This window comes from Mus musculus, chromosome 3, assembly GCF_000001635.26.
Source record: "Mus musculus strain C57BL/6J chromosome 3, GRCm38.p6 C57BL/6J".
Classification (NCBI taxonomy): domain Eukaryota; kingdom Metazoa; phylum Chordata; class Mammalia; order Rodentia; family Muridae; genus Mus; species Mus musculus.
In genome coordinates, this window is record NC_000069.6 from 138,509,168 (window position 1) to 138,581,256 (window position 72,089).

General features: G+C 42.3%; 1 protein-coding gene, 1 non-coding gene and 1 pseudogene across 5 annotated transcripts; 2 read left to right on the forward strand and 1 right to left on the reverse strand.

Moving 5' to 3' along the window:
• The first annotated feature begins 17,023 nt into the window (after positions 1-17,023).
• On the forward strand, positions 17,024-50,529 carry Eif4e (eukaryotic translation initiation factor 4E). 4 transcript variants are annotated; one of them, NM_007917.4, is made up of 8 exons: positions 17,024-17,127; positions 18,101-18,147; positions 37,154-37,260; positions 38,492-38,587; positions 41,096-41,159; positions 41,726-41,839; positions 44,415-44,554; positions 46,223-50,529. In NM_007917.4, exons 2-8 carry the CDS (start codon positions 18,130-18,132, stop codon positions 46,335-46,337), a joined length of 654 nt encoding a protein of 217 aa, NP_031943.3. In that variant the 5' UTR covers positions 17,024-17,127; positions 18,101-18,129; the 3' UTR covers positions 46,338-50,529. The 4 variants fall into 4 exon arrangements, with proteins under 4 accessions (NP_031943.3, XP_006501056.1, NP_001300909.1 ...); XM_006500993.4 differs by lacking the exon at positions 17,024-17,127 and adding an exon at positions 17,753-17,771 and having other exon boundaries at positions 46,223-47,519; NM_001313980.1 differs by lacking the exon at positions 17,024-17,127 and adding an exon at positions 24,209-24,344.
• Mir1956 (microRNA 1956) lies at positions 17,254-17,318 on the forward strand. The gene has a single exon (NR_035481.1). It is a non-coding gene; the product is annotated as a microRNA 1956 (primary transcript).
• Positions 50,530-67,341: 16,812 nt separating the features above from the next.
• Gm29762 lies at positions 67,342-69,023 on the reverse strand (annotated as a pseudogene).
• Between the last annotated feature and the right edge of the window lie 3,066 nt (positions 69,024-72,089).

The following is a 72,089-nucleotide window of genomic DNA, read 5'->3' on the forward strand; positions in this document are numbered from 1 at the left end:
CTCTGTGTGTGTGTGTGTGTGTGTGTCTTAGGGAATTAATTTTTGTGCCATAAATTGTACCTTCTATTTGTAAAAAAAAACTCTTATTTATTTATTCTGTAGGTTGTTGGTGTGTGTTACAGTGGTGTTATGTGGTACTCAAAGGACATTTTGAAGGAGCCAATCCTCTCCTTCTTACTCTATTCTGGGCATCAAACTTAGTTTTGTTGCACCTGGGCAATTCTATACAAGTCTGAGTTTTGTGTGCACGTGCACACACACGCACACACACACACACACGCACACACACCAACATTGCTGGTGAATATTGCTGGTGAATTCTTGACTTCCCACCATCTCTTCATGTTCCATAATATCAAGGATAGATGCTTTCTTTCTCATAATGGCGACTGCGGCATATTGCAACACATGGTGTACAAAACCAACTTCTAAAACAAGAATGTCCAGTTATTCTGTCGCCTGTTAGCTGTATGCCCTTGGGCTTATTAATGTCTGTGGGGCTCAGTTTCCTTATCTGTAAAGTGGGCCTTTTAGGACTCAATGAGTTAATCCTTGTAGCAGGCTTACAGCAGAGCTTGTCATCTGGCCAAGGCTCTGCATCCCCAGGGCCAAGGCTCTGCAACCCTGGGCTCTGTGAGACTGGAAGCGACAAAGTGATGAGACTCTGGCCTGTTTGGCAATTCTGTAGGCCTTGGCATGTCATTTAGAAATCATCTCAGTCTTGCTTAGAGATTGAACTCACTTCTAATGCTTTTGCTTACTTTTTCTCCAGTTTAGTCTATATTTGATAAATATTTTAAAAGTTAAAGATATTATTTTTAATATGGAAAATTATCTAAATATCATAAAAACATCTATAAAACAACAACAAATCATATTTACCATACACCAGTGGTGTAACTATTATGTTCCTATGTCAATCACGGTTTTTTGAAGATTTATTTACTTTATTATTTTTATTTATGTGTAGAAGTGTTTGGCCTCCATGAATACATGCTCAGTATGTGCGCTTGCCTGATGCTGCAGGTGAGATGAGGGCATCAGATACCCTGGAACTAGAATTACAGATGGTAATGAGCCCCCATGTTTGTGCTGGGAATCAAATCCGGGTCCATTGTAAGAGCAGTGAGGCATCTTAACTTCTGAGCCATCTCTTTGATCCCTGTTTTTATTATTTTAAAATGGTGTGTTTGTGTGTGTGTGGGGGGGAGAGACACAGAGACACAGAGACACAGAGAGAGAATGCGTGGGTTCGTGCGCACTGTTGAGTTCAGATGCCCGAAGACTCCAGAGAAGGGCATCAGATGCCCTGCAGCTGGGATTTCTGTGAGCCTCCAGTGTAGGCAGTGGGAACCCAGCTCTGGTCCTCTGGAGGGGCAGAATGTGCTCCTAACCGCCAAGTCACCTGTCCAGCCCCTCCTTCATAGCCCTTGGAGGAGGTTGATGAAATCCCTGGGAAGCAGAAGAGAGGTGTGGGGCCAGCACTGCTCGGTCCCTGCAGCCCTGAAGCAGCTCTTGGGCTGTTCTGACTCAGCTTTTTTTTATTGCAGCAATAACAGCCTATGATACCTGCCCTGTCCTCTTTATTTCTTCTCTAATTGCACTTCGGGACCTTCATCGCTTTGTTCATCTAAATTATAGCAACAGCAGCCTAATTGGCCTTCCTGCGTTCAGTTCTCCCTCCACACTGCTGGAAAGTGTGTTCTTATAGCACAAGCCTAATTATGACACTCTTCATAGGCTCAGCGATTGCTCTCCGTTGACTATAGAATAAAATTCAAATTGCCTATTTCCTACAGAATCCAAGGTGGGTTTCCTCACCAGAGTATCTTTTACTACATGCTAGATGCCACTGATTGTGAACATAATATTGGCTTAACTAGCAATTTTGGGTCAGCGACCACGAGACAGGATGGAACCTACCTACGGATATGAAAAAAACGATCCATTGTGATTTCACAATTATTAAACTGTAAAGCTATAAATCACCTGGTGCTTACAGTCACCACTACAGGACAGTATCAGGGTAACAAGAAATGGGTGGCATGGTAACCTGAGTAATTGGGGGAGATAATAATAAGGGGATTATTTACAGACACAAGCAAAGCTTAGCAAGCAAGTGGCGAGGCTGGCTTTGGAGAAAGTGGGGGGAGTATGACAGCCTCTGTGTCATTGCTGCACCAAACTATCCAGCAAAGCCCACTTAGGGTAGGAGTGGTTCATTTTGTCTCACCATTTACACTGGAGGTTCTCAGCTGCAACTGTGAGTTGTGATTCCTTTAGGGGCCGCATATCAGATATTTCTATCACAATTTATAATAGTAACAAGGAAAATAGTCTTATCATGGGGGGGGGGGTCACCACAGAGGGAGGAGCTCTATTAAAGCGTTAGGAAGGTTGGAAACCACAGATTTGGATGGACACAACCCATCAGGGTAAAGAAGGTGTGATGGTTTGAATATGCCTGCTCCAGAGAGTGGCACTGTTAGGAGGTGTGGTCTGGTTAGAGTGGGTGTGGCCTTGTTGGAGGAAGTGTGCCACTGTGGAGGTGGGCTTTGAGACCCTCTTAGCCAGTCTTCTCCTGTTTGTTTTCTGAACAAGATGTAGAACTCTCAGCTCCTCCAATGTCATGCCTGTCTAGATGCTGCCATGCTCCCACCTTGATAATGGACTGAACCTCTGAACCTGTAAGCCAGCCCCAAGTAAATGTTGTCCCTATAAGAGTTGCTTGGGTCATGGTGTCTGTTCACAACAGTAAAACCCTAAGACAGAAGGCTTAGTGGTGAGAGGTGTTCTGACTAGAGAAGAAGGAGGAGATAGCTGGCCACAGAATCTCTAGTGTGCTTGCACAGAGAACTGAATGCCGTGTGGTGCTCTCTTTATCTATCTTCCCTTTTCTTTTCTATAGATTTATTTATTTATTTTATGCATATGAGTACACTGTAGCGGTCTTCAGACACACCAGGAAAGGGCATCAGATCCATTACAGATGGTTGTGAGCCACCACGTGGTTGCTAGGAATTGAACTCAGGACTTCTGGAGGAGCAGTCAGTGCTCTTAACCATTGAGCTATCATTTCTCCAGCTTTTCTTTTTTTCCTAGTCTTTCTTTCTTTCTCTCATTTCTTCCTTTTTTTTTTAATTACATTTATTTAAGGGTTTGTATATGAGGGCACATTCATGTTTGCATGCATGCTCTCATGCACACATACTAGGCACACTTTTGTGTAAGTCAGAGGACAACTTGAGGAAGTCCATTCTCTCCCTCCACAGCCCTGAGTTCAGGTTGCCAGTTTGATGGCCAGTGCTGAGTCATCTCAACAGCTCTTCTTTGTTTCTTTTTATTCAGTCCAGGATCATGGATGATAATAGAGCAGTGCTGTGCACACTAGGGTTGGCCTTTCCTCCTCAAGTAAGCCTCTTTAGACAAGAGTATCCTAGGTCACTCTAAATCCTGTTACATTGACAGTGAAGATAATTGCATGCCAAGGAACAAACATCTGAACCCAAAGAAGGAAGTGTATGGTACTGACTCTGAACCAGTGCTTCTCAGCTTGCACATGAGTAAAAATGCAACTGTGTATACACACAATTGTAAAAAGGCAATTAAAAAGAGTAAGAACACCGGTGAGGTGAACCAGTCTCTGTCTATAAAGGCCATCAACACTAAACTTGGAGATCTGAGGTCCATCCCTGTGACCTAAATGGAGGAAGGAGACTGACTTCCTCGAATTGTCCTCTGCTCTGCCTCTGTCTCTCTCTCCCTCCCTCTTTTTTGCTTTCTCTCTCTAGCTCTCTCTCTCTCTCAACACACAATACTCTCTCTCTCTCTCGCTCACTCGCTCGCTCTTTGACAAGTAATATTAAGAAAGACCTTCACTGTTGGAATGACAAGAATTTTTAGAAATAAAATGTGGTTTTGATCATAGGTTTTAAAAAAAAATCACAATTCAATTGTGTCTACCAAAAAGTACAGTTATTTTTAAGTGAATTTTGATAATTTCTACTTATTATTGGAGAGGAGACTGTTTTTTTTAAATTTTTCCATGAATTATTAAAAGCCTACAGACTTACGAGTACAAGCGAGGCTGCTTTAATTCCAGGATACTCGCTGCTCAGAGAGAACTCGGGAAGCAGAGCCACTCAGTAGCACCCCAGACTGTTGTCTGCCTTTGCGCCAGATTCAGTCTTGACATCCTGGGGGATGTGGAGCCCGAAAGCTGTAGCATCCTGGCTTATATTGGGGAACAAATCCCACAGGGCAAGTAAGATGTGAAGTGGTGAACTCGTAGGCTTTTGGTCCTCCGAGTGCTAAATCACTCCGCCTTGCCACGCCTCTCCGGCTGTTTCTTAAGTGATGAATTCCTGAAGATTTACTGCTCTCTTCCGCCCCGTCACATCCTTTAGGTCCATCCAATCAGATAGATCTAATAAATTGGAATTACCAGAAAGGTAATTCCATGTGCAGAAAGGAAGGGGTCAAGGTCTTGGCTCCTTTTCACCCGGGGGTCTCTGTGCTTTCTATAACATTTGCATGCGGGGAGATACCAGGAGGGGCAGTCTTTGCCAGGCACATAATAAGGAGCAAGGGGCACCAGGGCTCTTACCCTCACTTTATGAAAAGCAATCACTTTAGTGATTCTTAGGAAAAAGGAAGGAGGGAGCCACTCTGAAGTGAAATTTTGTCTCAAGTTGGAGTAGCAACTGATAGGCTGGCTACCAGCTTGTAAAACAAAGGTCACTTCCTAGTAACCAGGCAACGCATTTCCTATGTGCCCCTGTCCCTTTGCAACATGCCTTGTTCTGTAGCTCTATAAATGCTAAATCTCCACCCTCAACATTTCTGTGACATTGACTTAAATTATTTGCTATCGGTCTATCTCAGGATCGGGGCCATAGTAATATTTTTACAGGCTGGAGAGGTGAGGACTCAGTGGTTAAAGAGCCCTAGCTGCTCTTCTGAAGAACCTGGGTTCAATTCCCAGAACCCACACGGCAGCTCACAACCATCTGTAACTCCAGTTCCAAGGGATCCAAAACCTTCACACAAACATACGTGCAGGCAAAACACCAATGCACATAAGATAAAAATGAATACATTATTAAAAGAAAAGAAATATTTTTACTGTTTTCTGGTCAAAATTTTTACTGACTGGAATTCCTCTCATGGTATCACATAGAACCACCTTACCTATTATATCCATTTGGATGTTATTTGTGTGTTGCCTTCTTTAAAGAGTAGAACCGCCCCCCCCCCTTCCCCGCCACCTCAATTTCAAAGACATAGAATGTGTGACATTACATTCTGTAGATTCTGGTGTGCTGTTCATTAATTACTCATGATATCTGTTTTGCTCTCAGGACACCACGTTCCTGTTACTACTGCTTACAAAACTTTGAAAGAAAATTAGGCCTTGCTGTTTACTTGTTTTGAAATACTACAAATGCATCTAGCCACATATTTCTAAAAATTTCAAGCACCTACCCAAGCACAGAATGTCAGCATCTTTCCGTGACCCCTTGGCCTGCTCGTCTCTCAGACATTACTGTTGATGATACATTGATGCGTATCTTTCCTGTGTTCTCACATTACCCCTGGAAAGCAGCCTTCTCCTTCACTCTGTTGTTGTCATCTGAGATCATTCATTTTACAATGTCTTACTTGGTCACTCTGGCTAATTACTTCTCTCTGCATGATGTTAAGCACTTGTCTGGGGTCATCTTTTGTAGCAGACACTGCTTTGCTGGCAGTGTGTCGCTCCTCCACTTTCCTGTAACTGGCTCCTCCCTCTTCCAACTCTCTGACTCAGAGAGAAGGCTTTCGGTTATTGCAAATGTCATGTCTCACTTTTAGGTAGAGTTGCCTGGGCCAAAAGTTTGGCTGGTCCTGCCACCCATTCCTGGCACCCATCATTGATTGTGAGCACCCTGAGCTATTCCTTTCTTGGGATGGCTCTAAGGATTTATAGACAATGGGAATCGGCATAAATGTTGTGGTGAAGTTGTCACGATGTATAAGTGAGATTCAAAATCCTTGGCGGCCAAGGTTTCTTTCAGGTTGGAGAAAGCCAGTTTTCAGTGAGAGAAAGACACAGACACGCAGAGCCCAGGGAAGAGGGGATGTTGTGTAGCCAGTCGAGTTCTCTGCCTCTATTTCCACTACTGTCTTTGTTTGTTTGTTGGTTGGTTGGTTTGTTTGTTTCCGTTATTCCCACTAACAGACTCTTCTTCTGCTTCTGCTGTGCCTCTGAAGAAGACATCCTCACTTTAGGGAGACTGGCCATTTACGCCTCTCTCATCTTTGAAACATTGCTTTGCTTAGTCGTGGTAACAAGATATTTTTATTTTTATTATTTTATGCTGCTGTCGGAATCAGGCGTCTTTCTGGAATAAGCATATTCAACACAAATGCAAGAGAGGAGATGTCACCAGTGGAGCCGCGTCAGGAACCAGGACAGCTCCTGAAAGGCTTCCATTCTGGGTCCAGTTTGTATCCTTCCATTATATAAGGTTGGGGGGAGGGATAAGCCAGAAAGATTTTACAGAGGCTTCCCGGCCCTCAGCAGGTTGTTAGGGGCAACCACCATTGTTTCAGCTGTGTCTCCAGGTCATTGTGTTCCAGGTAGCGAGTGAAGCCATGCTTGGCAAACACACAGTACAGGCAGTGCTTTGAATGAATCACTAAATAAATGAATAAATCAGTAACTAAGGGCTTTTTACCTTCTACTTCAGTGTGTGTCTGTGTACAAGTGTGTGTGCTCACATCCCAGTGTGTACACGTGGGGGACAGAAAACAGCTTTTGGACGTCAGTTCTCTCCTCGATCCTTGTTGAAGAGTGCCTTTTGTTTCTGTGACTTTGTGTACTCCAGGCTAGCTGGCCAGAAGGCTTTGGGCCATTCTCTTATCTCTAGTTCCCATCTCTCCATAGGAATGCTGGAACTACAGATGTGACCTACCACATCTGGCTTTCTGTGGGTCTAAGGATCCAACTCAGCTTGCACAACATGTGCTTTTATCTGCTCAGTCACGATGCTGGCCCAGTAACAAAAAATGTGCGGTTTGTCCTTCAGCTTCCCTGACTGTTCAGAGCTTTGTGTTTCCCATTTGACCCTCAAAAGCTGTAAACCCGGAGTGGGGCTTATTCAGGGGTTACTCATACACAACCAAGGAAACAGGGCTAATACACAGCGTGCAGGAAACGGACTCACAACCAAAATACCTTGTCATTTGGGCAAAAAGTAAACAACATTGGCTTCAAAAATTTCTATTTTCAATGAAAAAGAGTAACACATAGTCCCTCCTTCTTGTATGGTGCCCATATTTTTACAGCTTAAAATACATCTTTCATCAATTCTGCTTGCATTCTCTTGGTAGGCTCTAAGTCAAATGAATTAGTATCCAGAGTATTAATTTTGTTTTTACTCAAAAAAAAAAAACTTCTAAGAAAGCTTAATTTCAACATTAATTTCTTTTTGTTGTTGTTTAGTTTTTGTGACACTCTCAAAAAACACGACCTTGCTGTGTTGTATGTGAGCTGACCTTGAATTTCTGATCCTTCTGCTTCCTAAATTGGGGTGATAGGTGTACCCCATCGTGTCCAGCTATATTGCTTCTGAAAAGCTCTAACCATTATGTCTTTGAAACACATAGGGATCTATCAGTAGGTTTTGAGCATATCTTAATTTTTAAAGCAATGTTATGAATACATAATAAAAGGTAGTGACTCTCAAGCACTCATTGTGATGGATGGTTTCGCTTGTCATCTTGACACACTTTAGAGTCACCTGAGAAGAGTCTTGCTGAGGGACTTTCTTTTTCTTTCCTTCTTTCTTTCTTTTTTTTTAAATTTTATTTTATTTTATTTTTTTATTTTGAGACAGGGTTTCTCTGTATAGCCCTGGCTGTCCTGGAACTCACTTTATAGACCAGGCTGGCCTCGAACTCAGAAAAACACCTGCCTCTGCCTCCCAAATGCTGGGACTAAAGGCCTGTGCTACCACGCCTGGCTGATGAGGGATTTTCTATATCTGGCTGGTCTCTGGGCGTTTGTGAGGGACTGACTTGATTACTAAAGTAAAAATGGGACACTCTAGTCCACTGTGGGCAGCACCATTCCCTAAGCAGGGATTTTGGACTGTATAATGGTAGAGAAGGGCTGAGCACACACCCCTCCTTCTCTTCCTGCTCTTGACTGCAGACATGACTTAGTTGCTTCAAATTCTTTCCTTAAATTCAGTGCTTGACTAGTACTGAGAATCAAGAATCATAAGCCAAGTAAATAGATTCCTCCTTAAAGTTGTTTTTGTTAGGGCATTTTATCATCACGATAGAAATGAAATGTGGACACTTGTGAAGCAAACATTAATACAATTCAACAGGAGTCACTGAGCAAATTTTAGCAGTTTTTTTTTTAAAAAAAAAGATTTGTTTATTTATATGAGTACACTGTAGCTCTCTTCACACACACCAGAAGAGGTTATCAGATCCCATTATAGATGGTTGTGAACCACTCTGTGGTTGCTGGGAATTGAACTCAGGACCTTTGGAAGAGCAGTCAGTGCTCTTAACGGCTGAGTCATCTCACCAGCTTGGTAGTTTATCATAATTATTTAAAATGTGTTACTTTTTTTCTGAATTCTTTTTAAAAGAACACCAACATTGAATTCTTTTTAAGAGGTTTTATGCCGGGCAGTGATGGCACAGCACACCTTTAATCCTAGCATTCAGGAGGCAGAGGCAGGGGCATCTCTGTGAGTTAGAGGGCAGCCTGGTCTACAGAGCAAGTTACAGGACAGTCAAGGCTACACAGAGAATCCTTGTCTTGAGAAACCTGAAAGAAAAAAAAGAGGTTGTTATATATATATGAGTGCTTTATTTGCACATAAGTATACCACATGTATGCCTGGTACCTGCAGTGGCCAGAAGAGGGCAGTCATCCCCCAGATGGTTGTAAACCACCACGTAGGTGCAGGGAACCGAATCTAGATCCTCTGACAGAACAGCAAATGTCCTTAAGGGCTGAACCATCACTCCAACCCTACATTTCACTTCTTTTCTAAAAATAAAACTTCCTATGAACGTTTTATTTCTAAAATCTTCACCATGAAATGGATTCTGTTCTCTACACTGGTCAAACATGAGTTGTCCTGCGTGCAAGGACATGTTTTTGATTGCCTTCTGTTTTCTCTCTCTCTCTCTCTCTCTCTTTTGGTTTTTCGAGACAGGGTTTTCTGTGTAGCCCTGGCTGTTGGCTGTCCTAGAACTCACTCTGTAGACCAGGCTGGCCTCAAACTTAGAAATCTGCCTGCCTCTGCCTCCCAAGTGCTGGGATTAAAGGCGTGTGTCACTGCTGCCAGGTTTGTCTTCTGTGTTCTTTCTGTAAAGTTGCTACTAGAAAACACTAAACCACTATAAAAAAAAAAAAAGAATTCCTAACTCGTAGGTGTCTAGTGAAATAGCTGGAGTAGACAATATAGCATATAGAAAGTCCTGGGAAAGGACCATTGTCACCCAGACAATTCCCAGTGAATGGTATTTCCTAAGACAGGCATCCCAGTCTTGGGATACAGAGGACATGCAGTCCAACAGGTAGTCTTTCTAGCCTCTACCCTAGAAGCCAAGTGCCCTTTTAGAACGTGCCAAAAAAACCCCAACTAATGTGTGTATATATTTGATTTTCCTGATGAGGCCTGCATTCAAATAAATACGGGAATATAGGTTTATCATTATGGTTGCTAACAGAGCCTGAAATGACAGGGTGAATTAGTTGAGTCCTGAGGCAATATCTCCAAGGACTGGATTTCTGTTTCCACACCGGGAAAGACACCAGGGGATCTTGTCCTTGGAACAGTTGGTCACAGTCCAAGTATTGCCAGTCTACACTTCTTATGGATGTCAGGCAGCTGTTCCTAATGAACACGCCCAATTCGAGCGCTGTGTTATGAAGGCAGTGTATGGAGCAATGAAGACTTGTGTCTTCCACACCTAGATTAAATTCCGGGTACCCGAAATGAAAATTACAGGCAGCTATTGTTTTGGACCAATTTCCTACACTGGACCCCAGCAACAGTCCATCATACCAAGGTTCCGAGTCACCCTAATGAAGCTGAGCTGTTTACCTAATCTCTAGAGAAATCGGGACCTGAGAGATAAGGGCCCAATTTCCAAAAGACCAGACTGAGGTAGGACGATAGTGAGCTCTTCCTACTTTAATCCTTCCACTGAAATGGACTGAGCTTGTCAGTTCCTATTTCCACTTCCTGTCTCACGTGGAAAATAACTCTGAATAACTGCTTCTTCAGTCTGCTTCTTCCCTGTTTCTGTTTTCATCGGCCCATGTCTATGAATCATTTGTTTCATCCATCGGAGAAGTCCTGTTTTATAGAATGAACTGTTATTTTTTTTTCCATTTTTTATTAGGTATTTAGCTCATTTACATTTCCAATGCTATACCAAAAGTCCCCCTTACCCACCCACCCCCACTCCCCTACCCACCCACTCCCCCCCTTTGGCCCTGGCGTTCCCCTGTACCGGGGCACACAAAGTCTGCGTGTCCAATGGGCCTCTCTTTCCAGTGATGGCCGACTAGGCCATCTTTTGATACATATGCAGCTAGAGTCAAGAGCTCAGGGGTACTGGTTAGTTCATAATGTTGGAATGAACTGTTATTTGATGCTAGCATTGAAAAGGGACTCAATCAAGACCTGAAGTGCAGCTGTTTTATTTTGCCCCTTGACAGGTGTTTGCGATCTTGGTTTCTTCCCAAAGGTCACTGATTTATCCCATGTAGTTCTAATTCCTTCCATGTTCCAATCGTATAAATTACATTTACCTACCCTTATTGTTGGGCTAATACTATAACTACTTACACGAATCTTTCCCGTTGCCCAGAGATTATTTCTTTTCTCATTATTTTGGAGCATAGTCATCACTATGCAGTGCAGTTATACTCTGGTCAGTCTCATAGACTGGTTATCTATAGCCCTATATCTCATCTATATCTCATAGCCCTCCCTCACCTGAAAACCAGACATGCCCACCTTAGACTGCTGTTCTGAATGAGGTCCTCTAAGTCCACACAAATGCATTAGCAAAACAGCTAGCATACATAGTAGGATTTTTCTGATACTTTTTTATTACTCATTTTATCTGTTTACATCTCAAATGATATCCACCTTCCCTCCACAACCCCCCTCCCGAGTCCCATCCTCCTCCCCTTTGCTTCTATGAGGGTGCTCCTCCACCCACTCACCCACTCCACCTTACTGCTCTAGCATCCCCCTACCCTGGAGCACCAAGCCTCCACAGGACCAAGGGCCTCCCCTCCCACTGATGCTAGATAAGGCCATCCTCTGCTACATGTGTGGCTGGAGTCATGGGTCCCTCCATGCGTATATATTCTTTGGTTGGTGGTTTAGTCTCTGGGAGCTCTAGGGAGTCCTGTTAGTTGCTACTGTTCTTCCTATAGGGTTGCAATCCCCTTCAGCTCCTTCAGTCCTTCCCCTAGATCTTCCACTGGGGTCCCCAGGCTCAGTTCAATGGTTGGCTGTGAGCATCTGCATCAGTATTGGTCAGGTGCGGTGCGGGTAGAACCTCTTAGGGAACAGCCATACCAAACTCCTGTCGGCAAGCGATTCTTTTGGCATCTGATCGTTACTTAATTGACCCTAAGGCTAAGCTTTTTAAGAAAAATGACTTTTGGGTTTCCCCTAAATATTACATGATGCCCACAGATCATTAAAGTACTGTATCTTAGGAGCAGAGGTGATCAACAATTAAAGAATGTTTGGTATGATGTCAAGCTTAGAGTAAGGGCAAAATAAAGCAGGGTTGGGACAGAGCAATGGGGAAGCTAGTTTACAGGGGTGAGCAAGGATGGCATCTCTCTGATGACACAGGACAGAGGCTTGAATGAAATGAGGGAAGCAATTACATGACTGTGTCACTGATCATCAGGATTCCTCAAATCACCATCAGAATGCCTTGAGTCACCATCAGGATGACTCCCTCACCATCAGGATGCCTCCCTCACCATCAGGATGCCTCTATCACCATCAGGATGCCTTGAATCACCATCAGGATGCCTCCAACAACATCGGGATGCCTCCCTCACCATCAAGATGCCTTCCTCACCATCAGGATGCCTCCATCACCATCAGGATGCCTGAAGTGTTTGTCTGCTGCACCGTCTTGGTTCTTAGTCACCCTTCTTATAAGGGTACTGAATTAGTTCTACTTCTGTAACTTAGTATACCAACCAGATTTTAAAATCCAGGAAGTGCCTATACTTCCTGTGTCTTTAAGCAGCTTTTCGCTGACTACACAGCTCCTATTCCTTAGTACCCCTTGGAGGCTTTCTTGTCAGGCCTGAAAATGAACTTGTAATTAGAAGGGCTTTGAAGAGAGTCAAGGAGACGGCTCAGTGGGTGAAGGTGCTTGCTGGGTGAGCCCAATGACTCTGGGTTTGATTCCAGTGTCTTCTGATCTCCACATTCACTCCCTGCCACCAGACTCTGCCACCCAGCCTATCACACACAGACACATCAATTTTTAAAATTTCAAAGAATAATTGGCACCATCTGGAAGACCTAGTCAGAAGACAGCAACTACACTGTGAAAGTATGAATCTGGAAGTTGAGAAAAATGATTTGGTTGCATCACTGCCTGTGTGGGCTTCAACATGTCACTCCATAGTAGTACCCTGCACATATTTAAACACCAACAAATAAACGGGAATGACAGTGGTTCATTCACACAGATTTAAAAGCCACATGAAATAATGCATAGGAGAAATCCTTGGCATGGTATAGGAGCCCAATCCACATTAGCTGATGAACATACTGCATTTTACTAAAAGGAGAAACAAGAAACTTATGTTGCCACATGTGCTAGCACACAGTTTCAGTACTCAAGAAACAGATGAAGGAGGAATAGGCAGTTTTGGGCCGGGCTACACAGTGAATCTGGCCTGGTGGCAAAGGTCTGTAATGCCACCTATGTGGGAGAGACTGATATAGAATAGTGCAAATTTAAGGCTAGCCTGGGTTACAGAGTGAGTTCAGGGCCAGTCTGGGCAACTTAGTGAGACCCTTCTTAGAATAAAGAGTAAAAAGAGGGTTGTGGGTAGCTCAGTGGTAGAACTCTTGTCTAGCATATTGTGAGGCTGGGGAACTGTGTAACCCAAAGGAGCCAACTCAGAGCAGGAATGAAGGTTCAGTTGTGTCCATACCTAGAAGTCCTGTCTCAAGAAGTGTGGGACCTCCTTCCCTTGCCCCACACTTTTGCCACACCAGAGGAAGTCACATAGCTGCAGCTAGGTTAAATGACCCATCTTCATATAAGGTCATGTCCACTAAGCACCTGGAACTACTCCTTATGCAAATGAGGCATCCTCAGCCAGCATCCTGGTCCTGACCAATGGTGTACACCTGCCCTGATAGCCCCTACTCATCTCTAAAGGTTTAAATAGCCATTGTCTCCGCCTCCCCCTGAAATTAAACGAGCTGTCTCATTGCAGCCTGTCTCTGGTTCCTCCCTGACACCTGGGGTCTGTCTGATTAACCCCAGATGACCCTCACTTCACTCTCACCTGCCTTACTCTTCCTCTCAGGCCACCCGTCATGATCACAAGAAGACATTATGGTTGGGCAAGCGGAGCAGGAATGACAGCATATGACAAAGAAAATTAAATGAAAAATACTTATAGCAAGTAATATCTTATCAATCTAATGATCAGTAATGTTGAATGTGGTGTTCGAAATCTATTCTAAACAAAACACATGAAACAGTCAGTATTCTTCACTGTAACCAAATAAAACAATACTATTTCCCCATATAACTCTTGAGAAAACCAAAGCGTAAACTGACTAAAACATCTAGCCAAGACAGTAAGCAGTGGATTTGTAGTATGAGAACTGACACCACCCTAGATGCTCTTAGCTATAGAAGTAATTTCTAAGACTATTTTTTATGTTGAAGACACTATCTTGAATCTTTCCTAAAGGAAAATTACCATCATAAAAGTAGATCATAAATTATAGTACAGGCAGTCACATCTCGAGGGAGAGTGAACAAAGAGATGTATAAACTAGAAGTTGGTTTAGATTATTCCTAGACATTACTCAGCTTACAATATTGAGGTCATTTATTTGGTTATACAATTTCCTGTATCTCAAAATCTGCTTAGGACTTATCAAGAGCTATGGACGTCTAACGTTTTGAAGCTTAAGTAAAAACAACAATGAAAACCCTAGGCAGCAAGCAGAAATATTTTTATATAGACCATAGCAGGTGTGATTAGTTCCAACCATAGTAGAAAAGTCTGGCAAAACAATGACTTCAGTCATCTAAGTCAAGAGACTAAAACTCCAAAGAAAAGTATGACAGAAACAACCCGTGTGTTCTGTCAAATTATTTGAAGTCTTTTTGTTTGTTTGTTTTTTTGTTTTTTCAAGACAGGGTTTCTCTGTATAGCCCTGGCTGTTCTGGAACTCTCTGACTAGGCTGGCCTTGAACTCAGAAATCCGCCTGCCTCTGCCTCCCAAGTGCTAGGGATTAAAGGCGTGAGCCACCACTACCTGGCTCTTATTTGAAGTCTTAACATGAGTTAAAATGGTAACATACCAGACTGAGGAATGTATTATATTGAGAAGCTATCTTCATTATTTACTAAAGCCCAGTAACATTCGATCAGGCCAGGATTATAAGGACTAGTTATATCGACACTACCCTGGGCCAAAGTAGTTGTGTGTGATCTAGACAACTCCATCATACAGGCCAGCATCAGAGCATCTCTCAAACATTTCCCTGATTTTAAATTAAACTTTTCTTTTCCTTTTTCCTTTTTCCTTTGGCTTTCTGAGATCAGGTTTCCCTGTGTAACAGAGCCTTGGTTGTCCTGGACTTGGTTTGTAGATCAGGCTGGCCTCAAACTGCCTGCCTTTGCCTCCTACGTGCTGGGATTAAAGGCGTGCGCCACCACATGCACAAGCATGGGTGTGGTAGTAAGGTGATGGCTGGGCACAGCTGCCTGTGGCTTCAGTTGCAGCCTCTTTGGAAGACTAGATGGGAGGATCCTATGAGTCTATGAGTTCAAGACCACCTTGGACAACATAGCAAGACTCTGGGTCCACAAATAAATGAATAAATAAGCAAAATGAAAGTGATTGTATACAGACCGACATAACACATAAAAATCTAGCCCCCATATATTTGACAAGATGAAATCGTAAGTGTTGACACTAGGCAAACACATCTGAAATGTTTAAAAATAGTCAATAAATCATATACAGATATAGAGATGACTTAAACTATAAAGAATGGGGCGAGCCAGGCAGTGGTGGCACACGCCTTTAATCCCAGCACTTGGGAGGCAGATGAATTTCTGAGTTCGAGGCCGGCGTGGTCTACAGAGTGAGTTCCAGGACAGCCAGGGCTACAGAGAGAAACCCTGTCTCGAAAAACCAAAAAAACCAAAAAACAAAAAAAACAAAAAAAAAAAACAAAAAAAAAACTGTAAAAGCGCAAGTCTTTGTGGGAACACAGGGGTACTAGGAAGTAGATCCTGAGTCTTTTTTTGTTCTGTTTGTTTTTTTTCTGAGACAGGGTTTCTCTGTGTAGCCCTGGCTGTCCTGGAACTCACTCTGTAGACCAGGCTGGCCTCAAACTCAGAAATCCACCTGCCTCTGCCTCCTGAGTGCTGGGATTAAAGGTGTGTGCCACCACGCCCGGCTGGATCCTGAATCTTAAGCAAGCTAGGCAAACATTCTACCCCTGAGTTATACCTGTAGCCCAAAATATGAGTCTTCACTGACAACAGAGGAAGAAGGTTAAAAAAAAAAAAACAATCAAATGTCATTTTAAACAAAAACTTTATATTGGTGGTTTTCAGGCTTGTCAGGATACTTTCTTGCCAATGGATTGGTTTGTGCTGTAACCAACCCTGAAGCTCAAAACAGGATATTTAGGTTGTCTTTTTCCTTTCTTTGGATAGAGATTCTCCTGTTTCTTTGGGTGGCCTAGAACTTGCCATGTCACTGAATTTAAAGTCCTGATCCTCCAGCATGCTGGGTTTATGTGGTGTTGGGGGGAATCTAGGCTGGATGAACACTCTATCAACTGAGCTACAACTCAGCACCCTAATGCTGTCTTCTCATAGAAATTAACCAGACATCACTTTACAGACAACAGAAAATAAGGGGTCAATTATAATTACTTTGGTTAGTGTTAACAGATTTGTACATAGAAATTCACCTATGTGTTTAGTTCATAGAGCTATGTCTACTTGAGAATCTACTCACGCCAACTTAAACAGAAGCTTTCGTTTAAAATCACTTCTGCCATCCTGGTAAACAAAAACACGAGCAGGCACTGGCTTTGAGTTCTTACACAGCCTCAATTATGTGTTAGTCAACCCAAGCATCCATTATGTACTCAATAATAGCTATGACACAGCTCTGGACAACAGCAATGCCATGGAGAGGCAGACACGAGATAGCCTGCTTACACTGCTTTTCCTGGCGGTAACATTTTTAAGCTGCGTGGAAGCCATGAGATCCTGGCTCCCTCATTAGGAACTTTACCCAACAGTGCTTTGACGGCCTGGTAACTTAGAAGAAAATGTAGCATGCCAGTTCTGTTTGTTAGTTGTTATGAACATAAGTTCATGAACACGAAGTTTCTGTTGAGAGCAGCTACATTCCCTTTAAAACTGCATCGGTGTACGCAACAAAGTAAAGAAAAGAAAATTTTAAGACACTGTTAAGGCTTGGGGATATAGCTCAGTTGGTAGAGTGCTTGCCTAGCGCTCAGGAAGCCCTGAGTTCCATCCCTATCTCAGCAAAAAAGTGCTCTCCCAACCCACCCCCACGCCCAGCACGCGCCAGTAATCCCGATACTTTGTGGGGGGGAGGTGGAAGCAGGAGGATCGACAGTTCAAGGCCATCCTCCCCTATACCTCAAGTTCAAGGCCATCCTGCGCTTCAAAAGACCCAGGGTCAAGAAGCAAGATTGCTAAAACAGCAGCGGAGGCGGAGGGAGCTGGTCCTTAAGGAAGGCACGCGCTTGCTTCTAGATTCCGAAGCGTTTTCAAAGCTGGTTACAGTCCTTACCACAGCACACCCTTGTGAGGTAAGTGTATTATCATCTTTGGTTCATAAATGAAAAAGTTGAGGCACTGAGCGTATTAAGTCACTCGCCTAAGGAGTATGAGTCAACGTCAAGAGTCATAGTTGACCCGGTTTAACGACTCCTGACCTTCAGTCCAGGGCTGAGTCAGCGGAGCCCCGAGTGGCTTCCCTGGCTGGCACCTGGACGTAGGCTATTTCCGTCCACGTCCAAGCAGAATACTGGAACCGATTGGACAGAACTTCCAAACTTTCACGTCCAGCAAGATTCACCCCTGACGCCTTCATCTCAGGACTGGGAACAGGAAAAGCCGACGCGTGCACTCCCCTTCCCCAAACGAGTGAGAGGGTACCGTGGGGCAAGCCCGCCCACCCGCTTGGGCAGCGATGGTAGCAAGGGACCACCCGCGTTAGTGGACCGGGGACTGGGGAGACGCAGACCACATCAACGACTCTCCATCGCCGCCTCTTTCAGAAACCAAGAGAAAATGGTGGGAGGCGAAAAGAAAAACTAAATAAAAAGCAACTTGTCTTAGGACCTCAGCTAAGCAAATGAAGCCTTCTTGCGTGTGCTGAGCCTGCAGTTCTCAACCTTCTAGGAAAGATGGGAGGACTGGGCGACAGAAGGCACAGCAGGAATGCCCCGCAGTGAGTGCAACCGGAGCTCTGCCCGCTGCCCAGCAGAGGCCTAAATCCAACTCGGCAGGAAGCGCCCGCGGCGCCGGGAGCCACGCACCCTCGCCAGCGACCACGTGATCACTTTTTTTTTTTTTGGAAGAAAAAAAAAAACTTCTTGCCTTAAGAAAAAAAAAAAAAAAAAAAAAAAAAAAGACTCCACTTCCCAGAAGCCTCTCCTTCCCCAAGCAGCTGCAGTCTTGCGCAGGCGCCGCTAGGGCCAAACGGACACGTCCGTCACGTGGGCAGGAGCCGGCCAATCCGGTTTGAATCTCATTTTTTTCCTCTCGCCCCCCCTTCAGGAGCGGTTGTGCGATCAGATCGATCTAAGATGGCGACTGTGGAACCGGTGAGTATTGCCTTCGGCCCCCACCCCCGAGCTCCCCGCGCTCCGGCTTCCTCCGCTCAGGGACTCCCGCAGGACGGCGTTACCGGCGCGCACGGCGCCTCCCGCCGCGTCCGGTCCCTGCCCGCCCCCGGCCTGACCTTCGGCGGGCAGCCTCGGCGCCGGGAGGCTGGCGGCGGCAGCGTGGAGCGCACACGCCGTGTGGGGGCCCGGGCACCGGGGCGGTGGGGGGAGGGGCGCCGCGCGGGGCCGCGATGCGGCGGGCGGAGGGCGGCTCGGGACACGGGCGCGGGGATCGGCGTGGGGTCCCGGGGTCTCGGGGGGGCGTGGGGCGGGCGGCTCCTAGCGGGCACCGTGGCTGGTGGGCGGCGAGCCGGCCCGAGAGAGCCGGAGAGGGAGCCCGAGGCAGCGGCGCCTCGCCGTCGCCGGCGACCCGCCGCCGGGGGTCCTCGTGCGGGCCGCGCTCTGGAGCTGCGGAGGAGGGTGGGCTGGCGGAGCCCACCGGTGGGCGCGCGGGAGCTGGGCGGGCGCGTCCCGCGGGGAGCCGGGGGCCGTGGCGTTGAGTAGGGGAGCATGCTCAGGGGTCGTGTCGCGCACCTCCCGGCGCCGGGGACAGGGGCCGGCTGAGGTGGGGATCACATTGTCCTGGCCCCTCCACGCCGGGACGGGGCTGTCATGGAGGAGGGAAGGGGGAGGAGCGAGGCCTACAGATCGCCGCCGCGGGTCGGCTGGCCGGAGACCTGCATTTCACACGCGCCGGGCTTTCCATTCATTCATCCTCGGGGCGCAGCGCGCACGCCTCCGAGGACCGGGTAGATTCTTCCGCTCTTAAGCCACCACCAGATCGTCTGGGAGATAGCCAACGAACACTTAATTTTAGAAATAGGAACTTTCAAGATTACCTTTTCTTAAATTAAAAGAAAAAACATTTTTTTTTAAAGCATGGTGGGGGCAGTGGCGCGAGCCGCGACTTGCGAGTGGAGGTCAGAGGACAGCTTTTAGAGTCCCGAGGATCGAGATTCAGGCGCTTTTCTCGAACCATCACTTAAGCTCATCAGCATTTGCTTTTCCATTTGATGTTTCCTTCTTAACTTTATACTGCTTCCCTCTTAATGAAAGCGCTATTTTGAAATTAATTGAAGCAAGATGCACATAGAGCATCACGGCGTAACTCCGGTAGCCCGAAGGTGGTGATTTTTTTTTTTTTTTTTTCTTCTGTCATGGTTTGGGTTTGCCAGCAGCTGGCTCACTGGCCATCCATCGCAGGTTTTTTTTTTTTTTTTTAAGGAATGTCACACATGTGTGAAAGTCTCAGGCGCATAAAGGCATAGACTAGCAACCAGAAACCTCTGTAGAACACCTTTGCCAGATGTTTTAAAACTCACCGATAGACTGAATATGAATAATTTGATATGTTTGCAAAATGGCCTTATCTTGGCAAAATTCAAGACAACTTTTTGGGAGTGGAGACATGATTTACTTGTTCTTTATTGACATCAGTTTTCCTGGCATTTTGCAAAACTGCATCATAAGTTGTTGGTGAAATTAACTTTAGAATATCAATGTAAGAGCAAGAGGGGAAGCATTTAAATGTAACCTAGACTCTTGACAAGTTCTCCTGTCTCCTGATTGAATCTTCTACTTTTCTCTACCAGTGTTAGAGGAAAATATTACAGATAATAATAGAGGCAAAGCTAAGCAATAAACAGCAATGTGTTCTATGACATCTCAGTTCCACTTAAGTCTTGGATTGTGCTAAAGCCACAATGTAGTCATTGGATTTTGTTCTGAGTCAGTACTTAGGAGTTGCTGATAGTTTTGGGTGGGTACAGAGTGATATCTAGGATACAAAGTTATATTAAATGTGGTCTGTGCTTTGTTCCTCGTCAGTGTCTGGGTCAGAGGTGAAATACTCTTCCTAGTGATGGCAGGGTTGATGTGGATAGTGTGTAAATTTAAGGACAAGAGAAACCTAGAAACCTAACAAGTGTGAAGGATGAAACTTGGATGGAAACTAGTTGGAGACAGTATGCGAAATGACATTGCGGAGCTCATTTTCTTCTGTCGGTACCCCCTGGCTTGTAGGATAGTCATGCAGTGCTCTTGGTAACATTTGTAAGATTTCCTTTTGGAGTTGAGTGGTTGCTCTGGCCTTCTTTAATCCCAGCACTCAGGAGGCAGAAACAGTCTGTTCTACAGACCTAGCTCTAGGACTTCCTCCAAACTAAACGGTTTGGGTGCTTGATTTTAGCTTGAGTTTTAGGGCCTGGTACGTTTACTAATTTCATTCTACCACTAAACTACACTAGTACTTTTTCAGTTTTAAGTAATAAAAAAAAAAGATTACTTATTCTACTATTGGATTACAGATGAAGCTTGTAAAAATTAAAAATCTTATTTGGTCATTGCTATTTTCATTTAGCTTGTGAGGTTTTTTTTTTGTTTGTTTGTTTTTTTTGTTTTTTTTTTGTTTTGTTTTTTTTGGTAGTGTGCTTAATTGTAAACACTTATCAACCTGTAGGGTGTGACCCTTTTGGAGTCTAAAGACCCTTTAACAAGAGCTGCCTAAGACCATCAGAAAACACAGATGTTTATATTGTGATTTATAACTAGCAAAATTAGGAAGTAGCAATGAAAATGCTTCTATAGTATGGGGTGACTACAACCTGAGGAACTGCATTAAAGGGTCACAGCATTAGGAAGGTTGAGCACACTGACATAGTCGTGAACTGTTGGTTTTTCTCCCCCCTACATACCCAACCTTTTATAAGCATTGGCCAAATTTTTAGTCTATGGAATTTTCATAGTCATTTTCAATTTGATACTACATGGTTTTAATTATTTGAGCTTAGTAATGGCTTACAAGTATAAATTGAGAAGTTCAAAGGGGAACATTATATTGTATTGCTTCACAGAACTTGTGGACAAAGGCTGCTCTCCTGGAATTGTGGCAATGTCAAAATTAGATTGAGTAAGGATGGCAGGACAGTGTCCCCCACTGTTCCTAGTGGCTTGTGTTTCCTTTTAGATAGCTTGTTCTTCTGCTGCTCTACTTTTTTTCTTGTTATTTATTAGAGAATACTTTCATTAGAGAATAATTTCTTGTAGTTTTCATTTTTTGGTTTTTGTGTAGCCATTGTTGGCTTGGAGCTTACTATTTAGGCCAGACTGGTTAACCAAAAACTTGAGGTGGGGGTGGGAGTTGTTCCTGTCTTCCCAGTGTTGGGATTTACAGGGGTAACCATCACACCTAGTCCAGTTCCTTTATGCTTAGAAACGTGCTTTTAAAGTAAGACTTAAACACAGAAGCCTGCTGTGGTGCTGTGCAACTGTAATCCCAGCACTCAGAAGTGCAGGCAACAGAATTGTGAATTTAGCTTGGCCTACATATCAAGGTCTTATCTCAGAGCAAAATAAGATCCAAGAAAAAAAGGTCCAGTGAGATAGATGGTTTTAGGGGTAAAAGTGCCAAGCCTGAGGACCTGAGTCAGAGCTAGAACCCTCAAGTGCAAACAGAGGACCTCATGCAAAGTCGCTCTCTGACCTCCAGGTCCACACCAAAGCAAGCGCACGCATAGAAAAATGAGTAAGTAAATATATACTTAAAACTCTTTAAAAAGGGCTAGAGAGGTGGCTCATCAGTTAAAAGCAACTCTAGAGGACCCAGGTTCAATTCCCAGCACGCACATGGTGGCTCACAGCTGTCTGACATGCATTCCAGCTCCGAGTTTCAGGAGAGCCTCGCACACCAGGCATGCATGTGTTGCACATATCTGTGCATGCAGACACACTGTGCCCATACACATGGGGGAAAAGCTTTGAAAGAAAACAGGAAAAGAATAAAATGTAATGTGCTTATCAACAAAAAGCAGATGGCTTGGTAAGCCAACTTTGACAATTTCTTTTTCTTTAGTGAGAAACCCATTTTCTTAGTTTAGTAATAAACCAAACTTTGGGTGTTTATTCCAAATTTCACTTAAGTTTATACTCTGAATCTGTATGCTTGACTTAGAGAAATTAAATCTGAATGTACAGTTTACACAGTTATCTAGAATCATGTAAAATGAGTCAGGTTGGCTTAATTCAGATTGAACATAGAAAGTCCCGAGCAAATTATACTTTCATGAAACAATTTCTAGAACAGCAGTTCTTAAACTGGGGGTTGAACATAACCCTTTCACAGAGGTCGCCTAGGACCATTGGAAACATATTTCCATTAGTCATAGCAGTAGCAAAATCACAGTTATGAAGTAGCAACAAAATAATGTTATGGTTGGGTCACCACAACATGAGGAGCTGTGTTAAAGGGTCCCGGTCGTAGGAAGGCTGCAGGCCACCGTAGAGCAAGGCTCTGAAGCTCGGCGGCAGCAGCCCTGGACGTGACGCACGTGTGCAGAAGCTGCTCTGGCCTTTCCCCTTTTCATGCCCATCACATTGGAGACGGCTCTTCTGTGACAGTGAGTTGTGCCGTCTTTCTCAGGAAATGGCTGAGAAGTGGAAATGAGCTTGGCTTACATAGTTCCATTTAAATTTCCCTGTGATGGAGAACATTGAGATTTCTCAGTCCTGAAAAGTAGGAATCAGATATCCTAAAGTGATCCTGACTTTAAATGTAGTGTTTATAGAGGATTGTTTTCACTGTGGACTTACTGTTTACACAATCAAGGTTCTGCAGAGTCGGCACTTCTGCATGCACTGATCTTTTCTGCTGGGAAATTCATGACTGTCTTGTAAGTTGTTGGCCATTAGTAAGCAATGGGAAGCCTGTGACCACAGCCTCAGGTACTGTCTCCTTTCCTGTCCTTATCATAAAAATCACTTCTAAAGAGTCTAGTCAATCTAGAGAAGAAAAGATTGCCTTTCATCTCAAAAATAATCATTTTTGTAGTCAGAAGTAAGTAGTTGTTGGTATGTGATGGTGTGTCTGTGTCTCTGTATTTCTTTTCCACCTATATTGTAATTTATATATATATGTCATTCCATGGAAACTGGTGGGAAGCGTAGTGTCACTGTGTTGAGTGAATTTATGTCTAATCATGACAAGCCTGACTACTGTTTCCAGGAATATGGATTTAGTGTTCTAAGCAAATAACTTAAGGTGGGGGGTGTGTTAATTACTGTTTGTAACAACTGTTTACTTTTATAGTAGCTATTTTTAATGTAGGCAGATCTTTATTAATTGCTAACTTAGTGTGTGTTAGACATCCCAGTGGGTACTATATTCATTTAATGTAGTTCTATAAGATAAGTGGAAGCGTTCTTATTTCACAGATGAGGAAACTAAGGGATCGGAATGGCTTGACTTTAAGGCAGCCACTTCCTGAGTGTGTGTGTCCATCCGTCCCCTTAAGCATCACATCACCATCTGTCTCCTGGGGGTACAGGATACCTTCAGAAATGGAGCTTGATATCAACAAACTTACAGGGACTTAGCTGCAGCTCTGAACTGAACGTTGTGTAGCCAACATTTACAGCATGTTGAATCAAACAAAGCATAGGATTCTAAGAAAATAGCTGGAGACAGCTCAGGCCTCAGTTGTGCAAATGCACATTCTGCTGGCTACTTGGGATGCTATCCAATACAATACAGATGGCTCAGAAGGATATGTCACGTGTTACTTAGGGAATAATGACAGAAATATGTTTTAGAATGGGCTTTACCTTCAGTTTGAGGTTTGTTGAATTTGTTGATAACAAACCCACAGACACAGAGAGCTCCTTGTATATATAATAGGCATGTTTTAGTTTTAGTACTTGGTCTAGAGCTTTGTAGGTCGATTTTTAAAAGATATCAAGTGACTGCTTCCCTTCTCCTGACTTCTTGTTTGCCTCTTAGAATATTTTACTAGTGGAACCAATTTCAGTGAATTGTAAAAAAGAAACCAACCCACAAACTGCAATTTACTTGCTGTAAACTAAGCAATTTTAGTGAAACGTTTGCTAGGGTGAAACAGTTCTATTTGGGAAAGTTTCAGCCATAGTGCATATTAACATTTTATTTAAGCTTGTTATTGCAACGTACTTAGTAGAAATTAGCTATAATGCTCTTTCCTTGCTTTTACAGTGGGAGATTTTAATGCTTTGTCAATGTACTAGTATTGCCGCGTGAACTCTTAGGGACAGTGGCTTGCCACTGTAATGTCTGTTCTCTTCATTTCAAGTGTCACTGAAGGCAGGGATATCTGACTCCTTATAGAAAGGTAAAAAGTACATATTTCCTCCATATTTTAGATAAGTTTGTAGGTAAGGAACTGACATTTTTGTAAATTGCATTACTAAGGTTACTTAGGTGCTGATTGAGCTAGGACTGAACACCAAAGCAAACTCTCAAACTTTACTGATATGCTATTAAGGGGAAATTAAAAACTACACCAAAATGTAGCCATAATTAAAATGTCTAACCTACTTTTCATCAAAACTTGTGTATTAAGGATAATAAAATTGATGTTTCGGTCATAATTGAACATAAATATGTTAATATAAAATCATTCCTGTGAAGTTTCTACTATATAGTTTGAATGGTAAGGTGATGAATTATATGTACGTATAATGCATTTAATGCATATTTAATGCCCTTTTCTTATCATTCTGGCTTGTGAACTCTAATGGCATTTAGCTTTTATTTTGCTTGTATACTTTTTCTTAAATTACTAATCCATGCTCATGGTCCAAAATTCAAATAAATTCCTTTAGCCTTCTGATGAAGTCTGTGGTCAGATTCTGTAGATTTGTTTCTTTTTGCATTCGTATGGATATAATCCATCTCTCTATTTTTTTGTTTTTTTTTTGTTTTTGTTTTTTTTTTTTTTTTTTTTTTTTGGGAGGGGGAGACAACAGGGTTTCTCTGTATAGCCCTGGCTGTCCTGGAACTCACTCTGTAGACCAGGCTGGCCTCGAACTCAGAAATCCGCCTGCCCCTGCCTCCCAAGTGCTGGGATTAAAGGCGTGCGCCACCACGCCCGCCCCATCTCAATATTTTTAAATGCGTTATATAAAATGCACATAGTTACAGGAAAAAAAATATTTCGATGTATAAGTTGCTGTAAAATGCCTAGTCCTGGCCTTATTTCTGTAATTGAGACAAAGTCTCACTGTATCTCTGACTGACCCAAAACTCGAGATCCACCTGCCTTTGCCTCTTGAGTGCTAAGATTAAAAGTGTGTGGAAGATTAAAATTATCATTTAGTGTTGTATGAAAATGATATTCTCTGAGTTAATATTTTTCTTCTCTTTTTAACCAAATGGGCAGTTAAAAATCCAGATTTTGTACAGGGTTGTACAACTATTTAGGATTTCAAATGTTGCTGTGATGAATGTATGGGGTTTTATGTAAAGTACGTGTTTTAACAACAAATTGAAAAGTTAAAATGTTGCTGGTTAAGTCAACGATGTGATAGTTGGTTGTTACCTAAAATCACTCAGCTCTCCTTTAAAAAGTTAACGCTTCACATGGATGAAGGGCTAGAGAGGTGGCTCAGAGCTTAAGAGCACTTGCTCTTTTTCAGAGGACCTGGATGTGGTTCCAAGCATGGCAGCTCACAACAGTTTCAGGGTATACAACACCTGCTCTCCACAGGCACCACACACTCATGTGGTACACACACCTGTGTGTGTGTTTGTGTATGTGTGTGCATGCAAAGTGTTTATGCACATATTAATGGAATTTGTATAAGTGCCTATCACTAAGGAAATTATGTTTAATCTATTGTCATATTCTAACACTTTTTAAAGGAAGGCCTTTATTTAAAGGAAGGTTTTTATTATTTATTCATGTGAATGTTTGTGTATATATGTGTGGGTGCCAGAGGAGGCCAGACAAAGGCATCCGATCCCCTGTGGCTGGACTTACAGGTCAGGTTGTGAGCCACCGTGTGTGTGTGTGTGTGTGTGTGTGTGTGTGTGTGTGTGTGTGTGGTGTGTGTGTGTGTGCGCGCGCTGGGAATTGAACCCGGATCTTCTGGAAGAATAGCAACTGCTCTTGCCTCCTGAGCCACTTCTCTGACCTCATAGTCTTACTTTTTGTCTACCTACTATCTTGACTAGTGACGATGGTTCCTCTTCTCTTGCTGCAGAGTTTTATTAAAAAATAATGAATCTTTATACAATGTTTTGATCATGTTTTTCCCCTCTTCTGACTCCTTGAAGATTCTCCCTACTTTCCTGCCCACACTACATGTCTTTCCTCTTTCAAAAACTCCTACTAAAATGAAAATCAAAACAAGCAGAAGACTGACCTATAAAACAAACAGACAAAAATGCCCAAAAAAAGCACAACAAAACAAAAATTCGTGAAAATTCCACTGACTTTGTTTTTGTGTTGGCCACTTATTCCTGGGTGTGGGGCCTGCCCTGGAGTGAGAGAGAGAGAGAGAGAGAGAGAGTGTGTGTGTGTGTGTGTGTGTGTGTGTGTGTGTGTGTTCTCCATCCGTCCTTGACATTCATTTGGAGAAAAAGGATTTTCCCATTGCCGACTGGTATCGATTGCAGATAGCTTCTTGGTTAGTAGTAAGAGCCAGTGTCTGCTTCTCCATCTTAGTGCTGGGGCACCCTGTCTAGCTTGAACCTGTGCAGGCCTAGTACTCGCTGCCACAGTCTTTGTGGGTTCATATGTGCGTCGATCCTGCCGAAGACACTCTTCACCTCTGGCTCTTACAGTTTTTCTGCCTCTTCCACATAGATCCCTGAGCCCTTAATGAAGGAAGGATTTAATGAAGAAATCCCATCCAGGATTCTGCAGATTGTCCAGTTGTGGGTCTCTGTTAATTCTCTGATATGGGTTGAGTGAGGTACTAATCTTGATAGCATGCAGCGTACCTTCCTGTACCCTGATGCTGGTCAGTGCACCTGCTGGACTTTGTGTTCAGTGACTTCCAAGTGCTGTCTTCAGCAATAGAGCAATCAGGTGTGGAGAGCAACCAAGGAGAGCCTTGGCAATAGCCTGCGATATTTGGAGTGGGGGTTGGGTGTCTTTAGGATCCCTTTGGCCAGTGGCTCAACAAGATGTAACCCATTCCTGTCACTGGAGGTTTTATTTGTTGAAGTAAGATCTATTTTAGGCATTGTCTCCCTATTTTATTCCTCTTCCCTTTGGAGGGAAGGGGTTTCAAGTCCCTGGCTGTTCTGGAATTTTCTTTGTAGCCCAGCCAGGCCTCAACTTAGAGATCTGCCTGTTTCTGCCTTCTGTGTTCTGGGATTAAAGCTATATGCTACCACTGGAGAGGTGGCTCAGTGGTTAAGAGCACTGACTGCTCTTCCAGAGATCCTGAGTTCAATTCCCAGCAACCACATGGTGTCTCACAACCATCAGTAATGGAATCTGATGCCCTCTTCTGGTGTGTCTGAAGACAACTATAGTGTACTCACATAAAATAAATAATTCTTTTTTAAGAAAGGTATATGCTACCACTGTCCAGTCCCTTAGTTTTTTATATATATATACTAAATTCCATACTACATATCTTTCTGCTTTTTAAAATACTAATAAAATGGAATTGAGTCTAGGGTACTTGTTGAGTAGGCAAGTGGTCTACCACTAAGTTCTGATTTATTCTGAAACAGGGTATGTGATACCTCAGTCTGGCCTTGAACTCACTCTAGCCTAGGCAGGCCTTAAACTTGACATTTTTTAGTTTCTGGAATTACAGGCCTGTAAACCAGGCCTGACTTAGTTGTTTAGCTCTGGGGATAAAAACCAAAACCCTGAAAAACTACATGGTGTACAAGGAAAAGATACTGCTGCCATTGTTGGGTGGAAGTTCTGAAGAAAAAAAAAAAAAAGAATAATTTGAGTATAATTTTGGGCTTAATAGTTTGGCTTCGTCTTGTAGATGGATTCTTCTATTATCTGACTGGTCTGTCTTATGGGCCAGGCAAAGAGTCTTCAGTAATAGAGAGTAGTCACTCTGTAGGAATGGGCCACTCTTACCGTGTTTTAAAGTTAATTAAAGCTAGGTTGTTTTGGTCTAAGTGTACAGGCTAGCTGGACAGAAAGAAACAGCTCCATTGATACAGTCAGAATGAGTGATGTGTAAAAAGTTGTGTGTTTCAGTTTTATTTTTATATTTTACACCACTATTACCCAAACCTAGGACCATACAGATGCTGGGGCCAGTACTCAGCCATCATGCCATCGAGCTGGTGTTTGCTTGTGTTTATTATAAAGGGCACGCTGGCATTATGTCACATCATTTGCCATTTTCACCTCAACCACACGCCGCTTTATTTCATCTAATGCACTGTTCCTGGTTCTGACTTATATAAGTTGTTGCACCAGTCTATTTGTCTTCTTCCTGTTTGGATTCTTGTCTCACTTTGTTAGCTCAGCATTTCTTTTTTTAAAAAGAAAGAAAGAGAAAGAAAGAAGGAAAGAAAAGGTACATGAACTGGTGGGGGTGGGGGTCATCTTAGTGTTATCGCCACTGAGATTCCCCGTGTTCCAGTAAATCACCCCACCCGCCCACCCTCCATGATCATGCACAGTTCTAATTAAACTCAGTGTGCCACAAAACATTAGACAGAAAATAGGGAGATTGGGAAGAGCCTCTTACTCACTGGGAGATAAGAGAGGGCAGTGGGGTAAAAATGTCAGAGTAAGTGAATAAGTGTTTTCATCCACCATGCTGGTGCTTCAGTTATTTATGTTGCCCATAACCCTTTTCCCTTGTAATTGTCAACTATTTAACTGTGCCACTGTTGGTCTCATGAGGGTGGTAGCCAACAGCATTACAGCCACAGACTTAGTAGTGACTCCAGAAAGTTCTCTGGGATAACTTTGTTAATAAGAGTTCGTCTCCTGTGGTGTTTTTCTTTTGGCAATTCTTTTGAGGGGTTTGGTGATCCAGGCAAAACCAAAACCCCCTTTATCTTGGTCAGTTTCACTGTAGTGCTCATAACTCTTCTATATTTTTACTTATTTATTTTTAGTTTTGATATGGACCCAGGGGCAGAGCAGACTGACATTGGCCTCCGGTGTATTTCAGACACAGGACTTGGCTTGAACTGGGTGGCATGGTGGAGGTGGCATGGCGTCTGAGCTGAGAGATGGAGGACAGAAGGAGAAAGTTAAACTTAGGCCGCCTCAAGCCAACCTGGGGAAGACTGGGATCATGACAGCTCAAATCCATCATTTCTATTAGTATTCATTCATTCATTCATTTTTTCTTTTTTCTCTTTATTCTTCTTTGGGATTTACTAGGCTAATTTTTTGGGGGGGGGAATTATCTATTTCTAGTCTTTTAGATATTAATTTTAGTTAGAAGGTGTTATTTTTCTTCTCCTCTTTTTGTCCTTTGAATATTTTTGTTTTGTGTTGTATAGTTCTGGCTGTCCTAGGACTTGCTCCGTAGACCAGGCTGGCCTTGAACACAGAGATCTGCCTGCCTCTGTCTTCCAAGGGTTAGGGTTAAAGGTGTGCACCACTGCCACCTGGCTGAATGATCTTTTTCATATAGCTTCCTGTAATTGTTTTATGTCCATGTACAATCATAACATCTCGGGGGGGGGGGGGCAGTGTGGAGGGTGGCTGCAGGAGAGAGCAAGCCTGAACACACTTCTCTGCCTGTTTCCTCTAAGATTTTTTTTATTTTTGAACTCAGGATAGCAGTTCCAGTAGCTTGAAGTAGGGAAGGAAATTGAGGAATCTAGCTTCTTTAATCTTTAACTTACCTCCTCTTTACCACAGTTCTAATGAATGCCAGCTTGATCTGCATTGATTCAGATACTATTTGGCCATCTGTATTCTCGTGTCTCTTTGTTCCTTTTATACTAGTGTATTTTGATCACTTTGTACTATAGTTTTAAATAATTTAATAAATTTAAATGTGTGTGTACAGACATGAGTGCAGCTGACTACAGAAGCTAGAAGAGGGCTTTGAATCCCCTGAAGCTGGAATTACAGGTGGTTGTAAACCACCCCATGTAGGTGCTGGGTACCAAATTTCAGTCCTTTGGAAGGTAGTAAATGCTCTTATTTGCTGGCCACCTCTTCAGCATTGTGAAGGTCGAATATAAAGAGATAAAACACATGGAGATAGCACATTGTCTGGTAGTAACTGCTTAATAATGATTAAGTAAAAAGTTTTCGGGAGGCTAGATATGGTGGGTTATATTTGTAATTCTAGCATTCCAGAGGCTGAGGCAGGTACACAGTGAGGCCCTATTTCAAACAAGAAACAACAGAAAGTGAAAAGTCATAGTTTTCATGAGATGTGTGGTTTCTTTGGCTGGTGTTCACCTGTCCTCATTCGCCTGTTGGGATGTTGAATTTGTAACTTAGGTGTGCACTTCTGTCTGTTGTAATAGTGCTTCCTTTCTATCATGGCACTTGAAGTAGAGAATGAAGAGGGGATGGGATGCAGGGGGGATGGGAGCTAGGCTGTCAGTTGTGCTTTGTCCATTAGTTTGAATAGTGGCATTGAACTTGATTTTACTCAAGGTTCTTTGGTAGGGAAGAGTTAGCATCAGAGTCATTTGACTATAATGATCATGCAGGTAGCTAGTTCCAAACAAGTCACCAGTTTCATTTTTCTTTCTTCATGTAGCCACCACACTTGGTGTATGCCTGATTGAAGCTGGAAGAGTTGGTCAAAGAATTGAGGGTAGACAGAAACTATTGAGTTTTAGAGCATAGACTCTAGGCAGGTTAGGTCATTACTCCTGTGATAAGTTACTGAGATATGAATGATAATGATTCAGCTTCTGTAGTTTAAATTTATTTTCCCTTATGGTAAGATTAAAAGGACTAGTCAGTCAGACCACCCCAGAGCTTGGGAAGGAATCTTGTTTGATATGCCTCATCTGCTGCCTCTTCCCAATTCACAGCACTGAAACTGCCCATGGCTAACTGTAGTTGTCAGCTGTCCATCACTTGCATGCCAGACCCTTCTTTATTTTGCAATTAAGGAAATTGATGCTTAGAGGGAGTTTTAATCACTTAAATCCCTGTTCTAGAAAAGTTTCACACTAATTAAAATAAAAGGAATTGTCAAATAGGGACTACAACTGGATTTGGGCAATAGATTCCCTCTGTACATACTTTGTAATATTTCCCCCTAGTCCGTCAGAAATAGGTAGATCTGGGATTGCATGTGATGCTATTAGGAAAACTGTGTAGTGAGGGCAGGGCTTGGAAAACAAAAGTTGTTAGATGGAGCATTGCTTATAGCCACAGAATGATAGGTGAGCATTATAAATACATCAAACACTATTTCTTTTTCCTCTTTCGATCTTTAGTGTGGTGCTTGACTTCATTATCCATTATATTCCTCATCAATAAATAGTTCAGCTCCATATTATGTTCTAGCCATTCAATAGTTTATCAAGGCAGAAAAATACAGAATACAGGCCAGAAGTATTGAAGCTGCAGAACAGGAAAGAAGGGAGCAGGACAGCCACAGTAGAGTGACTTCAGTGCTGGGCTTTTTGCTCTGGGAGGGATAAAGTGATTCCTTCTAGTGGCTGGCTACCCAGAGGTATTAAGTACACATTATTCAGAGAGGAGAGGTGAGCAGGATGTATCATAGTTCTTTCCTCTTTTCAAAATCATAACATACGCAGTACAATCTCTACACATATAGCAATACCTCAAATATTCGAAGAATAGAAAGCCATGTGTCTTAGGGTTTTACTGCTGTGAACAGACACCATGACAAATGCAACTCTTATAAGGACAACATTTAATTGTGGCTGGCTCACAGGTTTGGAGGCTCAGTCCATTATCATCAAAGTGGGAGCATGGTAGCATCTAGGCAGGCGTGGTGCAGGAGAAGCTGAGAGTTCTACATCTTCATCTGAAGGCTACTATGAGGAGATGCACTTCCAGGCAGCTGGGATGAGGGTCTTAGAGCCCACACCCACGACGACACACCTGTCCCAACAAGGCCACACCTCCTAATAGTGCCACTCCTTGGGCCAAGCATATACAAACCATCACACCATGAAACCATACAATTAGTTTTGTTTGTTTGTTTGTTTGTTTGTTTAAGAAATGGTAAAGGAAGAGGTGGAAAGGTGGTTTGGTGGTATAGACTTCTACAATACCTGAGTTCAGTTCCCAGCATCCACATTGATACAGTTTGTAACACCAGCTCCAGGAGGGATCCAATGCCTCTGGCTTTGGGCACTGCATTCATGTGCACATAACCCATAAGTTTTGTTGTTTTGTTTTTAAAGAGGATTAAAGTTTATAATTCTGGAACCATTCCAGATACAAGGACATGCCAGGTCTGTAATAGAAATGCCCAAAGATTTGTCCCTGGTACATTCATTGAGAACTGACAGTGGTGGAAGGAAGGCTTTGCATCTATTGGTTCATCTGGACCCAGCAGTGATAGGTGCTGTAATACCCATCTGATGAAGAGAAAAAGAAGGTTCAGAAAATGTTACATTCTCAGAATTATACAAAATGAATGGCAAAGCTGGGGTTCCAGATGGCTGTAGATATGAATTGAGCCCAGCATATCCCACATAGTGGTGAAAAACTTGTGTTGTTGATAGAAGTCAGATTTAGTGAAGTGCACTTGGATGGTAGAGTCTCATCTGACCTCTGCTACCTAATCTTTTTGAGGCCAGCTTTTTTGAGACCTTGGCTCTAAAAAAAAAAAAAAAAAAGGTACTGCTTTTACAAATGACATGTACTCTGAAAAATGTATGTGACTGATTTTAGTAGATATATAATTACTGTAAAATGCAGTAAATGTTTCCAAATGTTTGCTTTACATTTCAATAGCTTAACTTCCCTGTCGACCATCACAAGTATGTAGACCAGCAGTAAATATAGTGTGCAGGTCGCACTTGGAGTTACTGCTTTGAATCTAGGAAAGCCATGTGCCAGGAAAGCCGTGGACTGAACGGAGGAATTTTGTACACTTCAAATGAAGATTAAAAGTTGTGTGATCTTCCCTAAAATGAAAGAGAAAGCCTCAGTTCTTTGTGGGATGGAGGTAGTAGTCACCAATCAGGGGCTTGGAGGGCAATATTCATTTCCAGAAAAGATGGTTTAAATGCATATTCACATTGCAAGTTGGTGACAGTTTGAATATTAAAACCTTATACCAGGTTTTAAGCATACCAGGATTTTGTGAACCGACACAAAATTGATGTGATGAAAGTGAGACTAAAATTTCATCACATTTATTAGAGAAAACAGCTGCAGGAAATACTTAGCCAAATAACATTAGGACTGTGACACATTGATAGTATTAACTTGTTGGTGTGATAGTTTTTTTACAGAATGTTGAGAAGGCTTGAGGTTTTGCAGCTAGCTGTTGGATTTGTCCTGCTCTTGCAAGGCTTTTCCTTTTTTTTTTTTAATTTTATTTTTTACAACTTTCTGCTGTTGGTACAGCAGCTTACTCAAGCACATTACTGAACATTGTATGTGACCCATATAAACTCAGCTGATCTAAAACCAGGCTACCCTTTGTGTTTGAACTGACGATATTTTTCTCTTCCCTTACTTGCCACTGATATTTAATCTCTTTGATCTGCTAGTTAGTGGCTTCCACTGCTTACCCAACAGCTGAGGCGTGCTTTCTTAGCTTGACATCCGAGGCCTTCACAGTCACTGCAGTATACCATCCAAACTCACCCCACTTTCAGGGACTTTGGATATGATCTTCTAGAGAGTAAACATAACACCATCCTATGGTTTTATTCTTCCTTAAGGTCTACCCTTGTGTAATGCACTTATTATTTTATTCTGTGACCTTTCAAGGGCAGGCTGTCAATTAGGCTAAAATGTGTTAGATTATTTTGAGAGTAGCCATCTATTAAGTTAGCCTTTACTTTTTGTCCAAATGATTCACTTTACTTTAAAACAACTTTTATGAATTACTTTTTAAATTTTATGTGCATTGGTGTTTTGCCTCCATGTACGTCTTTGTAAGGGTGTTGAATCTCCTGGAACTGGAATCACAGATGGTTGTGAGCTGCCTGTGGTTTCTGGGAATTGAACCTAGGCCCTCTGGAAGAACAGCCAGTCAGTGCTCTTTACCCTTGAACCATCTCTCCAGCCTTGGATACATCCAAGAAGTTTGAAGCTTGTTTTTAAACATTTTATAAATGCAATACAGTCCTAGCATCTGTACTCTGTAGGAAACAACCTTAAAAATAAGTTTGTATTTAGCTGCATGTCGTGGCATATAGTTTTAATTCCAGCATGCAGAATGCAATAGTGGGCACGTCTTCCAGTCCAGCCAGGGCTACCCTGTCTCAAAAAAAAAAAAAAAAATTTAAGGGCTGGAATGATGCTTTTGTGGTTAGGAGCACTGGTAGCTCTGCCAGACAACCTTGCTTCCCAGCACCCACACTGCCATCTGTAATTTTAGGTCTAGGGGACCTGATGTGGCTATTGTGCACATAAATATAGTGCACATACATATGTGCAGGCAAGACACTCATATACATATAAAGTAAATCTAAAAACTTTACATGGGATAATTTGTATCTCAATGCTAATTGTGGTTAAGTCTTTGCCTGATAACTGTTATCTGAATTGTCTTTAGACTTAAAAATCTTTTGAATATTTAGTCACTTAAATTCTTTACCATGCAATATTTGATTAATTGGTAGATTGTGAGCTTAATACATAGGCTCAAGATTGTGTTCTCTCTGAAGAGTGAAGTTTTATTTCTGGAGGCTGTTAGTCTATAGATAGAAGTCTTGACACTATCAAGATTTGTTTTATATTTAAGACTTAGACCTTACCCATAGTGCCATGACTTTTATTCCTATGATATGACTTTCTTCTGGTTTAATCTGGAAGCTGAAAGAGACTCTGACTATAAGGACTTGAATTTCCCCTGAAATTCAAATTTCACTGTGCCCCAGAGAATTTGACTGTGTTCTCTGTAAACTGCACAAAGTCACACTATGACACGCCCTCCGAGTCACCATAGGACCGAGGATCTATCTATGCATGGCTTTTTGTGGCTCACTTTTCTGCCCCTCATTCTGTCTAGTGCATTGTTAGCAAGTCCATCACCGCTATTCCCCTCTCCAAAACCATGGAGCCCCCACCTAGTGTGTGTCTGTACAGCACTGTGATTCTAAGCTAGTCAGGGAGAGCATGCTGTTCAGAGCACTCTGCTCTTTGAATACTTAAGTTGGCTACTGAGGACATGTTAATGATTTTACTCATTAAGGAGTTGACTATATGTAAATTTTAGGGTCTTGGTTAGTCTATATACATGTTTACATTTGTTTAGTTACTAAGTTCATAATTTATGCTTAAGTACCATGGCCGCTGGTAATCTAGTGAGCAAAATCAAACATAGTTAATGTGTTTGTGTATGTGAGGGTGGGGTGAATATCAAGAGAACTTGTAGGAAGGAGCCTTCTACGACGTGGGTGCCCAGGGTTTGAAATCAGGTTCACAGACTTGGTAGGGAACATTTAACCTGCCAAGCTATCTGACCAGCCTCTTTATTTTTAAGATGGTGTCTGTCTTAGTGTGTTTATTGTGGTGTATGCATGTAATGCTGTCTGTACCCATACCTGTTTAACGTAGTCTCAAAGCTAGCTAGCTTACAGGCCAGCTAGCTTACAGGCCAGCTAGCTTACAGGCCAGCTAGCTTTGAGACTGAGTGGTTCTTCTGCCTGTTTCTCATCTCATCTGAGAAATAACTGGACTCAGATGCTCGCCACCATGTTGGACGATATGTAAGTTCCAGGGATAGAACTTTGAACATCAGGTTTGGGTTTGTAGTATCTGATCCCTGAATAATTTTTATGGATGCAGAGAATAAAGCTTCTGAACATATTACAGGCTGCTTTAAAAAGTATGTTTTAAATTGAGTAGTTGAAGTCTTTTAGCACATACAGTACTTGTCTCGGGTCAGTTTAAAGCTGATAGATAGTTGCACTGGGAGTATAATTCAAGTGTTATCTAAGGCATACAAGAAAAGGCTTAGGTTTGATGCCTAGAGCCGAGAAGTCTATAAATTAAATAAAAATATTAAAAATGGAAGCTGAGAGATGGCTGAGCATTTAAGAGCTCTGGCTGCTGCTCTTCTACAAGGACCCTGGTTCAATCTCCATCTCTCACATGGCTGGAAATAACAGCCTGTTCTGGCCTTTAGTAAACATTGCACTCTGGGAATACAGATACACTCCAGGCAAAGCACTCACACATGTAAGAATACATCTTTAAAAAGTTTCTCTTTTTTTTTTTTTTAAATCTGATAACCAAATATAGTTGTGTGTGCAGTTGTGTGTGTGTACAGTTGTGTGTATGGGGGCGGGGAGTGTTCCCGCACTCTATTCTAGCCTTCGCTTTAGCTTCTGGTGGCTTCCTTGGCTATTAGTTAAGATCAGCTTATAGCAGGCCGAGGAAACAACAAGGGAACAAATGGGAAACACTTAAATTATTCCCAGACTCCTTTTGCATAGTTTAGGTGACTATTATGTATAGCCTAAAAGAAGACTGAAGTTCAAGTCAGTGTCCACCTTCTTACATTATTGCCTGTTGAGAATTCCAAACAGCTGTTCTTTCAAGCAATGAGTCTGACATGAAGTTACCAAGGACTTCTGTATTACTGACTTGATCACTTTTATTTTTCACCATTTCCATGTATTTGTTAAACTTGTCAGAGTATAGCTTTAATCCTCTCTACCTCATTAACGTAGAGTATGTCTTTATTGTTGGTAGACCTGGGAATAGAACCCGCTGCTCCATGCATGCTAGACATATGCTTGTCTGTTGCCTATGCCATTAGCTCTTATATAATACTTTAACATCTGGTAAGAGCGTCGGATCATTGAACTTTATGTATACTCTTTGATTTTAAAAATGTGCAAATAGGAGGGTGGTGTACATTTTATAAAATCACTTAAGTTTGAGAAACTTTTTTTGTCATGAAGCAGTAGAGTAGCCCGATTCTCCTAGAGAGGGTCTGTCATTTGTCTTAGAAGTTAACTGTTCTCTGTCGTTGGATCAAGTTTGTTTATGGTATTGTTGTCATAGTTATATTTAAAAACTTAAAAATCCTACTTAATATTATTTCCCATTAGGAAACCACCCCTACCACTAATCCCCCACCTGCAGAAGAGGAAAAAACAGAGTCTAATCAGGAGGTTGCTAACCCAGAGCACTATATTAAACACCCTCTACAGAACAGGTAAGCTTTCTGCTGAGTAGTTTTTCTGACTTAGTAATAAGGGTGTGGTGAACAAGATAGGTTTACAGAGAAAAGTTAGGTATGACTGGTTTTAGATGTGATCAGTTGTCAGCCTGTAGAGGATTCTTGTTAAAGGAGAAGGAAGGCCTCTGAAGGAGATAGACATAAACACAGGACAAAGCGGAGGGCTCTGGGAACATGGCTTATTCAAGGCTTCAAATGCATATCATAAAATACAAATATCAATTTATCTTACCTTTTTTGTGTTATTTATTTTTAGATTTGTTTTTATGTGTATGGGTGGTGTTTGGCCTGCATCTGTGATTGTGCAGCGTATGTGTACAGTGGCTGTGGAGGCCAGAAGAGAGCATTAGCTCCTCTGGAACTCGTTACAATAATTGTCTGAGCCACCATGTAGGTGTAGGGAACTATATATGGGTTCTCTGCAAGAGTAGTCAGAGCTTTCAACCACTGAGTCACCAGTCCAGCCCTTCTTGCTATTCTTAAAATCTTTACAGCTTAGTAATGTTGATTACATTTGCATTGTTGTATAACAAACCTATTTCATCTTTAAAAACATATGCATTTTAGAGCCTGCTGTGGCAGCACATACCTTAATCCTAGCACTGGGGGAGGTGGTGGTCTTTAAAGTCCAGCCTGCTCTGTAAAGAGAAGTCCAGGAGAGCCAGGGCTACAAAGAGAACCCCTTGGAAGCCCCTCCACCCCCAATGTATTTTATAAAAACATTATTTTTGTGTGTATGTGTATAAAAAATGTGAAGGTTTCATGTGGCATAGCACAAATTTGAGCTGGCTCTTACAGAGGTTCTAGTTGTCAGAGTTACCAGGCCCCCACTGCAAGTGCTTTTCCTGTGCAGTTTCCTTGGTACCATTTTCATCTTTTAAACTAAAATTAGTTTATTAAATAAGTTGCTGTCACCAGCTGTTCAGTCCTCAGCACCACTTTTGACCTCTCCAAACCTGAGGACCTTAGGTACCTCATGTAAGTAGACCCATGTGCATGTGTGGGGCAATTCACATAGGCTTATCCCTAGACTTCGTCCTTGTTATCTGTGTCAGATTCCCTCTTTAACGTTGGTTAGTTTTCCACTGCCTATCAGTTCTACATTTTACACCGTTTGCCTACTGATGGACACTTCTACTCTTTGACTGGTAAATAAATCAGCTATGAATATGGGTAAACAACTTTATATACTGGCTTTTATTTTCAGGTGGGCACTCTGGTTTTTTAAAAATGATAAAAGCAAAACTTGGCAAGCAAACCTTCGATTGATCTCTAAGTTTGATACTGTTGAAGACTTTTGGGCGTAAGTAACTTTAAGATACTTATATATACTTCTAAGTTGAATAATTTTTTTATCTTACATCATTTACAAAATGAAAGATGAATATCTTCAAAAGTTTGAATTGGTAGTTATGCTTTATTTTACATTGTTGAGTACACACAAAAGCCCTATGTTTCGGTTTGATTACTCTGTATTCCTCATCTTCCCGTGAGAATCCTCTATTATTGTCCTAGAATTTTTTGATAGCCTTTTGGCTGTCCGTCTCCTGTGCAGTCACCTACATATATTTATGTCATAACTGGATACTAAAAGGCCTTACTAAACATCCCCATTTCTGCAGACAGCTTTTAGTATAATATCTGGAATTTCCCTGCTCAGGCTATCAAAAGGTGAAACTTATAAAATTTAACTTTCAGGGCTATAAACTCAGGAGTAGCAAGACAATGATGTGTCTGTAATCTTAGGTCATTAATTTTATTGTAATTTATCAAAGAGTAATCAAAATGTTTTTTAGATTAGTTTTTAGTTTAGGAAGAAGTTAACTTGGATCATAAACTTTTCAAGACTTACAAATAGAATATAAACTGAAGGTTTTTTTCGAGAAGTGTATGTTTGAGACAGGATGTAGCTGAGTTTTTGAGGATGTCCTAACATTGTAGAACTTGGAATCCCCCACCACCTTTACCTGCCAAGGCATAGCAGATCAACACTGCTCATGCCTTAGATGTTTTGAAATTTATCTTAAAACAGTAGTTTTTGTTTTCTGAGGATCAAATTTAGGACCTTGAACATGATAGGCAAGTGCTTTACAATTGAGATGCATCCTACTTCATCCAAAAGTTGAATTTTCTAGATATTTTTAGAGAACATATAGGGAAATACTTTTTGAGAATATGAGAGGCAAATGTTGGAGAAGAGTTTAGAGTTACCTCACAGTTACTATTCTATATGTTTATATTAGGTCATAGGTGCTGAGTTTAGTGACCAACATTTTCATGTAACTTCTGAGTCTGTTTTGCTCACACAAAAGAATAGACTGTAGTCATTAAATTCATAGCTGTATTTTTTTAAGGCCACAATCAGTATTCAGTGTGTTTCCAATGTCTGTACTGATATTTCCCTGCAACAGATATTAGGTATTCATTGCATCATTGAGAAAGGCAACATATAAAATACATAAGACTGCTGAATTCAGTTTTTTTCTAAGAACATTATGGGGTTGTTTTTTTTTTTTTTTTTTTTTTTTTTTGGTTTTTTGCTTTGTTTTGTTTTTTTTTAATGAAACAAGTATATTTCAGCTCTCCTAATTACTAAAGGTGGCTGTCTAAATTGGAGTTTTTGAAAGGGTCAAATGGTTTTTGTACTCACTGTGTTTTTACTGCAAGACTTTTGAATAACTCTCAAGCCTTCTTTACACGCACAAAAAGTTCTCCAGTTTCTTAATAAGGAAAAAGGAAGGGCTTGAATCCCATGCCCACTCGCATGTGCTCTTGGACTGCATTCCTGGCTTTTACCTGTTTATATAAGCCTGGTTCCAGGATTCCTTTAGTGGAGCACAGCCCCACATGGCAGTGAGTGTAAGCAAAAGCCCCGGGAACCAGAGCTGAGAGATGGGGAAGGACGGAGCCTGAGCCTTTCTGGATGGATTAGGCCACCTCTTGATTTCTTACTCCTTTCTAGAAGGTTTTACACAAACATTTCTTCAGTCCTTTTGCTTTAGTCTCATCCATGTAACCTTAAGATTCTTAGGTTGTGGTTTGGGAACTGTCAGTCATTAGATACTTAATACTATCGTATTCAAGGTGGATCATACTGTGCAATGTGGTAAGGAAGATGTAGACTTCTTAAAAGTGTCTGAAATATTTCTAGACAAAATTAAGGTCAACACAGCAAGGTTCCTAAGATAAACTCTGCTGTCTATTGGAGGAGAGCAAATACGGAACCGACGTGTGCTTCAGTTTTACACAGAGATCAGTGACACAGCCCTTCTGCCTTTAAGAAGTATATATCAAATACCTCGAAAACCATTCCGTGGTTTAAATATTTGGGCAATAGCTCAGAACTGCAGGTCTACCTGTTGGTAATGCCTTTGATCCTGGCCTGTGCCTGAGCTCCTCATACTGCGGTGCTGACTGATAGGAACCATTTTGAGTTGGAGAACCACTGCTGTGTTTATACTTGCAGAGGTAATAATGTTGATTGACTGAGCCATGCAGTACTGATGGTTTGTTTTAATTTTCTTAAGTGCACATGGCTGCATTGAGTTAACAAATGTATCAAAATATTTTTTTAGAGTAGTCATTTGAGATAGTTGTTTGTATTAGTTTACATTATAAATTTCTTTGAGTGTAATCATTATTTAGACCTGTTGTGTCCATTTCAGAAATTAACTACATACAGAGTCAAAAAAAGAAAAACAAATCTACATACTTTTATGTTTTCGTATTTTCCAAATGTGTGTGTGTCTGTGTAAGCACCCAAACCCTGCATTACATATTATGTTTTTAATTATTATTTTCTTTTACCTAGTCTATACAACCATATCCAGTTGTCTAGTAATTTAATGCCTGGCTGTGACTACTCACTTTTTAAGGTATGCCTAATCAATGATTGTTTATATTTATTACAGGACCAGACCATTCAGGTATTTGTAAAAACTGGCCACAAATTCAGGCAGTTGGCTTTACCAGGCTTGAGTACAGTGCTCTGTGGTAATATTTAGTTACTCATGGGAACATCCTGGGATTGACTCGAGCCTTGCTAATTCTGTGCAGCCCTTCCTGGATATACTTGAATAGACTGACTTCGTCAGCTAATTTTAAACCCATGAGATATTTATAAACAGACCTTTGTCAGGTGCTAGGATAGGACGTTAGTTAGCTCAAATTACATAGTTTTTAATGTAGCTTCTAAAAGGTTTCTGCTCGGGAATTTTCAGAACCTTTAGGTGACATGAAGCTTTGCAGTTGGAGAATTCACAAGGAGGTGGGACGCTTGCGCAGTTGCATGCCTCTGGCGTGTAGTTCTTGTGTATGTTTAAAAGCCGTGCCAGTGGCAGGGGTACAGGGAACGAAAGAAAAGTTGTCAGTGGTGCTTGCTGAGTCTAATACTGTGTCTCGGAGTACCAGTGCTGTCTAATGCTGCCTTCTCCTCCTGCAGGACGGGATTGAGCCTATGTGGGAAGATGAGAAAAACAAACGAGGAGGACGGTGGCTGATCACACTGAACAAGCAGCAGAGACGGAGTGACCTCGATCGCTTCTGGCTAGAGACAGTAAGGCTTTAGGATATGTTTGCCTTTCTCTACTTACAGCCCCTGTTCTAAAGAAGCCCTTGTGCTCACGTGGCATCACATTTACTAAAACCAGAACGAGTAGAAATTGGTACCACGCTTGTGCAAGGATGACATTTAAATCCCTGAAGCGTTTTGGTATTTGGACATAGCTGGAAAGTATGTTAAGGGAAATAAGCCAGACTTGGGAAGAAGATGGCACGTCTTCTCTCATGTGGAACTTAGGTTTTAAATACATGAGTGTGTTACATAATCTGTATTTGCAGGACAGTGAAGACATGTACTAGGAGTGAAGCACGGAGGAGGTCGGGGTCAGATATGGGGAGGGGTGCGTGAGAACAAGCTAGCAGAGATGCTGTGAGGAAACCCACACCTTTATACTAACCTGAAACTACCATAGAATGCAAATACCTGTACACATCTGAGGGGAGGATCTTAGTGTGTTCAGGTGTGACCTTTCCTGTTGAATAAGTCACAGCCCTTGCTTTTTGAGGACAGGGTTTTACTACCCAGCTAGGCTGCTGTTGCCGCTCAGAGTCCTGCTGCCTCCAACTTTTTAATTATAGACATGTGCTAGTTGGCGAAGACTTTTTATCCATCCTGTGCGTATCTCAAACATGTGAGTCCAGTGAATGATTTCTATCATTCCACAAGTCATAAAAAATGATTGACAAACTAGGCGCAGTGGTGCAGTATTTTTATCCCAGAACTTGGCAGGCAGAAGCAGGCAGATCTCTGTGAGATCGAGGCCAGCCCAGTCTAGAGAGTTCCAAGACACCCAGGGATACAAAGAGAAATCCTGTCTCAAAACCAAAAAACTAAGCAAATAAAGTAAAAAGTGAATGACATTAACTTTACCTCTACAATCAGGTTCCCCCCTCTTATCTCATTAGTCAAAAATAATAGGACTTTATATTGTGATTAATGTGGACTTTTTATAACCCATTTATAGTATTACTGTAATTAAAAATTCTGAAAATTTGAAATTAGTGAAGCAAGTGATGACATTGTTGGTTAATATTTAAAACTAAATAATGTGTTGTGATATACTTTAGCCCTTTGGTTTTATGAGCTATACTATGAAACTAGGCATTTTCTGTGGTCAAGTTCTAGGTTGTAATTTTGGGACTGAAGTTCATAGTTAATGCTATTTTTTTAACCACTTAGACTCAGTACTGATTTACAGTTAGCACTGACTAAGTGAATAAGTACTTACATGGATCAGTAACATTTTATTAAAGCAAAGATTTAATCATGCTTTTGGAGGAGAGTATGAGTAAATAATACCATTGTGGAATGCCCTAGGCCAGTGGGTCTCAACCTTCCTAGTGCTGCAACCCTTTAAAACAGCTCCCCAAGTTGTGGGGACCTTCAACCAGAACATTATTTTTGTTGCTACTTCATAACATAAATTTTGCTGCTGTTATGAATTGTAATTTATATGTCTGTGTTTTCTAATGGTCCTAAGCACCCCCTTTAAAAGGATCGTTTAACCCCCAAGGGGGTTGTGACCTACAGGTTGGGTGCTGCTGCTGTAGGAAAAAGGACATTTCAGTTTGATAGGTTGAAAAATAATGTGATGGATTGAGTTACAGTTGCTCAGTGTATTTAATACCACTGAACTCTACTTTGAAACTGTTAGGAAATGGCAATTAATGGGAGCATAAATATATTGCTGTCATTGTGATCGCTGTCTGCAAGGTAACTAAGCATCCGAGCATCTGAGGCTAATGAGGTCACCTTTTTTGTGCGCCTAATGTGCAGAAAGAGGTAAAACAGTTGACGGGGTTTCTCTGTGTGGCCCTGGCTGTCCTGGAACTCACTCTGGAGACCAGGCTGGCCTCCAGAGTGCCTGGATTAAAGGCGTGCGCCACCACTGCCCGGCTGAATTTTTTTTTTTTAAGCCAAGAGAAAAAACAATGCAAACGAGTAAAATATAGACATTTTAAAAATTGGTTCTTGGGACTGAAGAGATGGCTAAATAGTTAAGAGCACTAGCTGTTCTTAACCAAGGAGAGATGATGGATGTTCAATTCTCATTACCCACTTGGCTCACAACTGTGTAATTCCAGTTCTGGGCGATCTGGACACAGACAAACACGCAGGCAGAATACCAATATTCTTAAAAATAAATAGGTTGGAGTTTTTTGTTGTTGTTTGTTTTTTTATCAGTTCTTAAGCTGCTCTGTGATTCTGCAGGTAAGGGTGCTTGCTTCCAAGTCTGAGTACCTGAGTTTAATTCCCAGAACTCACACGCTGTGCGTTGTCCTCTTCTTGCATTGATTTGCCACAGCATGTGTGTCTTGTCTCCATTCACAACAAAACAGAGTCAAATCTTACTCATTTGCTTTCTTTTTTGTCTCTAGATCAGGATGACTTCAAATTTGGCAATGCTGCCTCTCCTGACCAATTTAAGATGTCAGTTCTTGACTTAGAATCCGATTTATTTAGTTTTATAACTATACATAGAAGAGTCCTGTGTTTGCTTCTAAGTTGTTGATGATATATATATATATATATATTCGATGTAATTTGTTATTTTTTGTTTTATTTTTAGCTGCTGTGCCTTATTGGAGAATCTTTCGATGACTACAGTGATGATGTGTGTGGAGCTGTTGTTAATGTTAGAGCTAAAGGTGATAAGATAGCAATATGGACTACTGAGTGTGAAAACAGAGATGCAGTCACACACATAGGGTACGTTGTGCTCTCCTCCTGCTTCCTTGACCCTTGGTTAATTAAGTGTGTAGATGTCTTTTATGTGCAGCTTTAGACACTTGGTGTTTATAAACTGTTATTTTCTTTGTAAATGTTTTCACAAACAAAAGTTTGGATCCTGTTAATGTTGAATGTGTTTGTCTGTTTTTCATTAATGTAAAATGGTTTTTGCAGCAGTGGTGTGTGCACTGTCTGCAGCAGGTGTATTTCCATAAAAAGTATCATGCCTTAGTTCCTGTCCATATTTAGAGCCCATGTGTTTAGAAGTTTCTCTCTCTTTTTTTTGTTTACAATTCACACACATCAATTTTGTTAGAATTCTCTTTGATTACATGCAAATCAGTAAGAAAAACCAAGCTAGATTCTAAGTGGGATTACAGGGATTCATTCATTGTTAGCTTGTCATTTTTCATCTTGTAGTATAAACATTGACCTGTAGCAATGTTGTATTTAAAAAAAAAAACAGAAATTAATGAATTTGTTATAGAACTTTTTGTGTCAATATTAGATGTTTTGAAATCTTTAAAACATTCTAACCTCAGTTATTCAAGGAAATATTTTTTTTATTGCTTCCAGTTGACACATTTTAACTTCTCATTGCTTTGTGTGTATGTGAATACATTTTTTAATAGTAAAGAGTTTTTTAAAAAACCTGTTATGGTACCATTTCATACTTAAAAAATACCTGTTTGGAAGAACTGTGATTCTGCCGGGGGTAAAGCTCGGTGAAAGTGGGTCTTCCTCATATTGTTTCTGAGAATTAAACATTCAGATTTCTTTCTAAGATTAAAAATTAAGTCCTCTGCTCTTTTCTGAGGTGCTTGTTAGCCTTATTTCATACTCACAACCCAGCCTCACAATTTTCATTTTTTTATAGCACTTGTTTTTTTTTTCAACCTTTAGATGTGCTTCATTCCCTGCAGATTAAATTGTTAATACCTTGACATCCCTCTATCCACCTCTCTACTCATCCACCCATCCATCCACTTGAGGCAGGATCTTTGCATACCTAGCCCTGGCTGTCTCAGAACTCACTAGAGATATCTGCCTCTGCTTCCCAAGTGCTGGGATTAAAGGCGTGTGCCACAATGCCTATTCCCTTTTTTGGTCTTTTAAGGAGAGATTTCTCTAATACTGCAGATAAGCTTTAGACTCTCTGAATTTAGTTGATAGTCATACAGTTAAACCTTGTTTAGTTAGTATACATCACATTTTATTTTTAAAGTAATCACAACTAATTTGAAATTGGTTTGTAAAGTTGGTACATAAAGCAAAATAGAATTCATATGTAAATACAATTTTTACTTTAGTTTTTGAGATAGGCACTTGCTATGTTAACCAAGCAATTGCTGTGAGCCCATGGACTGATCGTGTTTTGCTTGTTACTGATTTAGTAATAATTGTATCTTTTTATTAGTAATAATAAAAACAAACCTGGTGAGATTACAGGTATCTGTAATGTGATTAAAGTCTGGCTGTGAAAGTAAAGACTAATTTTTAATTTTGCTAGTTAATACTGAGAGAAAATTAACACATTTCGACTTGCATTGCTAATGTAAAGACTAATATATGATAGATTTATAAAATACATATGAAGACTTTATCTTTTTTTTTAAAATATTGTTTCTTGTCTCCCATGTCTTGTAGGAGGGTATACAAGGAAAGGTTAGGACTTCCTCCGAAGATAGTGATTGGTTATCAGTCCCACGCAGACACAGCTACAAAGAGCGGCTCCACCACTAAAAATAGGTTTGTTGTTTAAGAAGACACCTTCTGAGTATTCTCACAGGAGACTGCGTCACGCAATCGAGATTGGGAGCTGAACCAAAGCCTCATCAAAGCAGAGTGGACTGCACTGAAGTTGATTCCATCCAAGTGTTGCTAAGATATAAGAGAAGTCTCATTCGCCTTTGTCTTGTACTTCTGTGTTCATTCTCCTCCCCCACCCCCAATTTTTGCTAGTGTGTCCACTATCCCAATCAAAGAATTACAGTATACGTCACCCCAGAACCCGCAGATGTGTTCCTGGCCCGCTCTGTAACAGCCGGTTAGAATTACCATGACACACACATTTGCCTTTCCACAGTATTCGAAAAAGAACTTGCATTTCTATTACCTTAGCAGGAAAGATCTGGTTTTGCTCCACTCCATGCAGGAGCGGACTTTGCTGGTGTGAGAGTCTGAGTACAGCTTTCTAGCAACCTTCTGTTTCCTTTCACAGCATTGTCCTTGCTGTCCTCTTGCTGATGGCTGCTAGATTTAATTTATTTGCTTCCCTCCTTGATAACATTAGTGATTCTGATTTCAGTTTTTCATTTGTTTTGCTTTTGTTTTTTTCCTCGTGTAACATTGGTGAAGGATCCAGGAATATGACAGAAAGGTGGAATAAACATTAAATTTGTGCATTCTTTGGTAATTTTTTTGTTTTTTGTAACTACAAAGCTTTGCTACAAATTTATGCATTTCATTCAAATCAGTGATCTATGTCTGTGTGATCCCTAAACATAATTGTGGACTATAAAAATGTAACACCATAATTACATTCCTAACTAGAATTAGTATGTCTGCCTTTGTATCTCTATGCTGTACTTTAACACTTTGTATTCTTAGGTTATTTTGCTTTGGTTACAATGGCTCAAGTAGAAAAGCGGTCCCATCCATATTAAGACAGTGTACAAAACTGTAAATAAAATGTGTACAGTGAATTGTCTTTTAGACAACTAGATTTGTCCTTTATTTCTCCATCTCTAGAAGGAATCTGTACTTCGTATTGCAAGGCAGTCTCTTGTGTCTTCTTAGAGTGTCTTCCCCATGCACAGCCTCAGTTTGGAGCACTAGTTTATTATGTTTATTACAATTTTTAATAAATTGACTAGGTAGTATCACATGTAATTACACTGATGTGGCTATCTTTTTAATAAAGTTAAGGCACAGTTGCTCAGTCCTAGGTTGAGTGATGGACTTTGACTATGTTACAGTTGATGAGGATTGGGGTTTTGGTGCATCACCATTCGGTAGGAACAGCGGCTAGAAACTGATTGTTGGGTTTAAGATGTTTTTACTTAATGGCCAGAAAATTAGCGTAAGGAAAGTATATAGAGAAACATGCGTTAGGGACATTAGTGTTACTATCTGAATAAAACACAATAAACAAGTATTAAGAACTACTTATATTGGTCAATTGTTGCAGTATGGTTTTCTGTAAACTTGAAACCTTGATCTATTCTTTGTATCATTTAAAGCAAACATGAAGACATTTTGTCTGCAGTACGTAATTGTATAGTTCAGATCCTGTGAGATGAGGTGTGGCTGTTAACGCCGAAGGGTAAGCTGAACTGTGGGTAGCAGAGTGGAAACCATTGGCTGAGAGAAAAATGCTCTTTAAGTGGTGGTTGTTATGAATTCACACTGATAACTTGATAAAGATCCTTATAAAATACATACGGAATTAATAGCATTGCTCTTATTATGTACGTCAAGAATGTATAACCGCCTGCTCTTGTTGTCACAGATAACTCCCTGTTCAGTGCTTTGGAAATAGCGATGCTCACGATCTCAGCATTCTGTACCCTACATCTACTGTGTGGATCATTGAGAGATCTTTTGACATTGCAACATGATATGGTCTATGTTGGGCTGCATTCCTGGCTGTCTTGTATGAGACCCCGGTTGGCTCCCTGAAGCTGATTGATACAGTGTACAGGCATGAAGGTGGCTGATGAGGCTTTCTTACCAACATGTGGGATTCTAGTAGTTGTATCTATTAGAGATTAATTCTCATATTCCTTTTCATTCATTTGTAAGAAGTATCAACTTTAGAAGTGAAAAAAGAATCATAAAATACAGTTTTTAAAGTTAAAAACTTTGAGTAGGATGTATCTTTGTTATAGAAAGTTGAAATAATTTGTAATGGATGAATAATTATAATGGAAAAATGAAAAAACTGGACAGAAAGATTTAGCATATACTATATAGGAATTAATAACTACAGCACTTACATAATAAGTTAGGCAGTGTTTTATTCTTGTCACGTGTTCATAATATATGTAGGTATTTCTCCCTTTTATAAATGAATGAGAATTGGGATTTGGTGTATCACCATTTGATACATTAAGATTTAAATAATTTCATAGCTTCTGTCAGATACAGAGTATGAACTTGTGAATAATTCTTAATCACATAAATCACACACTCCCTGAAGATGTAATAAATAGGTTGTAGTACATTAGATTCTAAATTCCAGTTAGACTCAGCTACAAGCTAGGCATATAAACAGCCAGCAAAGCTAGTCACAAATAACCATGGAGACTAAGGTACAGGGTTAAAGTATGAATGTTTTTATTGGTGCTCTAAATCACCATCTAAGATAGATGGTAGTGTTCAACTTGACAGAAATAGACGTTCTTGAATGCTGCTGGAGTTGCATTTAAAAGGTTAAATTTAGTAAATGGCCTGTATGGTGGGTACATATCTGTAATCACAGTGCTGAGATGGAATGACCATAAGGCCAACCTGGGTTACGTAAACCCTTTATCAAAAAGACAAGGACCAGGAATGTGCTTCATTGAGAGTGCTTGCCAAGCATGTACTATGTTCTGTGTGTGATTGCCAGCACTGTCAGGAAGATGAGGTGTAGTGTTGGGTCTCTGTGTATCACGTTTCTCATGACACCCAGCTTTGTATTCTCAGTGTGGAGTATTATGGGGCAAGTGGATAGATATTCTCATTTGGCACCAGCCCTCTAAATACACATCAAATTGATGAGTATACCTTGAGGCCAGCCTGGTCCATAATGCTAGTTCTAGGACAACTAAGGCTACACAAACCCTGTCTCGAAACATTGAATCCAAATGAATCCCACTGTGGGAGGATGCCTGAAAGCCAGTGCATACAAATGCCACTTTGTAACATCCCCTCCCCTCCAGCTGTGGTCATGCCAGTCGTGGGTTTGGTTTGGTTTGGTTTTTTAATGTGTATGCATGCATGTTTTGTATCGTGTGGTGCCTGAGGTGGTCAGCAGAGGGCATGAAATCCCTGCAACTGAAGTTAATTACTTAGCACAGTTGTGAGCCACCATGTGAGTGCTGGGAGTCAACTGGATCTTACACAAAACCAACGACTCTGCTTACTGCAGAGCCATTACTCCAGCCCCATGGCTCTTGTTTATGTGATGGTATGTTCATTTGTTTTTCATGACAGGCTTTCTATAAGCCCAGGCTGTCCTGGAACTCACTGTAGACTAGGCTGGGCACCAGAATAAGTGCTGGGATTAAAGGTTGTGCCCCCAACACTGCCCGGTAGTACTTTGATTTTCTTTCTTTGGGGGAGAGGGGAGCTTGGTGTAGTGGTGCCTGCCTTTAATCCCAGCACTCAGGAGGTAGAAACAGGCACAGCCTGATCTACAGAGGCTAGCCTGATCTACAGAGCTATATCTAGGACAGCCAGGGCTATACACAGATTATATAAATTTTGTTATTTTGAGACAGGTTTTCTCTGTAGCCTTGGCTGTTCTGGAACTCATTCTGTAGACCAGGCTGAGCAACTGCCTCTGCCTCCAGAGTGCTGGGATTAAAGGTGTTCACCACCACTACCCCTACCCAGTTTTGTATTCTCAGATTAAGACTCCATGGTCTAAATGTCTAGATGGCAATAAATATTTAAATCAATGTAAAAATCACTTGTAGAAAAAACGAAAAACACCGTCTTAAAACTCAAATGGGAGAACTTGCTTATTACCTGTATTTTTTGTGGGTTTTTCTTTTTCTTTTGAGCTTAGGTTCTACACAGCCCAGAATGGCTTTAAACCTGCCTCAGCCTCCCAAATGTTGGGATTACAGCTGTGTGCCTGCTTGTTTGTTCCTTTTGAGACCTGGTGTCGTTTCATATCTCCGGCTGTAATGGAAGTCAGATCCATCTTATTGCAGAGGATTGGAATTAAATGCGTTCACTACCGACCTTGCTTGCTTTTTTTGGGGTGCGGGGTGGGGGGGATTCTCTAATTGACAAAATGGGGCTTTAAGAAGATTTTTAGTTCTGGCAAGTACTTAATGGGAGTCTCCTGGTGATGGGAGTAAAATGTAGGCTACTCTAAAATGGCAAACAGGCATTTAGAACATGTGCAGTGGTATACCTCTTCTTGACTTACGTGGACTATTCGTGTAATGTTGCTGGAAATTTCAGGGAACAGTTGTGCAGAAAATACTTGGTATGTGTGTGAAGAAGCACTGAAGAGGCCGAGGCCAGAAGATGGACATTTCCAGCACATAGCTAACTCGGCTGCATACTTCCATAATGTGTACTATACATAGCTCCTGTCTCAGAATGGAGTTTAGCTTCGGATTCTTTAAAGGCTACTTACATTCTACATTTTGAGACAGTACTTAAGTGCCATTTGTCTTTTTGCCATTTAAATTTGCCTAAATATTAGAAAATTAGTCTGTCAGTGACTTCTAATAAATCTGCCTTTTACTGTGGACACAAATGCCCTGGCAGCCTCACCTGTGACTGTCTAAGGTGTTGCCCGATGATTTGGGATCCTTGGGATCCAGGTACTGCTTTCTGAAGCTGTGATAGGTTGTGAAGTATGATGATGTGTGAGTCAGTGGGGTCGAGCATGGGAGTCACTGACTGGGTGGCTACTTCTGCCAGTTCCTGCACAGCCACATCTCAAGTGCCTGTTTGCTCTTGGTGGGTAGCGGCAGTCCTGCACACACAGGCAGCACATTCCACCATCTCCCCGAGTTCTGTTCCACTATTGTTGCTACATTGTTTCTCAAGTGGGCTTTTAAGGTCTTGAATGACATGGAGTTACTTTCAGACAAGTATCTGAAGAGCAGTTGTTTGACAGCAGTTAAGAGTTACTGTTCCTTTTGAATCAGGTAGTGAGATGCACCAGACGGTGCCTGTCTGCAGAGATGAAAGCATAAAGCATTGTTTTGCAAAGTTTTTCTTACAAGTTACAATAAAAAGTACGTTTTGTTTCATGACCCCATTTGTATACGTGTATATAGTAAAAAGGTATCACATGTGAGGAGATGTTTTCTGTGCCAGTCTTTCTCTCTTCTCTGTTGCCATTGATATCCATGGAGTACACCATAAAAGGTATCCATGCGGTAATGGGGCAGTGGAAGTTCTAAGGAAGTCTGTCGAAGTGTTTTATTACGGTGAAGGAACTCCATGACCATGGCAAGGCATTTCATGGGACTTGCTTACAGTTTCAGAGGTCTATTTCATCATCGTGCCAGGGAACATGGCTGCATGCAGGAAGAGACACTTAGATTCCAAGCACTCACCTAAAAGCTAAGTGTGGCAATGTACAAACACATTTGCAATCCCAGAACAGAGGGTCCCTTTGTGTTGGCCAGCCAGTCTAGCTGAAACAAAAAGACCCTATGTCAAGAAATAAGCCCTCATAAAAGGCTGTGGGAAAGAGCCTTCTGGGAGCTGACCTGTGACCCCCACCCCCACCTCCCCCAGGCCTGCATTTACACAAATACAAAGTATTTTTAAAAGGACTCTCTTACAATGAGAATTTGAAGCTATTGTGAAGGAAGGACTTGGCTGAATCTGTTGTGTGGAAAATGGTGTATTCATTCTCTCCATCCCGTCCTTTACCTTGGCACCCTACCATGACAAAGCATCCTAGTGTTTGGTGCATGTACATATATGCAGGCAAGCATTTATACAGATAACACTTTTTTTTTTTTTTTTTTTGGTTTTTCGAGACAGGGTTTTTCTGTGTAGCCCTGGCTGTCCTGGAACTCACTCTGTAGACCAGGCTGGCCTCGAACTCAGAAATCTGCCTGCCTCTGCCTCCTCCTAAGTGCTGGGATTAAAGGCGTGTGCCACCACCGCCTGGCCACATAACACTTTTAATAAACATTTTCTTGTTCCATTTATTTCAGAACAGACGTTTTTATTTTGCCAAACTGATGATAATCTTCAACTGTCACTGCCTACTTTGATCATTGCACTGTCCAGTAGGAGAGCCTTCAAGCTGGCTGGTTTCCCTTCCGCCATGTTTGTAATCATTCTTTGAATTTACTTTCGGGGTCCAAATGGGTTTCCTAGGTTCACCTGGGCTCATCTTGTGCCTTGCCTACTCCAGTCCTGAAATTTTCTCCATGGAGGTCTCATGCCTTGAGTGTACAGAATGTAGGCCGTTGATGTTCCTAAGCTAAGTGTCCTTGCTGGTTATGTTTTCTCTGCAGATGGAGCTAGATGGAAGTATATATTTGTACATACCCATATACACTACTGTTTGTATAAGCCTTAATACATGTTGGCACCCACTCCTGTAATGCAAAGTGTCACGTGATTCATTTCTACCTCGTGCTAGGGCCCATGACTGCCCTTAACCCCGCCCCCTTATTATTTTTCTCTTCCTCTCTGCCCCCCTCCTTTTCTGTATCCTTTTACTGCTTCCATTTCTCAAATCCTGCTTTATATGACTTTATAAGAATTCTTTCCTTTTCGCCCCCCTCTTTTATCTTGAGATATCAACTGCTAACACTAGTTTGATGAAAAAATAAAAATTTCATCTCTTGATTATAAGTTTTCACACTCTGGAGGAGTTTTCATCTGTTGGTAAGTTTTCTTTGCTTTTTCATTTGATTACTGATTTCATTTGGTTTCATGCATTTTTCAACTTTGCTGTTGCTAGACTTGTGCACCATAGCAATCATACATGTACTTCTCTGAAGTCTGTTGCTGGGCTGCCTCAGCTTGTGCTCTGTGCAGTCTGAGATGCTGTGAGTAGTTTAGACCATTCCAAACCCATCCTGCTTCCACTTACGAGGTTTTGACTTTATGTGGGGCAAAGGTAATACATAGTGTGTGGGAACCTCTTGGAATTCTTATCTGGGCTAGTGAACTGCAGTGAGCAACCCTCTTGAAATGCTCGGCCTGGGCCACAAACTCATGATCAGCCACTGTCACTGTTGACAGCGAAGGGTGCACTCTTCTGGGTGGGCGGGCTTTCATTGCTTTTTGAATGTGTGTGTGTGTGTGTGTGTGTGTGTGTGTGTTAAAATCCCATTAACTACAAAACACCCACCTGTGTGAGAGAGAGGTCCTACACTTCATTGTAAAGTAGGCTTTGTGTTAAAAGTTTTTCCCAACCGTAGGCTTATTTGCTTTGAGCTGGTTTAAGGTGGCATCCGCTGAAATATGGTGGTTGGTTAGGTTAGGTTAGGAATATTTATGAATTCTGAGGATGTATTGTGACAATTCTCCAATGCATTAAGATGTTTAGGGCCAGGTGATGCCTTTTTAGGTCTCGTTTGTCCAGTTTCCAGAGGAGAAATGGAACAGTGAATTGCACAGCTCTTTCCCCTTTCATTGCATTATGGCGTGAGGAAGGGGCTCACTTTGCAGTTAGTGGATTGAAGGCTCCATTGGAGATCAGTGTTCTTTAAGTAATGAGTAGTTTTGGCAGCCTCAGGTTCTAAACATGGGACCCCACACTAGGCAAGCATTCTACCCTGAGCCTCGGTTGTCATTTTTAACCTCTTCTAAGGTCATCTGTCTTTACTACTGAAGACGATTTAATTTGTCTCTGTTGTTGTGTATACGGGCCTCCCTTTCACACTGGTGAGACGGAATCTTCTTTTGTAGTCTGGGACACTGGAACCCACTGTAGAGCAGGGTGGCTTTCCTCACAGATCCCTCTGGCTACCACGGATCGACTGTGCCACAGTGCATGGCTATGGCTTTACATCATTTCTATTTCACTTTGTATTTTGCTTAAAACTATTTGGATTCCTCATTCTTTTCCCTGAGTAAATAATTTAAATCTTCAGAGGCATTTTTAATTTTTCTATTTTAATTAGAGCTGTTCTGGAGCTCATATAGACTAGGCTAGGTGGTGGTTTTTTTTTTTTTTAATGATTTATTTTCTATATATGAATATGCTGTCACTGTCTTCAGATACACCAGAAGAGGGCATCAGATCCCATTACAGATGGCTGTGAGCTACTGTGTAGTTGTTGGAAATTGAACTCAGGACCACTGGAAGAACAGTCAGTGCTCTTAACCAGTGAGCCACCTCTCAAACCTCCTCACCAGGCCAGTCTTGAACTCACAGTTCCACCTGCCTTTGCCTCCACAATGCTGGTATTTAAGGGCATGTACCCCACATGTATGCAGTGCCAATGGAGGTCAGAAGAGGCCATGGGATCCCCTAGGAATAGAATTACAAATAGTTGTGAGCTGTCTTGTAGATACTGGAAATGGATCCTGAGTTCTGGAAGAGCAGCCAGTGCCCCTAACAACCGAGTCCTCTCTCCAGCCTCTGCGAGCATTATTAAAGAATCCGTAAATGCAGGTAGTGATTCATCACCAGGCTAAAGGGGATATTGTCATACATGTGTAACTTCACACAGATTCACAACTGCCATTACCAATCTCTTACATGGCCCCAGGAGTAGAGAGGAGTTCCATTTTATCCTTAGCTCACTGGTTCTGTGTGTTTGCTCATTGCCTGTTTACTCAGTCAGCAAACACATGCCACGTGCATGTATGTATAAGACATATATGCTAGAGTTAGCAGGTGCTTGCACGTCACGACGTTTAGGGCCTGCCAGGGAAACTGTCCATAAATGCACACAGTAAGATAAAGGTCCATGCTGTAAAGACAGCCAGAGCTCGGGAAGCCGTGGGAGCGCCATGGAAAGGGATCTCTTCTCAGCTGGGTATAGGCAGATTTCAGCATTAAGCCCTTGCAGCTGTAATAAGAACCGTGGCGAGGTGTTAACTGATGCTCTTAGTTCCTCAAGTCAGATGGACGAAGAATGGTTTGCTGGCTGGAGAGGCTCCAGAGGATCTGTGATAGGTTCCCAGCAGCCCACACCAGGTGGCCCACAACCCCCTGCGACTCCAGATGCAGGGCTTCCTTTTCTAGCCTCTCTGGATGCCCACACATGTATGGGCATACACACATAACTAAAGGATAAACCTGAGAATGGTGAGCTGTCATCAGCTAACATGTATATGCTAATTTATAGTTATGTGTGTGGTAGCCTTTTGAACATACTTGCATAAGTGTGAATAGATTCCCACTTCTGCCTATTAGTACTTAATTTTCTTGCACATTTATATTCTTGACCCATTTTTCTTTTGGGTTTTGGTTACCCATGTATGTGTTATATGTATGTATTCGTGTGTATACATGTGAGTGTGTCCATGAATGCACGTGCTTATGGAGGTCAGAGGTTGCTGTTGAGTCTTTCTGAATCAGTCTCCACATCGACCTGCATAGCTTTGGACTTGAACTGACAGAGGATATGAGGGAATGAAGAAAGGACAGACAGACACCTGGACAGAAAAGCTGGGATTGGATGGACCATGCACTCTGATGGAAATGCACCAGAAGAAGCCCAGAAAGTAGGTGTTTATTTTATATAGGCTTTTATTGCATATAGGCAAAGGAGGAAGCAGGTTTGGCTAATCTCGGTGGGGGACTTCTGCTGGGGAGCAGTCTCAGGATGTAAGCACCCAGGAGGAGGCAGCTGCAGACTACATCTGTGCACTCAGCGTCCACGTGGACCAGGGAAGACTTTGTTAGGCTGTTATTCCCATGGGTCTGAGGCATTGACGCAACAGTGCTCAGGCCAGGGTCAGGATTGAGGTGGGATCTCTCCTTGAATCTGCAGCTCACCAATTCTGCTACTCTAGCTGGTCAGAGTTCCAGGGACTGGTTGTTTCTAAACCTGCCTTCCCCCAAATCCGCAGTGCTGGTGTTACAGCGGCAAACCGGCACTGCCTGCTTTCTCCTGTGAGTGCCAGGATCTGAACTCAGATCCTCACATTTGCACAGCAGTCGCCTCCCTGCCCATCTGTCTCCTCAGCACTGCAGATCACTCCCTTTCTGTTATGATTAAGAGCTAATTTGATATATATTTAGCATTATAATTATAAATATCACATTAACTTTTGTTAGGGAGTTTTTCACTCACAAGTTGTGGATTGTGTGAAGTTAAATATATTTCTGTGTCAGCGGAGAATAGATTGACCACTGTGTCTACATGTATGTCCATTTTTCTGTGTATAAAGTCTCTCCTCTATGACTTTTGAATATGATACACTGGCTGAGGGCATCAAAAACCACCCTATACTTGAAGAATCAAAAGGGGTTTTTTTGGTTGTTGTTTTTGGTTTTTGAGACAGAGTTTCTCTGTATAGCCCTGGCTGTCCTGGAACTCATTCTGTAGACCAGGCTGGTTTCAAACTCAGATGTCCACCTGCCTCTGCCTCCCGAGTGCTGGAATTAAAGGCGTGCGCCACTACACCCAGGTAAAGAAAAGTTCTTAACCTTTGCACTTCGATTACTCGTCTATAAAATGTGATTACAGAAAGAATACAGTGGAATTGTAGAAAGCATGTGTATAGGAGTTAGCATTCTAAAATGTAGATCACCAGCTGATGATGTAGCTGGAGGAGACGAACAGAAAGATACCGGCAACATTTTAGTCTCGCAGGGTCTGCTACCAAGCCAAGATCATATCTACTTGCTGAATGAAAAAAAAATTGAGAAATGAAAATGTTTAGAGGCCTTAGCAGTCACCGACCCCATCTTAGCCAGACAGAGTCCTCAAGAGATAGGAAAGGACTCAAGCTTGACAAAACAGATGTTTGATTAAAAAAAAAAAAATCAAACTCTCCCTCCCTCCCTCCTTTCTTCTTCTCTTTGTCTTTTTCTTTTTCTTTCTGGTCTTCTGCTTTTTGGTTTTTTTTGTGATACGGGTCTCAGTAATTAGTTCTGGCTGACCTGGATTTCCTAGTGAGCCTCCTGCCCCTGCGTCTCCAGTGCTGAGCAGAGGTGTGTGCCATCCCGTGTGGCAAAGCTTGTGTGCTTTAATCTTTGGACTATGAGGCTGTGCGAAGCTTTGGATGTGTGTTTTCTCTAGCAGCCCTGAGACTCAGTTTTCAGGCATAAGTCTTTCTCCCCCAATTTAACCACTAACATTCTTTCGCCTACACTTCTTAAACTTCTGAAGGGCTTTTAAGTCTTTATTTAAACTGCTCTTAGGTTTGTTTGGGGGCCGTTTTTATCTTTTTCTCATGGTTCTAGATTGGCTTTAGTTTAACCTTTAAATATAAGTAATTGGAGTTGACTGACCATCTCCCAAGTTTTTCCCCTTTTTTGAAGTTTAAAAAAAGAAATGCTTGCTTTATGGTTTGCAATCATTTCCTTAAGCATGCCCTGCTGTTTGATCAATGTAATATCTCGTGTGGTCGTTCCTGAATAACCTACGAATTTATAGGTGTTCTGGTGGCTACTTATTCTGCTGGGGTGTGTGTGTGTGTGTGTGTGTGTGTGTGTGTGTGTGTGTGTGTGTCTGTGCTCATGAGCATGGGTCTGTGGGTGTGTGTGTCTGTGCTCATGAGCATGGGTCTGTGGGTGTTTGTGTGTCTGTGCTTGTGAGCATGGGTCTATGGGTGTGTGTGTGTGTGTCTGTGCTCGTGAGCATGGGTCTGTGGGTGTGTGTGGGGGTGTCATGGGACTGGTTTCCCTTGATCTGGCCAGAAGTACTGCTGACCTGGTACCTCTGGTGTGACTGAGAGGCTCTGCTGTTTCTGCCTGGGTGCCCACTTCTACCCAAGCCAGAAGACGGTTTATTCATTATTGAGATGCTCAGATGTGGGACAGGAAGTATTCAACAATCTGTCAGTTCCTTGTGGCCAGAGTTGCCAAAAGGGATGCTGATGATACCCAGGTGGTCATGTGTTACTGTTGCTCCTAGAAAACAATAATTATTGCGGTGGAAAATGTGCTCCATGGTTAAGGGAACTGCTGGCTCTGCTAGAAGATCCGGGTTTGGTTCTTGGCATCTGTATGGCACTTCATTACTGCCTGTAACCCCAGTTCCAGGACATACAACAATCTGTTTTGGCCTCTACAGGCACCCAAGCATGTAGCACACAGACATACACGCTAGCCAAATAGTCACACACATTAAATTAATTAAATATAATAATCGAAAAACAAGAAAATAGACAACTGTGGTGGCATATGCCTTAACCCTAGAAGTTGGGAGGCAGAGGCAGATGAATCTCTTGAGTTCAAGGTCACCCTGGTCTACAGAGCAAGTTCAAGACAACCAAAAATACACAGACAAATCCTGTATTGAAAAACAAACAAAAATACATCAAAAACAATAAATACTACTTGGTGATACCTGTCATTTAAAATTACCTTCATGCTAGGATATAGCTAAGTGGAAGGGCCTTGCATGACATAGACAAGGCCCTAGGTTTAATCCCCAGCACAATGCATACACACACACACACACACACACACACACACACACAATATACATTTCAGTCAGGTCTACCTAGGGTTCAAGACAAGCTCAAATGAAGATCCGTATGTTCAGTTGTAAAATGTCTTAATAAAGCTAACAAATCTAAAACATTTCATTTTCTCTAGGAAAGAAATTTGGGTTTTGTGTGATGAACTATAAATGTCAGGAGACTGACTTTGCCAGCAACGTGTCTGAATCGTACATGTGGTGGTTGGGCGAGCAAGAGAGACACATGGCTTTGTTTAATGTTTGTCTCTTTGGTACAGTTCTCTCAGGATTTTTTTTTTGAGACAGGGTTTTTCTGTATAGCCCTGGCTGTCCTGGAACTCACTTTGTAGACTGGGCTGGCCTTGAACTCAGAAATCCGCCTGCCTCTGCCTCCTGAGTGCTGGGATTAAAGGCGTGCACCACCACGCCCGGCTTCTCAGGATCCTTATTTATTTTGATTCTACTCTTTATTATTTAGCCATCCTATGGTTTTTTATATCTTTAGAAATTTTTATATTGAGTATTAAAATTATTTTCATGTATTCAAAACGTTGGCTTTTCAAAAAATTAGGTGTTTTGTTTGCATGTATGTTTGCACACTAAAGAAGGGCATTGGATCCCATGAGTTTAGGATTACAGCTGGCTATGAGTTCCCGTATGAGTACTGGGAATTCAACCAGGTCCTCTGGAAAAGCATCCAGTGCTCGTAACCACTGAGCCTTCTCTCCAGGCCCTTCTAAAAGGTGTCTTAAATTATTTGTTAAAATTAAGATACATCATTGAATATAATGAATGTTTTAGCTTTAAGTAAAATTTAAGTAAACATTTAATTTCTTGAAACTCTAGTTTCTCTAAACTCTTAAGTGTCATTACATGGTTCATATAAATAAAACTATTCAATCTGAGTGTTCGGTGTTTATCTTGTTGCTAATATAAAGGATCAGCAGTATAGTTTATACATTCCATTTCTTCTTAGTTCCCTCCCTCCTTCCCTCTTGGGGTTTTATGGCTCTGAATAGATAGTATGACCACGGCAACTCTTATAAAGAAAAACATTTAATTGGGGGCTAGTTTACAGCTTAGAGGTTTTGGTTACTCTTATGGTGGGAAGCATAGTGGTATGCAGGGGGAGATGGTGCTGGAGAAGAAGCTGAGAGTTTTTCATCTGGATCCTTCTGCAGGAGGAAGGGACTATAGGCGTTTAGGCCTTCCTTGAACTCCTGAGACCTCAAAGCTTGCCCCAGTGACACACTTCCTTCAACAAGGCCACACCTCCAATAATCCACTCCATAGAGACTCTGGGGATCATTTTTTTTCAAATCACCATACTCCTCCTCCAGCCCCCTTTATCTCCCTCCCTCTGTCCACTCCTAAATTCCTTCCCTTTTTGCTGGTGACCAAACTCAGGGCTTTATTCATGCCAGGCAAGTCTTCTACCACTGACTTATATCTTCAAACCATGTTTTTTGCTTGTTTGTTTGTTTGTTTGTTTGTTTTTGTTTTTGATACAGTCCTAGATTGTGGTTTACAGACCTTGAAATTCACTATTTAGCCCAAACTGGACTCAAACTCATGCTCCCACTACTCCAGTCTCTTGACTGCTGGGATTATAGGCATCTTCCACCATGTTCAGACACACATTCTAGAACTATTTAGAAACAAATAAGAGTAGCCATGAATCTTGCCAAGGTCACTGTGTGTGGCTGCTATTGGCGGTTGACGCTATGTTTTCAGAATCTCCTTTCCTCTGGTCTCTTTAAGCTGCAGCAGCTCCTTCATCTCATGTTACCTAGCATCTTCCTGATTCACTAACTTGCTGCTCAATCATTCCAAATGCATTTCCACAGGTCACATGTATAGCCTAAGGCTTGGAAAGGGTCCCATTAAGCTGCTTAGTAGGTGCTGCCTGTCACATAGTCACCAGCAAGCTCATACTCTGAACCTTTGGCTGGGACAATGGAGTTGGAGGGATTCCATTGTGACCTTGTACTTTTCTTTGCACCTTGCAGGCAATCTGTAGGGTAGCCCTTTGTTATATGTCTGTCTTCTCCAATAACTTTTTACCTACTGCTTGGGCATTCTTATTTGAATTCTATCATGGAGACTTGTATAAGAGACTTCAAACAAATCATTCCCTCTGTGTTTCTTAGATGACATTTTTCCACAAAGAATTTTCCTTCATTAATACTGAAAACTTAAAATTCTTCCCTAAAGTCAAGATCAACTTTAACTATTTATTTTATTTATTTATGCATATGGGTGTTTTGTCTGCATGTATGTCTGTATATTATATGCATGTTTTGATGATAAAGATGGTGGTGGTGGTGATTGTGTTTGTACATGTACCTTGGGGTCCATGTTGAGGTCAGAGCACAACTTTGGGGAGTTAGTTCTTTCCTTCCACCATATTGGTCCAAGGAACAAACTCAGGTCATCAGGTTGGTGGCAAATGCTTCATGTGCTAAGCCATCTCACTGGACCCTTGTTGGATTTTTGCCCAATTTTGCTATGCTTATAGAATGAGTTTATCTCTGTTATCTTCTTTTGCTGTGATAAGGCATGATGACCAAGGCAAATTAAAGAGTTTATTTGGAGCTTATAGTTTCAGGGAGTTAGATTCCATGACCATCATGGCAGACAGGCAGGCAGGTTTTAGAGCAGTGGGTGAGAGCTTACATCTTTGTCTGTAAGCAGGAGGAAGAAAGTCTTTTGAAGTTCCCCAGCCAGCCCCCAGTAACACACCTTCTCCAACAAGGTCACACCTCCTAATCCTTCCCCAGCAGCCCCACCAACTGGGAACCAAGCATTGAAGTATTTGAACCTATGGGGGCTGTTCTCATTCAAACCACCACACAGTAGCAACCCCCCCCCCCCTTATTTTCTATTCTCTGGAAGAGTTTGGAAGGTTAGGATTATTTCTGCCTGAGTGTTTAAAACAACTCATTTTGTTCCCTCTGGGTTTGGATACCTTTTCTAGATGTGATAGATTCATAGCGATGGACTCTTACTCCACGGGAACCGGACCTTTGCTTTACACAGTCGTTAAACTGTTTTTTTTTCTCTTGAAGTTTGTTCATTGAAATCAGTCTCCAACACATTTGCATAAACTTCAAGCACATCTGCTCATCTCTTTAATGTTTCAGACTATGATGTGAGATCATCCGAAATTCTCGATCTTATCATGCTTTCATCTTGATTTGATCCAACAGATTCATCAATTTTATTAATCTTTACAAAGAGCCAACACTTGCTCCATCAACATTCTTGTATATTTGTCTGAGCCCATTTATTCTTTTATCTTTACCATTTCCTTCCTCTTAGTTCATAACTTCTGAAGATTTGCGCTCTGCTGTTTTATCCCTAATCCTTTTTTCCCAATATAAAATTCCCTTTACCCGCCCCCCTGGGGATCTTCAGGGCCATGAGACTGGAGTACTGCTACTGAGCTTAAAAGGCACTGGCTAAATTCTCTTACTTTAAAATATAAAATTCAATGCAATATTAATCAAAATGGAAATTGTGCAAAGTAACAGTGACTTAGTTATGTATGGAAATAAAGATTTAAGGACAGACGAGATAATCAGGCAAAGGAACTTCGTAAGTGTTTGGTCAAGCATTGAGATTTATTTTTGCATGATGGGAATCTTAAAATGGTGAGTTTTGGGTACAAAAACCAGAAAACAAACTAATCGAACAGAATGCAAAACCCAGAAGTAGACTGGTATATTTATGAACACTTGATTTTTGACTAAAATAACATTGCATGAGTTGGGGAAAAAGACAGCTTTCTCAGCAAATGGTTTGGGCAAGATGTGATACTGTGTGCAAAAAGTTGAGCCTAAACTGATAATGGTCACAAACAAAAGGCAACTCCACTTGAAAAAGGAAGGGCAAGCAGCGGGGGCCTCGAGAAGATGATTCTTCATGTCTGCTGGCAGCGCAAAAGTTTTAAGAGACAGAAACACTGATGTTAAAAGTAATAATTTGTAAATATTAAAATTAAGTGTTCATTTTATAAAAGGCCACCAAGATAAGTAAAAGGTAAGCAAAAGAAAACCATGGATACTTATACCCAACCAAAGAGATAGAGCCAGACCCTAAGAAGAACTCTTACAGATTGGGTGGTGGCGGCTCATGCCTTTAATCCCAGCACTCAACTGAGTTCAAGGCCAGCCTGGTCTGCAGACTGAGTTCTAAGACAGCCAGGGCCAAAGAGAAACCCTGTGCCTTAGGGTTTTACTGCTGTAAACAGACACCATGACCAAGGCAATTATTTTTTTCTCTTTTTTAAAGATTTTTATTTATTGTATGTATATGAGTACACTGTCAATGTCTTCAGACACATGGGAAGAGGGCATCAGGGCCCTTTTATAGATGGTTGTCAGCCACCATGTGGTTGCTGGGAATTGAACTCAGGACCTCTGGAAAACTAGTCAATGCTCTTAACCACTGAGCCATATCTCCAGTCACAAGAAAAATCTTATAGAGACAACATTTAATTGGGGCTGGCTTACAGGTTCAGAGGTTCAGTACATTATCAGCAAGGTGGAAACATGGCAGCATACAGACAGATGTGGTGCTGGAGGAGCTGAGAGTTCTATCTGAAGGCAGCTAGGAGAAGACTGGCTTCTAAGCAGTTAGGACAAGGGTATTAAAGCCTATGCCCACAGTGACACACCTACTCCAACAAGGCCACACCTCCTAATAGTGTCACTCCTTGGGCCAAGCATATTCAAACCATCACATTCCACTCCCTGGTCCCCATGGGCTTGTTCAAATACATAAGTCTATGCAGGGAGACCTAGCCACAGCATAATAAAAATGTACATTTAGTCTAACTTTTAAAGTCTCCATAGTCTATAGCAGTCTCAAAAATGTTAAAAGTCCAAAGTTCAAAGTCTCTTCTGAGATCCATCCAATAATTTAATTGTAATCCCCAAAGCAAGACAGGAAACCAGCTGGGCAAATTCCAAACTCTGCATCTCCATGTCTGATGTCAAAGTGGTCTTCACATCTCTAACTCCTTTTTCATTGTTGTTGACTACAACAAACTTCTTTCTACTGGTCTGGTTTTACTCTCTGTTAGCAACATCCTTAGCAGGTATCCCATGGCTCTGGCATCTTTAACATCTTGAGATCTCCAAGGCAACTTAAGCTTCACAGCTTCTTGTCCCATTGTCTGGGATCCACACATGATCTTCTGGGTTCCTCCAAAGGGCTGGCATCACTTCTCCAGCTCTGCCCTCTGTAGTCCTCTAGGCTCTGGCTAATTCTACTCTACTACGGCTGCTGCTCTTGGTGATCATCCCATGATACTGGCATCTCCAATAAGCTGGGGTATTCAACTACAACTAGGCTTCACCAATAGCTTCTCATAGGCTCTTTCATGGTGCCAAGCCTCAACCTCTTTGCATGACCCCCTTCAGTCCTGGGCCATCAACTGCACCTGAGGCTGCAACTTCACTGGCCTTCCCTGGACTCTCACAGTGCCAAGGCTCAGCTGCTCTTCATGACCCCTACAGACTTCAAAACTGGTACCACCTGGGTAATTCTTACACATTGCCAAGTACAGCTGCAGCACAAGGTACAACCTTGGCTATCTCTGGAGCACAGCTTCTGTGTGGTCTCAGAAAACAATTCCCAGAAGATTTCACCTCAGTGATGCTGGTCTCTTCTTAATCACTACTAGTTTCTTAGCTCCAGCTAACCAGCATCAGTTGTCCCAGTAGTCCCTTCTATTTTTGTTTGTTTGTTGTTTGTTTTTGTTTTTGTTTTTTGTTTGTTTGTTTTTTCAAGACAGGATTTCTCTGTATAGCCCTGGCTGTCCTGGAACTCACTTTGTAGACCAGGCTGGCCTCGAACTCAGAAATCTGCCTGCCTCTGCCTCCCAAGTGCTGGGATTAAAGGTGTGTGCCACTACACCCAGCGTTCCTTCTATTCTTGACTCTTAAACCAGATTGACATGACCAAAGCTGCCGTGTTCTGGTGCTTGCTGGGGCTGGAACATGGCCCACCTTATTCTATTACCAGTTGTCTGTTTTCCAACACCATCACTGCCTAAGCTTGGCTGTCCTGGAACTTGCTCTGTAGATTGACTTCTAACTCAGAGATCTGCATGGCTTTGTCTCCTGAATGCTGGGATTAAGGTATGTACAACCACGCCTGGATTTAAGCTCTTCTTCATCTAAACTTTCTCTGTCCCAGGATGGTTTTGAATTTAGAGATCTGCTTGGCTTTATCTTCTGGGATTAAAAGTATGTACCACCATGCCTGGGCTTACATTTTTATGGTCACTGTTCCACAAGATCCTAGATCAAAAATCTATGTCTTCCAGCCTTGAGATCTGGATCACAAGTGTGCCCTCCATTTCTGGATTGTAGTTCATTCCAGACTAAAAATCCCGACTATTCCTTGTTCAACTGCAAACACAAACAGTAAATTTAGCTGGGTGGGATCTCACCCTGAGATCACCACTCCCTTAATCTTTTTATCTCCTGGAACACAGGATTCAGCTCCATTTCAGTTTCTGGCGCCCCTTTAATACTTGAACCATACACTTTATGTTTTTCCTTTCTAAGCTTGCTATTCTTGTTCAAAACACTCTTCATGAGACTTAACCAGAGAATGAAGTCTCTGTTGGGATTTTTTTGTGACTTCCTTTGTCAATATAATTAATATAAATCTCTTTACCTTAGCCTTAGGTAGACTCTTCAGACAAGGGCAAAAAGCAGCCATAGTCTTCACTAAAATAATCCCAAGAACAGCCTCTCAGCCACACAGTAAACTTCTTTTCCTCTGAAACCTCTAGAACCAGGCTTCCACAGTTCAAACTACCTTCAACAACAAAGTCTTCTATATTCTTACTAGGACGGCCCATTAAGCCCCAGTTAAAGCATTCCACTGCATTCCAAATCCAAAGTCCCCAAATCCACATTCTTCCAAACAAAAGCATGGTTAGGACCATCACAGAAGTACCCCAGTCCCTGGTACCAACTTCTGTCTTAGTTAGGGTTTTACTGCTGTGAACAGACACCATGACCAAGACAAGTCTTATAAAGGACACCATTTAATTGGGGCTGGCTTTACAGGTTCAGAAGTTCAGGCCATTATCGCTAAGGGGGAGCAGGACAGTGTACAGGCAGGTGTAGGGCTGAAGGATCTGAGGGCTCATTTAAAAAAAATTATTTACTGTATGTATATGTGTATACTGTCAATATCTTCAGACACACCAGAAGAGGGCATCAGATCCCATTACGGATGGTTGTGAGCCAACATGTGGTTGCTGGGTATTGAACTCAGGACCTCTGGAAGAGAAGTCAGTGCTCTTAACCGCTGAGGCATCTCTCCAGCCCCAAACTGAGAGTTCTACATCTTCATCTGAAAGCAGCTAGCTAGAAGACTCACTTCCAGGCAGCTAGGATGAAGGTCTTATAGCCCATGCCCACAGTGACACACCTACTCCAACAAGGCCACACCTCCTAATAGTGCCACTCCCTGGGCCAAGCATATACAAAGCACCACATCATGACTCAAAAAACAAAACCAAACAAAATAAAACAAAGAGACAAACAAAAGAACTCTCGTAAAGCCTGGCGAGGTAGCGCAAGCCTTTAAATCCAAGCACTCTGGAGGCAGAGAAAAGTGGCTCCTCTTGCAAATCAACAAAACGGAGAACTAAATCAATCAGGCAAAGGGCCCAGCATGGCGGCACGCGCCTGCTACGCCAACACTTGGGAGAAAGAGGTGGGAGGATACGGAGAATGAGGAGTTTGAGGTCACCCTAAGCTACGTAGCAAGTTTGAGGTTAGGCTGGTACTCATGAGAGCCAACCTCAAAAAGTCAGGGTGGAAGGCTGAGGAGGTATCTCAGTGGGTACTCAGCTTGTTATGAAAACTTGAGTATCTGAGTTCAAATTCTTTGGAACCCATGTGAAAAGCTGGGTGTGGCTGAGAGTGCCTGTCACCCCAGAGCTGTGAGGTGCAGAGACAGGAGGATCTCTAAGGTTTGCTGGCTGCTGCTGTTGCTCCAGGCTTGGTGATGGTGGGCAATGAGGGAGCAGGACACCAGACATTCTCCTGTAACTCCTGCGTTCATCCATTGGCATGTGTGTACACAGATCACATACCAAACACACACACACACACCAGAAACATGGGCAAAAGGCCTGAGCGGCTTCATAAAGAGGATGTTCATACAGGTCCTGCATCCGTGAAGAAGTGATGAATCTCATTGGCTTGTAGAAAAATGTATCAACAGTGAGGCTCTTGGTACCCCACAATCAATATAGTGTCCTCAAAGAGATGAAGGGGACTTCTGAGGAAAGTGGTGCACACGGGTAATCCTTTAGCCAGGGAGGCTGAAGCAGGGAGGTCACGAGTTCAAGACCTGGGATTGCGTATCAAGACTTTGTCTTAAAACAAATTACAAGAGCAAAAGCAGGGTTTGGAGAGATGGCTCAGTGACTAAGAGTTTGTATTTTTTTTTTTTTTTGAGGGCAATGAACCAGCCATTTAATAGAAACTCACGAAGGCAGAAGTTCCAGGGCTGCCCACCTCGCCCCTCCATTAAATCCAGATCTGCATTGGCCAGAGGCCCTCTGTGCAGCCAGGGAGACCAGACCCAGCTGGAAGGTGCTTCAAAAGGGAAGGGCATGGTTAAAAGAAAACGGGGACAGTGTCCCCAAAGCAAAATCTTTACAAAAGGGGGTTCTCCTCTCCCCAAAACCAAAGTGTCACATAAGCTCAAAATAAAATATAAAGTAAAAATGCTGCATTAGAAAAGTTTGCAATGTTAAAAGCCTTTCCATTAGGGAGACTGGCCCTAAAGTGTCAAACATCCAGTAAAAGGCCATGGAAGTACGGCCTATAACCTAAAATACTATGTAAGTGTTGCATTGAAAAAGTAAAAAATTCAAGATGGCTTGTATGTAGTGCTTTGGGGTCCATGTGGAGGCAGAGGGGTGGGGACCCTGATGTGGCCACACATCTGAGCATGGCCTTAAGCTTCAACTCAGGGGGATTAATTCCAGGGCCATAAGCACCCTAGATTCACAACCAATAGCCACCTGTGGCTCACTTTCCATATGGATGGTGTGGCTAGGAACATGCACACTTCTCTTTGGGGTCACCGAGCTTGGCATTAAGTGCTGTAGGTTGGGAATGTGGGGACGGTGCTACCCAAGCTGCTTCCTAGTCACCTGGGTTACAGGCAGCCTCTCTGCAATTCTCTTTCCTACCTTCGACCCTGGGGTGTAAGTGTCCTCTTGACATCAGACCAGGACTTAGTCGTGACACACCGGTTGCTCTTCCCCACAGACTTCGTCGGAGTAAGGGGGTGGTGGGGGCTGCTCCTCGTTCAGCCCATAGTTGGGGTGGCCGCGACTGCGCTTGGCTTCTTTGATGTAGAGTTCTAGGAGTACCTTGGTGGGCTGTCTGTCTACTTGCTCCCGGGGTACACCGTGGCTGAGCAGCCAGCCTAGGAGGTCCTTACGAGTTGGGTTGGGCCCCAACATGAGCTTGGTGCGGCCTGGATGGCTCTGGCGCCAGAGCAGACCCACATTAGCAATGGTCTGGATCTTCATCACAGCCTCCAATACTGTCATGCCACGTACCAGCAGGCTGACCAGTGAAAGCCGCAGCTCAGAGGGGGCTGCTGTGAGCAGGCGCCACTGCAGGCCTTGAGAGAAGGCCACATCCTCTGGGGCCAGGTCCACGGGCCCTTCTGGGTCAAGGTAGATCCACTCAATCATGCTCAGCTCACGCACCAGCTGGGTGCCTTCCTCCATGGTGGTCCAGGGCCTGAAGGGTAACTCAGTGGCTTCAAAATGCAGGGAGGATTCCCAGCGCTGACTCCAGGCTTGCAGCAGCCAGCTCAGGAGAGTCTGGCAGCCAGCCCCCACCAGTGCCTTGCAGCGGTATCATGGCATCAAAGATGGCATCATGGGTGAGGTCACCCAGCATCCCCAGCTCCCCGGAATTCAGGGACAGGGCAGGGCCTCCCTGGTCATACACCCGCAGGATCCAGGTGACCATGAGCTCATTGGAGTTCTGCTTGAAACGTTGTGAGATAGCCAACAACTCCATGTACGTGTAGTAGTGGTCCCCCTGGCCTATCTGGGTGGGCACCAGCACTCTCTCCGCCATGGCCCTCAGTCTCAAGGTAAGAATAACAAGAGGGCTAGAAGCAATGCTGTTGCAGAGGCTGAAGGGAAGTAGGCTGTTTGTAGAAACCACCTGCAGGGGAGCCTGGTTGTCGGAAGGAACTGCCTCTGTTTATTTTTGTATGTAGTCCAGTCTGGATGTTAACTCGGGATCCTCCCGCCTCAGCCACCACAGTAAGATGATAATGGATGGCTACGTGGCTTCAAGATACACCTTCAGGGATGGTGGCCAAGCTAACATAATAGAAAAGATTGACAAACACAAAATCCACTAGATGCTCCAAGTTCCTCAGTCCAGTAGGTCCATAGAGATTCCCTAAGGACATGATGTTTTCCTGTCTTGGCTCGTAACCTTGAAAAACACAACCTGCTGCTCCCGAAGCAATCCAGTCCTCCACCTGCTCTCACTTCCGCCCTGGTAACTCCGTATCGTGTATCTGCCCCTACACCCCATCCTCCTCCAGCCCTCATGTGTTCTAGGTTGCACCAAACTGCCAAAATCCCACAAGGGGGAGGGGCATTGGTAGAGATTTCCGGGACAGACCTCACCTCATATGCAATTGCCACAGGCCAAGAGTTTGTATTCTTTTTCTGTTGTCGTGATAAATACCCTGACCTAGAAGAGTAACTTATGAAAAGTTACTTTTGGTTTATGGTTCCAGAGAGAGTCCCTAGTAGCGGGAAGGCATGGCAGTGGGGGCAGAAAGCAGAGAGAACACGCGGTCATTCACAAAGCTGAGAGACCAAACTGGGAGAGGGGCAAGGCTACCAACTCTCAAAGCCTGGCCCCAGTGATGAACTTCCTCCAGCAAGGCTCCACCTCCTAAAGGCTCCACAACTCTCCTAACAGTACCACCTACTGAGGACCAAGTGTTCAAAAGCATGAACCTTCGGGGTGGGGCCGCATTCTTATTAAACAGACCGCCGAATGTGTACTTCCCTCGCAGCACGGGATGGGAGTTTGGTTTCCAGCACACAGATCACGGGCTGTAATCTAGCACAAGTGTCAAACCTGTAACTCCAGCTTCAAGGCACTTGATGTCATTTTCAGGACTCCAAGGGTACTTGTACTCATGTGTACACACACATTCTCACACACACACACACACACACACACACACACAAAGGGAGAGAGAGACAGATAAAGAAAGAGAGAGAAAGAGACAGATGAGAGGGAGGGAGAAACAGAGAGAGACAGAGAGACAGAGAAATAGAAAGGGAGCTAATAGCCAGGCAGTGGTGGGGCACACCTTTAATCCCAGCACTCGGGAGGCAGAGGAGGCGGATTTCTGAGTTCGAGGCCAGCCTGGTCTACAGAGTGAGTTCCAGGACAGCCAGGGCTATACAGAGAAACACTGTCTTGAAAAACAAAAACCAAACCCAAACAAAACAAAAAGAAAAGAAAAGAAAAGGAGAATCATAAATTGAAATTTCAGAAACTTCATTGTTGTTGCTTGATTATCCATTATGAAAAAAAAGGAGTTAATTAGGAAAGGGATTAATGGAAGGGTTTTGTTGTTGTTCTTTTGTTTTGTTTTTGTTTTTTAATTTTGTAACTATATTTATGTACAGAGAACTTAGCAGTGCACATTTAACCCAGTTTAGTGACGAGTTCTTTAGCTTTTGCCTTTCCAGCTTGGCAGTGTGAGCCACAGACTTAGGACCCAAGATGCCGCCTCTCCCGCGGCGACAGATCTCGTCATATCTGCCATTATCATTGCTCTTAATATCTTCCAACAGCTTAGCCAGAGCACCCTTGTCTTCCGAGTTAACCTGTGTGAAGGCAACAGTGGTGCATGTCTTCCTGTGGACCAGGTACCCCAGCCTAGCCTTTCCCTTGATGATGCAGTAGGGCACCCCCATCTTTCGACACAGGGCAGGCAGGAAAACCACCAGCTCAGAGGGATCTACATCACGGGCAGTCACCACCAGCTGAGCCTTCTTGTTCTCCACCAAGGTGGTGACTGTATTGACTCCTGCTCGAAGGACAGGTGGTCACTTAGTTGGGACATCCCCTTTGCCAGCAGCTTTCTTCTCAGCATGGGCCAGTAGCCTTTGCTGCTTCTGCTCTGTCTATGGCCTGTACTTGTGGGACGACTTAAGCAACCGGGTACCTGCTTGCCAGTCTAGATTCGGGTGAACTGGTTAATGGCAAGTGGTACTTTGAGCCGCTTATAGAGGATGGTCCTTTGCTGCTGCTGCCTGAAGTAGCAGGACCGTTTGACGAAGCGTTTGAGATCTCTTTGGGCTGGATGTCCTGTGCAATGCTGAAGTTCTTGGGCCTTTTCTCAAACAAAGGATTGGCCACTTTTTTGGCCTCCTAGTACTTCACAATGGCGGGGGCCAGGGCCACCTTCTTCCCCTTGGCCTTCTGGCACCTTGCTCGGCTGGAGGAGAAAGAAAGAAAGAAATGGGAGTTGTGGATCAATTACTGGTTTTAAAAGATTAAAAACAAATAAAAAAATAAAATGATTGAGAAAGACACCTGATTTGACCTTTGGTCTCTAAACAGGCACATACAACATGCATAAACAATGAAAATGAATGAATGAATGAGGAAAGAAAGAAAGAAAGAAAGAAAGAAAGAAAGAAAGAAAGAAAGAAACAAACAAACAAACAAAGAAACAAAGGAAGGAGGAACCACTTGTACATCCAGTAAGCCAGTCCACTGACACTTTTGCCATTCATCTAAAGCACACTGAACCATAATGGTATCTTCTGAACCAATTTTTCCATGTGAGGTACCCCTTTAACAGGTATTTCAGCCCAACATTGTCTGAGGTTTTGTGCTTCCTGGCTCAATAAGACACGTGTGTAAAACTGGTCATAGAGAGAGGGTTCCTAACCATTTAACTTTGTTAAATAGAACGTATTTGAAAGCAACTACCACAGATCATGATCATAAGATAAAATCGTAAGGGTTTAGTGCCACACGTTTACGAAAGATCCAAGGAAAAGAGTTGGTTGAATTCCAGGTCTGTAAAACAACCTGCACTGCTCCTTCCTTCCCCCATCAGCTTGTATGGATCAAGACAGATATCACAAAATTGCTTTGGCCCAAGAA

Excerpts from the sequence above, each read along its gene's own strand:
- Eif4e (XM_006500993.4), top strand. Across the intron at positions 38,588-41,095 it reads ACTGTTGAAGACTTTTGGGC|TCTATACAACCATATCCAGT; the intron begins GTAAGTAACTTT and ends TCTTTTACCTAG. Across the intron at positions 44,555-46,222 it reads GATGCAGTCACACACATAGG|GAGGGTATACAAGGAAAGGT; the intron begins GTACGTTGTGCT and ends CATGTCTTGTAG.